Genomic DNA, 72089 nt, shown 5'->3' on the forward strand with positions numbered 1-72089 from the left:
ACACAATGGCGGATCCAACATCTTTAAAAAGAGAGGGGTCCAAACTATCAAAATTCTCTCTCAGATATATTTACTGCCTACAAAATACTACAATTTGTTTTTCAGAAAGGGAATATGTATGTGTAGGTGTGTCGAGGTGGGGGGTGGGGAGGGGCTGACCTCCTTGACCACCCACCAGCTCCGCCTATGGCATAGATATGGTGCCGACAAACCAAGGTAAAGCTGGTATTGAACCCAGGATCTCTGGATACGGTCACGCGGAAGTGGCTAAACCGCCGCCTCTTAGTGCCATCCTCTCCGAATAAAGTGGAATAAAATCAACATCAGTGTGTGCAATTGACATGAACCATCTTGTCGCCATCAACGACTTAACGTCACATGTGAGTGGTGATTTTATGTTCTCTTCGGACAGGAAGGAAAAAAGGTGAGTGGGTCAACGATCAGGGTGCCTGTATGTACACTATTGATGCCCGTTGGGTTTACAGGTTACAATAGGTCCCAAGCAACCTATGGTTGCCGTCAGAAGCAACCAAATGGATCAGGTCATCCTACCTCGACCGTGGATGATTGTTCACTGGATTGTCTGGTCCAGGCTCGTTTATTTATAAGCTGCTGTCAAACAACAAACAGAAGTACAGGATTGTTGTTACATAATTGCGTGGTTGCATACCGTGGTCTCATATGGTACAAAACCTCATTCTGATCGTGACATTCGGAGGACGATCAATTAGCTTGTTCAAGGATTTAAACCCCCAGATCATGGTAGCTTACACCTGCAAGTAACCCAATTTTCAGAACACCAGCGTCCATCAGAGAATGAGGAAACTGATAGGTGTTCAACTAGTTGCAACATGAGTTTGTGTTCTTGATTTACTATCAATGAAGCAATACTACTACAACTGATTCAGCAGAACTCACAAACATTAATCTAAGATTTATTCATGTTGATGATATATATACACTTGTATAAAACCTTAAGAAACAACATGACAAAAATTATCATAGAAAATAGGAAACATGCACAATGAATTTCATACCATGGGAATCAATATGAATAAATTTTCATACATATTATGAATGTTATATAAAACAGGAGTGCAAGTATCCAATTGTCATCATGAAGTGATATGATGTAATATAGAGTTCATGCTGCCATTTCACAATTAATTAATGTTCTTGGAATCAACTGATCAAAAATCACCTGAGAGTAAAATCAGCAGGAATGTTATTGTACTTCCTAAACATAATCTATTATATTGTTTTCTTTGTTGTTGTGTGATGGCACTTATCCAAACACATGCCTGCCTGTGAACATATATTATTGCTGAGTTTAGTTCAACACAACTTTGAATATTATTTGAGTGAGTAAGTGAGTGAGTTGGGATTAACCCCGCTTTTAACAGTATTACAGTTATATCGCGGCGTGTCAGCTTAATGTCGAAGGAAAGCCCGAAGTGATGCAGGTCTCAGATGTTGTCAACTTTGGTGAAACCCACGAGCACGGGTATGGTGCTGACAAACCTAGAAACATAATCGTGGCGAACCAGGTTTGAACCCACAATCATAGGATTCTGGCGTGCCCAAGGGACACAACTCTGCACAGCGAATCGCGGTGCCTTAGACGACTGTGCCACCCTGAACCTCCAGCATGAGTACAGTGACAAATTCAGGATGATGATGACCAGCGGCTCCTTTCACAAGTAAGGGACACAACTCAGCAAACTGGTTCTTCCCTTGCACTTCAGCTGGTTTTATGTCCATACCACTCTAGCAATTGATTTTGAATGTTAAAAATGAGTGTGATGAGAAAGAAAATGTACTAATGGAACAGATGTGTGATTAAGTGTTAACATTTGATACATCAACACAAATAGGCTGAACTACGGCCAACCCTTGTTCATTACATGAATCACAGCTGCAGTTTGTGAATGAAAAAAAGATAAAAAATATTTATTCCGCAATATACATACTGGACCAGAACTCAATAACTGTATTGTTCAGAGACTGACTATTTGTCCTTTTTTGTTTGCACTGTTTGTAATTCTACCATGACGTTGAAGAATGATTCATTCTGATTTCTTAAAATGAGTTATCAGATTTGATACCTCTAATTTAAGCCTTTTCACACAAAATACATGTGTAATACATACAGCAATTGCCTACATATTGATCCATAAGGAAATAGCTGCCAATAACCCATCAGAACTGTATATTTATTATATTGAAACATATCAGATGTTTATGGGAACGATTCTGACATTAACTCTGACTCAGTTCCAAAATAAAATTAAGAGGTATATACTATACTTCAAAACACAGTAGGTCAATCTCCTAACTCTAGGAAATTAAGATGACAATGCAATATCTGAACTCTCAGATGAAAATATTTGGTTTACATGAAAACCCAAAAAGAAAAATTTTGCAGGAGCTTATGTGACCCCCATAATTTCAACAAAGGGTGGCATTATGTCATTATATGACATGTTATAAACAATATTACTACACAAATAACATAAAACTATGACGAAGTTCAGTTGCAAATAGGAAGTTCAAAGACCCAAAGAGGAAGAAGATAAATATTTAATAAGACTGCATCATTGGAGTGAAACAGTAAAAATATCTGCTTAGAGAAATATTTTTATTTTTTTGGAAAAAATATTCTTCAAAAATTTCAATGTAACATAAAACTATCAAAACTCATGTACAGTAATAGAAAGTACAATAATTATCCAAAATAACTTCTGTAACATTTGTCATTGATCATCCAATAGCCTCATCAAAATGTTAACACATCCATTGTATTTACATCAACATTAATGGAGCCAATGAAGTTGCGTTTACGAGGGTTTCCCCTTAGTGTTTCATGACCACTGCCAGAATGAGGGCAATGACAGCCAGGATGTTGACATGTACACGGCCTGCACTGTTGCAGAGGTTCTCATCGTCACAGATGCAGAAGTTGAGAGACACTCCATAGGCATCCATAAAGCGCTTACAGCCTCGGAACTCCTCAGCCTTTCCTCCACCAACTGAGGAATCTGTGAGACAACAAGACTGCATTTTCAACATGATCAGACAACAGGCAATTGATAAAGCTAATGTTAAAAGCGTCAGTAAAATCTTCCATAGTAGAGATTTACTACCCACTGAAGGCTCTGTGTATTACAATACTTTGTGCCCTAATACAAGTGTCATGAGTGAGTTTGGATGAACGCCGCTTTTAACAGTATTCCAGTTATATCACGGCGTGTCAGCTTAATGTGGGAGGAAAGCCCGAAGTGATGCCGGTCTTTCACATTACTTCAGGTATGGTGCTGACAAACCTAAAAACATAATCAGGGAAAAAGAGGAACTATATCAATGTATCAATATATCGAACCCGGGTCTTCGGTGTGACGAGCGAACGCTTCAACCACTAGGCTACCTGACCACCCCTCTGACACTACAGAGAGACTATTCAACAAGTCAGGACTTACCAACAAGTGTAAGAAGGAGGTTGGTAAACTGGAGCTGAGTGTAACATAATCTCTGGGCCGAGGCAAAATCTGGAGGACAGAATAACAGGCATTCAGTAAAGTATATTTTCATAATAACATACACGTTGATAAATTTTCTTTCAATATTTACAAGTTTTCTTCACAGTGCATGAGTGAATAGCTTAATGCCACTTGTAACAGTATTTGAGTCATATCACCACCCGCAAGTGATGCAGGCCTCAGACGTTTACCACTAAATTGGTTGAACCCTGAGCATGGGCGTGTTACTGACAAACCGAGAACCACAATCAGCGATTCGTACCCATGATAATTGATTTCTGGCGTGCCCACAGGAGACAACTCTGGACTTTGAACTGTGGAGCCTAAGATGAGTGGGACACCTGTGACCCTTTCTTCACAATGCAACTATCAGAATGAAATCCACTATTGTGCATACTGACCATCCTTCCATGTCTTGGAGCAGACATAGCATCCTCCCTTGATTGCTGCAACCTCCCTTTTCGGGTCAAAGAACTCCAGGTCACAGCCCTGGCACTCGTAGCACTGTAGTCCTCCTTTGTCTTTGTCATAGTCATTACCGGGACTCCCAGGAATGTAACCTCCTGGAACCTGGCTCTGGTCACTCCAGTCCACCTGAAGCTCACTCCGACTCCCATCATTCCAGCCTGACAATCAATCAAACAAACATGTACTTCTCTTGCTCATTCTCAAGACACTGTCTGTACTAGGAATGGTAAAATAGCTGTGAAGATCAATCATAAAGGTGCTACATTGAAAGTCTTTTATGTATACAAATATTCTCCAGTTATATTTTACCAACTTGAATATACTTATAAAGGGTTCATATAAGAATCTCAAGAATGGTACCTACCACCATAAACTCCACCATCTGGAAACAGATTGTCTGGTTCCTCCAAGATGACTGTCTGAATAATTGGTAACTAGCACCATATACTCCACCATCTGGATGCAGATTTTCTGGTTCCTCCAGGAGAACTGTCTTCCTCCGAACATAAGGTACCTACCACCATCTGGAAACAGATTGTCTGGTTCCTCCAGGATAACTGTCTGAATCATTGGTAACTAGCACCATATACTCCACCATCTTGAAGCAGACTGTCTGGTTCCTCCAGGAGAACTGTCTTCCTCTGAACCTAAGGTACCTACCACCATAAACTCCACCATCTGGAAACAGATTGTCTGGTTCCTCCAGGGTAACTGTCTGAATCATTGGTAACTAGCACCATATACTCCACCATCTGGAAGCAGACTGTCTGGTTTCTCCAGGAGAACTGTCTGAAGCTAAGGTACCTACCACCATAAACTCCACCATCTGGAAGCAGATTGCCAGGGTTCCTACAGGAGAACTGTCTGCCTCTGCACCTAAGGTACCTACCACCACATACTCATGAGGACACTTACCACCATAAACTCCACCATCAGGCAGCAGATTGCCAGTGTTCCTCCATGGATACTGTCTGCACCTAAGGTACCTACCACCACATACTCATGAGGACACTTACCACCATATACTCCACCATCAGGCAGCAGATTGCCAGGGTTCCTCCATGGATACTGTCTGAACCGAAGGGAGAATCCTGTCTTGTAGTCATTGCGCCTGTCTGACCTGAACTGGAGGGTGACATAGTTCTGGGTAGTCTGATACACCACCTTGGTGGGCAACTCGTTCCCACACAGACCCCACTGAGACATCCCTGGCAAGAGACGGGCATTGTCCGCCCGGTAACCTAGGAAGTAGATGAAGACATATCAGCATGACCACACACAACTACTGAGACTAATCCTGTACTTACCATGTTTATGCTACATTCAAGTTGTACTTGATTACATTTGTCACCTCACATAAAATCAATATGTATTTGGTGAAATGCAAGGAAACTGTAGTAATGGTTATGCCTTGACTTATTGTAGGACTGGAAGGACCATATCCTGATAACATGATTAAGTGAAAGAAGGGAAAAGCAGGATTTTATTCACACTGAGTTAGTGGATAAAACACTAGTTTACAGCTACATCAACCTGAGTGAGTGAGTGAGTATGGTTTTACGCCACTTTTAGCAATATTCCAGCAATATCACGGCGGGGGACACCAGAAATGGGCAAACGTATGTATACAGATATATTTACCATGTTTAGATATGACAAGTTCGTTTTACCAAGGGGACCTATTTTGTTTGGAATTACTGACGGAACACTCTTTGACATATCACACTACATAATTATTCTTGTGAAAATCTTGTTGTCAAAATGGGAGTGCAGTTATCACAGCAAAGGCGCGTTTTTTTACCAGCAATATTATCATGAGGATACACAGCTTCACTGCACAGGCACTGCACATTGTACCCATGTAGAAAAACAAACCAACAGACAATTAAGACTGTTTCACCAACTAGTCAACAGGAATAAATAGCTATATATAAAGGCGGTGTGGTATTATCGGTATATCAGTTAATTGAGCTTCATTCTTTCCACGACACGTATCACAATATCATTTTATCATGCTTGATATATCGGGTGATTTCAAATAGCGATTTTATCATGCGTTTAATGTTATATTCTTGCCAAATGCCTTCACTGCCCCTCAGCATGCCTCCGGGGCAACAACATGGCTGCGTATTGATTGGCTAAGTAAACATCATGTTGTACAAGCATGTTGTTTTCTTCCATTTATGAACTTCAATTCATACCTTAATGTATCAGACTTAAAATTTAGAATTATACAATATATTGTGACACGTATCGCAACACTGCCTTGTGCATCGCAAAATATTTTGATCATTTGACACTTTAATCCTCCAATAGTGAGAATGGTTTTACGCCGCTTTAAGCAATATTCCTGCAATATCACAGCGGGGCACACCGGAAGTGGGCTTCACACATTGTACCCATGTTGGGAATCGAACCCGGGTCATGGGCGTGACGAGCGAACGCTTTACCCACTAGGCTACCCGACCGCCCCTTAATCCTCCAATACCCATCCCTACTATATATTGATTTCACATCAACATGATTAGTAAATTTTAACAATGTGTATACCAATTAGTAAACACATATATATGTCCTTACTGTTGAAGATCTTGAGAAAGTCATTGCAGCACAATCCTCCACAATGGTCTGTAGCATAAGCATGGCCATCCAGGTCAATCTGCCTCAGCTCCAGTTCTATTTGGTAGTTCTTCTTGCCAATGATCGTCAGGAGGCAGTTGCGATCTGAGGCATAATACTCCTGGGCCTGTGAGGAGATGATGTCCTCATCCCTGTCTGTCACACGGACCTCGCGCGGGTACTGGTAGGAGCCGCACTCGTACTGGTTCTGAACGTTGATGTTACCTGAAGCAGTTGATGTTCAAAACCAGTTCATACATTGAACACACAATGCCATTAAGAAAGTGGTTAAATGTAACAAATGTTATATTCGGGATAACACTTTCCGAGTAAAGTACAGATTCTCATACACTGCCAGAGTGAGGCACCTAATCGCCACCACATCTAGACTACCGGTTATCGGACATTCATTTTGTGGACGCCTTGGTGGCTGAGTGGGTTAGATGGCTGACTTTGTGTGCTGGCGTTTAGGTGCCTCGCTCTGGCTGAGTGGGTTCGGATGGGACTCAACCCCCCAAAATACTAGAATCTGTACTTTGCCGAGTAAGTGTTATCCCAAACATAAACTTTTGTTACACTTCATACATTTTACCTTCTAAGGCGCCTAAATCTCAGTACAGAGTTATGTCCCTTAGTATGCATGCCAGAAATCCATGTTTCTGGAATTTAACTGAACTGAATTGAATTCCAGGAAGACGTGATTGGTTTCATCAAAGTTTAACCCATGTAAGACCTGCATCATTTTTCAGTTTTCCTCCCACATCAAGCTGACACGCCATAATATAATTGAAATACAGTAAACTACATTTATAACGAACACACTTATAATGAACTGACAGATATAACAAACTGTTCGATTGATCTCAGCCATTTGCTGCATGAGTTATATAAAATTGACAGATATAACGAACACGCTTATAACGAAATAACGGATATACCGAAATAACTTTGTGGTCCTGTGTGTACTCTGTCAACGATAATGTTTAAGGGTAGAACAAAGTGTTAGTCCCTGAGCTGAGCTGCTCACGTGTCACCAATCTGCCGATCAAAACATTCGCGGCAACACGCGGCTGTTCTAAGCGGCAACAAACAATTGAAGGCAAATGATTTACTCTTAAGTACTGACACCTTGTCCTCAAATCACACCCTCAATTAACAAATAGTAACACAGTGATTAGGCTATAGCCTTTGAAGTGGATATATTCTGTGTATAATATGTGACGCCTAGAGTGAGGAAATTCAGTATTGATAAACCTACGATGGCAGACACACCTCGTAAGCGGAAGTGACTCTTGATTCTGTATGTCATTGAAACTTCTGTTATGTATGATGAATAAACATATAACATGATGTGGACACATGACTTGATCCAAGATGTCTGACAGTCGAAATGCTTAAAGAACTACGGATATAACAAACTAATAATAAGTGGTCCCTTTGTTTGTTATAACCGTAGTTTACTGTACTATTCAAAGCATGGTTGAGCCAAACTCACACTATTGTCACACTCCATCAGCTACTGTCCTCACCCCTGAAGATCCGGGGCAGAATAGGTCTTCAGCAACCCATGCTTGCCGTAAAAAGCGACTTCGCTTGTCACAAGAGGTGACTAACCTAAACTGGTAGTCAGACTCGCTGACTTGGTTGATGCATGTCATCATATCCCAATTGCGTGGATCGATGCTCATGATGTCAATCACAGGATTGTCTGGTTCAGACTCGATTTTTTACAGACTGCCGTCATAAAGCTAGAATATTGCTAGTTCGGCGTTAAACAACAAACAAACAAACAACTGTATCCTGATCATCATCCCTGCTGTGCTTATCATGGTACAGTGCCAGGACTCCATATGTGGCAAGAAACATCAAGAAGCTCACGAGTGTTTTTCCTTTTCCTATACCCTTACAAAAAATGAGACATGAGGTCTTAAGTTTGTAGAGTTAAGCAAAAATTACAACAATATTTCTTCTGTGTCTTTCTTCACAGGAGTGTCCACTTGTTCAATAACACAAAACTGCGTGAAACAGGCCCGAAATCATCTTTTCCATTAACTTGTAAAGATTCTTAATCACTTTAAATCATACCTACCGCTCTTATCAGTCTTGCGCACCTACATACACACTAAAATGAAAATACTGATGAAATAGCCACAACATCTTAAATTGTAGGTCACTTTCTACATTCTTAAATATTGTAATCACGCTGACTTACGTAGTGAGTAAGTGAGTATGGTTTTATGCCGCTTTTAGCAATATTCCAGCAATATCACGGCGGGGGACACCAGAAATTGGCTTCACACATTGTACCATGTCGGGAATCAAACCCGGGTATTCGGCGTGACAATCAAACGCTTTAACCACTAGGCTACGCGACCGCCCCTCTGACTTTGTTAAACAGACATCATTCAATATATAAGCTGCAGAATACCTGATATATACCATACCTTAAATAAACTGTTTAAACCCTATTGTACACAGTTTGCATTCAAATAACATGCACTGTGCTCTTTGACAGGTGACAAAACGAGGGTGTAATTTTGTGCAATGCAATTATTTTAATCAATGAAGTTTCATAAAATCCTTACAGATGACAAAATAGTGCAACTATAGGAATGTCAAATGGTTTCTATTCTTTTGAGTAATATATAGAATAGATACCTGAATCATCTGGATTGTCTGCCCCAAGCTAATGAACGAAGGGACTTACAACACGTATTCATCCATGAGGAATGAGTTAGTGAATAAGGTGCCTCTTTCAGAAATATTCAAGCATTATTTCATCAGGGACCCCAGAAATGGGCATTGCACAAAATAAAATTTGGCATGTGCTATAAAAGTTTATGGCATGTATAAATTCACGTCCTAACACTACACTACAGAAGTCACAACCAAAAAACCTAGTCCTATAACCAGCTGATAACCCCACGTCTTGATTGTTTTAAAATCATAACCCCCGGCTAGAAGTACAAAAAATCATTTATGTCCGGGATAATTAATGAGTTAATTAGCCAACACTCTACCACTAGACTACGAGCACAATCACATGTGATCATTCTTGTATAATGGCTCATAAGCACGCCTTTAACGCATATGCACAATTAAATAAACAATGAATTGCGCATGCGTGTGACATCACCCCCTCCCATTCATTTTTTCTTGAAGCCACACTCGCCATTGTTTGTATCAACATGACGAACCGATCGAGCAACGCTAAGGTGTATAACGATGTGTTTCGTATCACGTTCAACGCCATCACTCTCGTAATTACTTTAATCAGATTATCCGGATTAACATTAGAAAAAGTAAGAATTAATGGCTAACCCTTGCCCTCAGCAAGCTAACCATAAGGATCGAAAAGGGGTGTTGAATTGTAAAGGGGTGTTGAATTGTAAAGTAAAGGGGTGTTGAATGGTAATGGTGTGTTGAATTGTAAAGTAAAGTGGTGTTGAATTGTAACGGCGTGTTGAATTGTAAAGTAAAGGCGTGTTGAATTGTAAAGTAAAGGGGTGTTGAATTGTTAAGTAAAGGCGTGTTGAATTGTAATGGCGTGTTGAATTGTAATGGCGTGTTGAATTGTAACGGCGTGTTGAATTGTAAAGTAAAGGGGTGTTGAATTGTAATGGAGTGTTGAATTGTAAAGTAAAGGCGTGTTGAATTGTAAAGTAAAGGGGTGTTGAATTGTTAAGTAAAGGCGTGTTGAATTGTAATGGCGTGTTGAATTGTAATGGCGTGTTGAATTGTAACGGCGTGTTGAATTGTAAAGTAAAGGGGTGTTGAATTGTAATGGAGTGTTGAATTGTAAAGTAAAGGCGTGTTGAATTGTAAAGTAAAGGGGTGTTGAATTGTAATGTCGTGTCAGTTTCCCAAAGACCGAAATGGGGTCTTGGATCGTAAAGGTTGTCAGTTTCCCAAAGACCGAAATGGGGGTGTTGGATCGTAAAGGCTGTCAGTTTCCCTAAGACCGAAATCGGGTCTTGGATCGTAAAAGCGTGTCAGTTTCCCTTAGACCGAAATCGGGTCTTGGATTGTAAAGCGAGGGCCACTGGATCGTGAGCCACGGTAACAGTATAGCGAGACTGCAGTCGCGCAATAGCGCGGTATTTGAGTGGATGGTAGTGCTCGGGCTTCGCCCGGTAAACTGCATTGTTGCCTCGAGACGTGTGGTTTCACCTAACCCAGTCAAAATTTGAAGTCATTCGGCGCGCAAATCTTTCCGTCATAGTACCCGGACACTGTTTTGACGCAAAACAATTTGAAATGTTGTGTATATTAGTTTTGTCAATAATCATTTTGTGTGGTAGCGGTATACGTTCACTACACGTATGGAATACATAAAACATATATATATACGACTACACTAGTAATCCTAACTATCCGTATGTGTTAACATGTAACATGTAGTTACCTGGAACGACGACGAAATGACAAAACAAAACCAGGAAACAACAGAGCCTGACAGGTGCCTCCATCTTGAAAACACCTGATGACGTCACATTTACCTGCGCCTGCTACCTTTAATCACACTTTCGAATTTGCAAAAGTTCCTGATGATATCCATGGCGCGCAGATATACGCATAAATTTAAAACAATTTTGTTTCTCCAATGACATACACAATTTCCGTCACATTAGTATAGTTTTCGATAAAATGTCACCTGTAGATTCGCTTCGATTATGTGACTTAATTTCTGTATGTATAATCCGAACATAAGGGAGACAATCCACAATTGTCTATCGTCGGCAAGTAAAAGCATTTTCCACTAAATTTATAAGCATTTCATCAACATCTGTGGACCATAACCAGGTGATATTTTATCATATATGGGGTAATTGCTGAAACGATTCCAAGCTCCAATTTGATCAAAATGACGCAATATATTTATTCTACTGGTTTGAAAGCGACCAGCTATATTTTTTGTGTTAATTCTGAAACATTCCGTGTATAAAGTCGACTGTACCAATAACTTTGATTTTTGTGACACTATCAGCAAATACGCTTATTTCTGTCCGTGGAAACAGTTTGAGTAGTTTCTGTTATAAAGCGACGGGAAGGAATCAAAACAGAGGAACCAGAACTTTCCAGTGGACGTTATTGTACCAGTTATCGCCATCGATTTAACAGCATGTGTCACGTGATCACGCGCACCGCGTCACTTATATAAATTACATTTTTTATTATCTCTGGTATCGCACTCAATTATTTTCTTCATTAAAAATGGACATTTTTTTTTTTATCAATTTGTCGTCTGCCATCTGACGTAAACCAATATTCCCAAAATTCGATCTACACATGCTTATTCAAAATACTATGTATACTCGGACCCCGTGGTACCGCGGCATTCATCGTATCGCGGCAATTGTGATTTCCGATAGTTCACGCGGGACACGCCTCTTAACGGCTGTCTATTAATGCAAATCAGTAACCAGGAAGTGCTCACTTCGTAAACAATTTCAATTTCCTCGGAATGTTCCGTCTGCTGTAAGTAAGGAGTTATTAATCCGTTGATACATATTTCTGGCATCTGTTGTAATATTGCCTTACCCCCATCTATCAATGGCCAACGATATAACCCGCAGTTCCCCAAGTAAACTTTCTCTATCGACCTGAACTAGATCATCTGCATATTCATGGCGACTAATGAGGTAACGGAAGTTACGTAGTCCGTACATTTTTCCCCGCTCTGTGCCCAGAATCTATTAGGAGATCATAAGGGCCATAATGCCAAACTTAGAAATACGTTCTTCACTAGTAACCAAAAGATAAATACATACTTTGGACATACTAGGAGTGCTTTTTATATATTTATTGTTGACTTTTAACATTTTTCCATTTTGTGACAAATTATTGTCATCCAATTTGTTTTTAACAATCTTAAAATATCATTTCTGATATTTTGTTGTTGACTTATAAAAATATTTTTCTCTTACTTTTCGGTAAAAATGCATTGAATACCTATTGCTGATAACACATTTAGGATTTTACTTGTGCTGTCTTTGCACTTGTCTGGATAAATCACTGATGTCTGGCATGATCATACCAAGTGGTTGGTAGAATTATGTCCTCTTTTTGTCCAATTCGGACCTTCATACACAACTTTTCTCTGTACCGCGATACGATGGAGTTCTCTCCCTTGTCAAACAGCGCGAGGCCCGGCTTTTACTCGGAGCTACTGATGTAAATAATGAACTTTTATCAGTAAATATGCATAGTTTGATAACACGAATGATATCTGTTATAGAGAACACGAATAATCATAAAGGTTAGTTAGTGCATTTTGTTCCGTTAACGTACATGACAAGTACCGCGATACCCCGAGGTTGCAGGCTACTATGAATTTCGCGATATGTACAGCACGGACCTATATAAAAGTCCGTGGTACAGGTTATGCTTTTTGGGAAAAAATACATAAATTAGGTTTTAGGATTGTATTTTTTTTAAAGAAATGACGGTCAGATGGTGAGCAATGACATACGTAACTAAATGTGCACCATCGTGATGGAATTCTGTTTACGCGACAAATCAGGTCACGTGACACCACCCGAATGTCATTTCTAAATGTCTATTTGAAGCTGGTGTTTACATTGCGTGTGTTTCATATTTCCTAACACAAGTGTCAGTTTTGTCTATCATTTTCGGAAAATTGTTTTCTCTTCTAATGAGAACGAACAAAAGTAAAACGTGATGCGATCACGTGAGCGTATATATTTCAGATATATCTTATAATTAACAGATTAAGTTTACAAATATGTGTAGAAAGAATTGCGTTTGAAATTAATAAGTTTCTTTACTAAAAAATAGAAAAACTAAGAAAGAGCCCGAAATGATTTGTTGTGCAGGTTGCCGTCAAGGTAAGGAGATTCTCAGGGAAACAAAAGGATACTGTCTCTACGTGATGGACCTTAGGCAAATCTGAAGAACAATACATGCATTCATAATGCACTGAGCTCCAGACATTTAGTATCTACTCATAGAGCGACATGGCAGTATTTACAATATATACATGCACATAGAAGAGAAATGAAAAGTGCCTTTTTAACAGAAAGATCTTTAAATTGGATTGGAAGAAGGTGTTAGCAAGAGGCGAATGTCAAGAGGCAAAGCGTTCCACAAAGCTGGAGCGAGGTAGCTGCAAAAACGGCAGCCGTAGAATGTAAGGCGACGTTACCAGATCATGATTGGAAGATCTCAATGACCTTGCAGGTTGTGCCTGGATAGTCGGGACCCATTTCATGGAAATACTGGACGATGAAGTGTAAGAAACGTATGCCCGATACTTGCCGGTAGACCAATGCAAGGACTGTGGAGCTGGGGTTATATATGTTCTCTTGCTGGTATAGATAACCAATGCAAGGATTGTGGAGCTGGGGTTATATATGTTCTCTTGCTCGTATAGATAATCAATGTAAGGATTGTGGAGCTAGTGTTATATATGTCCTCTTGCTCGTATAGATAACCAATGCAAGGATTGTGGAGCTATTGTTATATATGTTCTCTTGCTGGTATAGATAACCAATGTAAGGATTGTGGAGCTGGTGTTTTATATGGTCTCTTCCTGGTATAGATAACCAATGTAAGGATTGTGGAGCTATTGTTATATATGTTCTCTTGCTCGTATAGATAACCAATGTAAGGATTGTGGAGCTGATATTATATATGTTCTCTTGCTGGTATAGATAACCATTGTAAGGATTGTGGAGCTGGTGTTTTATATGGTCTCTTCCTGGTATAGATAACCAATGTAAGGACTGTGGAGCTGGCGTTATATATGTTCTCTTGTTCGTATAGATAACCAATGCAAGGATTGTGGAGCTGGTGTTATATATGTTCTCTTGCTCGTATAGATAACCAATGCAAGGATTGTGGAGCTGGTGTTATATATGTTCTCTTGCTGGTATTGATAACCAATGTAAGGATTGTGAAGCTGGTGATATATATGTTCTCTTGCTGGTATAGATAACTAATTCAAGGATTGTGGAGCTGATGTTATATATGTTCTCTTGCTCGTATAGATAACCAATGTAAGGATTGTGGAGCTGGTGTTATATATGTTCTCTTGCTCGTATAGATAGCCAATGTAAGGATTGTGAAGCTGGTGTTATATATGTCCTCTTGCTCGTATAGATAGCCAATGTAAGGATTGTGAAGCTGGTGTTATATATGTCCTCTTGCTCGTATAGATAACCAATGTAAGGATTGTGGAGCTGGTGTTATATATGTTCTCTTGCTGGTATAGATAACCAATGTAAGGATTGTGGAGCTGGTGTTATATGGTTAGGTTGTGGATCCTGTTTGTGATTTTTGCGCGTGCCAGTGTTTCTGTACACTGATAGAAATGGTTTGTAAAGTTCACTAACTCAGTGAATTTCACTGTCCACTCAGACGCTAACATTTTAAGTAGACTATACCAATCAGCTAGTATATTGTTTCACTAGATGGCCTATCGTCAGTAACTAAAACAAATTAAGTAGTAGTAATTTCATGATGAAAGAATACCATGAGTCACACAGCAACAACACATTGGTGAACACAACGAATTTTAAACCTCTGTGGGATTCGAACCTGCAAGGTCTTGATTTGCAATCCGTCACGCAACCACCTGTGCTAATTATTTGTACATTTTTATGTTAATATTATTAAGTTCCTTGTAGTGTATATGTGTTATGCAAGTGCCTGTGAATCTGATTTGCACATCTAATTTCAATATATGCACATTTGACTTATAGCCTGATGATATGCACTTTATTAAACATTTGTACATTCTAAATGTGTTTAAAGGTGTGTAAATTGGATTATGTTGATGATATGTTAAGGTGGTGTTTAGGCTATGAGGCAATATATCATTTCATTTGTTTAGACCATGAACACACCAAATGTGTTTACCGTTTAGGATTCAAACACATTCCTTAACATGTTTTGTATGTTTTTACATTCAAAAATATTTTAAGGTGTGGTTTGAGTAGTGAAGTATACGAATTTAATAAGTGATATTTACTCATATTCAGCATCTTCGAGCAATCTACCTGGCAGGATTGTAAATACGCTGTTTACTAATCTTTTGGTCGCTCATACTAATTATGCTAGTAGATCTTCAGAAACCATGCACTGTCCTTATCTACAATCAATCCGAAGTATCATATTCTGATCTAACAGTAACAAACTCACTTGTGACAGGTCAGCAGGACTCAACCTTCTTGGGAGTTTAGTTCTTTGATCAGCTTCATGCAGAATGCATTACATATATTTTCCCAATAAGTGTGGGTATTGCCCGTGTAACATATACCTACATTACTACATGTCAACTCTCATCACTCGACCGACTAATCCTAAAATATCATATGAGCGATGCAACCTGATCATGTGTAAGAACATTATATAGTCTGTCACACAGACCCTGAAACAAATATATCCAATACAGCCTATGTAAGTCTATAATAGTTGGCAATTCTAGATTACTGCAGTTTCAGGAAATCTAGAGTCTATGGGCCCCTTTTTATTATATTTTATTAAAATAATTTTAACAACTGTTTTTTTTTCTGAAATATATTTTCATTCCGGAGACGATCGTGATTTTTGTCTAAAAACATGACTGTGAATAGGCTTCAGGGGTAGTCGGTCTCAGGGTCCGTGAATCTTATTATTTTCCTTCCGCCAAACCATTGTAATAGATACATGTTGTTTATTCCCATCCCCAAACACACAAGCGTGATAACCTCTTTATCATATGTCATTCTTCAATTCTGTGCTTTCCTTCTCCCACAAACATTACCGAAACATTGCAAGTTTTTTTTTCTGGATGGTGCGCATTAATACATACATACGTACACACACACACACACACACATATATATATATATATATATACATTACGTCACAGGGTAAGTGGTGTGTGTCAGTCGGACAGGGAAGGGAAGCTACTCTAACCCTAGTCTATGAGACGTCACGGCCACGGTCAGACGTTGTTGACAGTCTGTCCTGTCATAACGTTACGAAGTGCAGTCAGATGTACACACAGCGACAAAACGAAACAATGTAGCAATTCAAACATATTTCGGCCAAATCCAACTATATTAATTTGGGGAAAAGGTTCGAAGGCGCAGAGGTCTACAAGCACAGATATAGCTACTGATCCCGCTTGGCTAGGACTAGTGCCCTCGCAAAATTGTTTCGCAATTTATGTCTCCAAAGTTGCCCAAACTTGTAAAATGCCTTAGCTACGTCACAGTTAGACACTGATTTTCAGTATATTGGACAGTTCTTTTGATAATTATAGCAATTATCCCAGTAGTTTCTCCAGATTCCCGATGGTTAATTCTGACTCGATCGCCGAATGAGGGCGACGCCATGTTTGTTTGTAAACAGTGAAAGTAGTCCCTGCTTGACCTTTGATATTTGCATCTCTATCCGCATATGACCCCAACGGATATCGTTTTTATCCGTTGGCTTTATCCTGCAGAGAGACCTACCCATTATATGATAATGTTAAAGATGTACAGGAAGCAAGTCTAGAATTGCCACAGGTTTAGGATCTCCAATCTCCCTGGGTCTCTTTTCCAATTAAGTGTACTGCTTATTTCTATCCAAATTATATATTTCCAGAGACTACGCGTTAGTGGAACTTCAGGGAGTTTGCATCATTATTTCATGCTAGGTTTGTATGTTTATTTGTTTGTTTGTTGTGTACCGCCGCAATGAGCAGGATCCACGCTAAATGACGGTGGCCTGTAAAAAAAAAATCGAGGTTAGACCAGACAATCCAGTGATTGATATTAAGCAGGTTATATCCCATTAGTTAGACGTCCCAATTGTTAGACATTTCTATTTAGGCTAAGAGGGAATATACCTACAGGTGTAATGGATCAGTCCTAATTAGATTAAAGTACTGAGTAGGGATAGGGGACTCACAGTTTAGGGAGTATATATGTTACAATTTCGTTTAATTAACCTAAATTACCTTACTCTCAGCACAGCTTCAATAGGCATGAGATTAACTATGTAAACTATGGAGTAGCTTAATTGTCTTACTGTATGATCAGTTGAAGGAGTTGAGTTTAGATTATCTACTCATCAAACAAATAAAAATGATCTTGGGGTACGCATCATTATCAGAATCTATATGGCCGGTTTAAGGAAAGTAGAGTACATCACCTCTCGGCGTGGAAGTAAGCAGTTGATATGAGATGGATATATTTACAACAGAAACCGCGAGAGGCAAACCTGCACACAATGGAGATGTGTCGTCAAGACGTGCAATGGGAAATGTACGACTTTTCTTTTTAGGTCCCACATAACTTGTTTCGCTCTTAACCATTTCAAGTTAATGAAATCATTATCAATATTTCATGTAACATATGTGTAACTGTTCCTTTACAAGACCATTCCAGCGTTACCCGGGTCGCGGTCAGCAGTAGACATTGAAGACAAATGGTCAGAGACAACAGATGGACGTCCCTTTCTACTGTTCAGCGACGGCGACGATGACAAGATCCTGTCGTTCTCCACTGCAGAACAGATACAAGCCCTCCAGGAAGCTGACACCCTTTACATGGATGGTACCTTCACAGCATGTCCAGGTTTATGGGACAAAGTATACATCATTCATGCCAGAGTTGGTCCCAACACCTTCCCTCTAGTGTTCGCCCTTTTGCCAGATCGTCAAGCAACAACCTATGGCCGGCTTTTTCGACAACTGAAGACAGAAGTTCAAGAGCGACTCAACAGACCTCTATCACCTAGCAAGACGTTGTCAGCGCGATCGAGACAGAGTTTCCTCAAGCAGTGATCAAGGGATCTTTTTTTCATTTCACCCAGGCTATTTGGAGAAAGACTCAAAATCTTGGACTTGCAGTCATGTATAAGGAGGACCCCCGTGTGACCCAGTGGATTCGACGAGTAGCTGGGCTAGCTCTGCTGCCCATTCCCTTTGTTCAGGATGCGTGGGTTCAAGCTATGGAGTCGACACCAGATGTGCCTAGAGCTGTGGACTTTAGCGACTACATTGTGGGAACCTGGGTGGATGATGACGCCAGATTCCCAATGCGCATGTGGAACCATTTCGAAACTGATGGACCAAGAACCAACAACAACCTTGAGGGATTCCACAGCCGACTGAAGTACCTACTGCCACATGTTCACCCTAACGTCTACAGATTCATTGAAGTCATCCAGAAAGTCGAGTTCAGTGAAAGGACTAATTTGATGCAACTGAACTTTGGTGCGGCACCACGCTGCCGCAAGAGAATCTACAGAGAGACAGAGAACCGCCTGGTACGCTTCAAAGATCAGCTGCAGCAGGGTGACAAGTCTGCTATTGAGTATTTAGATGCTTGTGGACACTTGCTTCGTCTGGGATAAATAAACTGTAAAAGTTATTAAATGTAAAGTGTACATTACCAAAAACTGTCATAAAGTGTTGTTATAAAACTGTATAAAATTTATCAAATGTAAAGTGTCATTAAATGTTAAGTATAATATTTAAGTATCTATTTAAAGCTGCTTTGCTTTGTTTGTCAGATCTTATCTGGACTATTCCATTTTAAAGTCTGAGGTAACAAGCATAAGGATTAGTGTGCACTCAACCGTTTAAAGTGTTGTTATGAGCTGTCTAACTATTGGGTGATCTAATCAATGGGAAGACACCGCTAAGCACGCTTTCGGGGTACGATGACACGTAATCAACCAAGTCTCCGAACCTGACAACCAGATCCATAAGGTCGACTCTTATGACAGGCATATGTTGCTGGGACCTATTTTAACCCGTAATCCCTACATTTGTCTTGTTAGAACCTACATTAAACTATGGAATACAGATTGCCAGTGTATATTATATATTGGAATCATTCATTGACAATTTCCACTTGTTTTCACCCCTTTCTCAATTTTCGATCCCTACATTTGTTTTGTTAGAATCTACACAAAACTATGGACTATTTCCAGTATGCATTATATATTAGAACCATTCACTGACAGTTTCAACTTATTTTCATCCCACTGGCATTTACCCAATTTCAGATCCATGTTTTCAACTTAAACTTCTTTTAAAAACATACTTACATCGAAGTCCACTTTGTGTTGATAAAAGATTATGCTCTTACGGAGCATAATTGTAACCTATATAACATTGCTGTGCTCGTTTTGTATGAAGGGGATATATATTAAGAGCGTAACTGGAATAATGGTTTGAGTAATCCGTTACAATGGTACATACTAAGTTTACCGAAAGCTCGAGACTCCCAGAACGTGATAGTTTGCATGTTGATGTCTATAAATCTTTAATTTTAACCTGCTGGTTGGATATGGCGTCTATATAAGAGGCGTAATTATACATGATATTTTGATTCAGTATTATTAATAAGAAGTGTTCAAGATTTAGCTACATTGGCCATAGTGATGATGCACGTGTAATATATGTCGACCATAAACGAGACTAAAATGATGGACTCCGTTCCACACAGACGATTGTAATTATCATACCCTACAAACGCTTAGTCTCTGAAAATATATAATTTTGATTTTGAAACAAATAACTCCATTTGAATTAAAACGGGGCTCCATTGAGATGGGAGATTCAGAGCCTGAGGAAAATCTAGACTTAATTCCTTTAGACTGAGACCATATATATATGGTCTCTGCTCTAGATTTTGGTATTACAGAAAGGGCTGGGCGAAAAGGGGAAATATTATGGTTCAGAGACTGTGAAACAAACCAGTCTCACTCTTGAACATAGACTTACGACAGTTCGGGGGAACAGATAATTTTTAATTGTTTATAGACCATTATATAATGCGCAGACTGTGTGACACAGGGTTTCAGTCACACGTTTTCATTTATATGTGGCTAAATTATACCAGTCAGCGTTCGTGCATTTCAAAAGCAATCAGCCAATACAACAAAACATGATGTAATGGTTTACTTAGATAAGCACGTACAGCGCCAGAGACTGTTCTGCAAGTTTGCCAATTCACGTAATCATACTTGTGCACGTATCATGCATCACCCACGGCATGCTAGCCGTCAGACAGGCGAGTCTTTCACTGTGAATCCAGGATGTATCAAATGTCTCGCCAAGCTGGTCAAGCAGAGCGCGGAGAGGATGGTTCTCAAATGTGTTGGACAACGCCTATCGACTGGCACTTCTTTGTGGCTCCCGGCACACGGCACATAGGAGCCTTCCGACTGTGCACTCCATGCAACACTTCACTTGTAGGGCACACCGTGAGTTTCATTGGGCAGAATTAGGAAGGATCCTGAAAGTGTCCCTCACTGGTTAATTTGCCAATCAGTTAATAGTTACGAGGTTCCCTGTTGAAAAAAGAGCCCCAGTTGAAATTAGAAAGTATTTATATTTCTTAATGAACTAAATATATGTATTTGAACTGCTCATGTCCTGAATGCATTTGTATGCCGATTTCAACCAGTCCACCATTAATGAGTGAGTGAGTGAGTATGGTTTTACGCCGCTTTTAGCAATATTCCAGCAATATCACGGCGGGGGACACCAGAAATGGGCTTCACACATTGTACCCATGTCGGGAATCGAACCCGGGTCTTCGGCGTGACGAGCGAACGCTTTAACCACTAGGCTACCCGACCGCCCCTCCACCATTAATACTTTACGGGATTGTATACAGTACGTTCTTGTGATTAAACCCGCGAAGTACTGACGAAATACAGTCACTGTATATTATTCCTTATTTTGTTAATTCCGTACCACAGCTCTTCTGTTTACGGTTGTCGATTATAAACTAATAGCCGACTTACATGAAAACATAAAATATGAAATTATTGATTATTTACGGTATATGCACAATGAGCATTTCGTAGTAGAATGAATCGTAGTAGAAGATCTGATTTCAATTAGTGTGTCCTCATCTGTACTTCCACACAGTCGGATCTTGGGCGTATTACCTAACATTGTACGTTAGACGACTCGGACCGACAACTCTTCCTACACCCAGAGTGTTTGTCATTAGCAGAGGTGTGATTAGTGTGTATCAATTGCATAGAGATTATAGATGTAATTGTTGCCACGTGTAATACTAGAACTGAGACATTGTCTTTGTCTTATTTGTTAATAGCCAGTTCAATATGTACACATAGTAACAATTAAAAACAAAACATGAGGGCTGTGATTAAAAAATGTCTTGGTTCAAGGTTGCTGATGGTTAACGTCACTGTCACCAAACGCGGAAAGGAAATCCAGGTGTCCATGTACGTATAGGGTGGGGGTGTTGGCAATATACCAATAATGTTCATTTACAAATCGCGTAGTAATGTTCCGAAACATATCGGCAAAAACGTTTCCAATTGTATGGAAGTACGAATGTTTACTTTGAACTGGGAAGTAAACCACCCTCATCACCACCACACCACCCCTGTTTCACGCTGTCACTGCTAATCCGCATGGTGCACCCAATTGTTAAAGTTAGTTAGTGAGTTGGGTTTAACGCCGCTTTTAACTTTATTGCAGTCATATCACGGCGTGTCAGCTTAATGTGGGAGGAAAGCACGGAGTGATGCAGGTCTTAGACGTGCTGACAAACAAAGAAACATAATCGCGGCGAACCGGGATTCGAACACACAATCATAGGTTTCTGGCGTGCCCAAGGGACGCAACTCTGGCCTATTATAAGGATAGAATTACCATACACTCATGGACTTATCATTCAGTATAGCCTCTGAGCAAGGCTAGTGCGGTACCTCTGTCTCTCCCTCAGCAGTATGGTAGCGTTTAAAACGTATGAATAGATCTTCACAAACCATGCACTGTCCTTATCTACAATAAATCCGAAGTATCATATTCTGATCTGACAGTAACAGCCTCCTCGGACGCAGCCGATGTCAACCTTCTCCCAGGGACCGTTTTCAAATTTAGTTCTTTGATCAGCTTCATTCAGAATGCATTCCATTTATATTCCCAATAAGTGTGGGTATTGCCCGTGTAACATATACCTACATTACTACATCAACGCTCATCACTCGATCGACTAATCCTAAAATATCATATGAGCGATGCAACCTGATCATGTCTAAGAACATTATATAGTCTGTCATACAGACCCAACAAATAACAAATATATCCAATACAGCTTATGCAAGGTTATAAAAATTGGCCATTCTAGATTACTGCAGTTTCGGGAAATGAAGAGTCTATGGGACCCTTTTTATTTATTTATTAAAATAATTTTAACAACTGTTTTCTAAAAAATATTTTTAAATAATTGTTTAAAGATGACACTTTATACAACCGGATTCAAAGCACACAGAATGTAACTTCCACTTTTTATCTCAACATTTCCGTTTGTGACAGATACTTCTGTATACCCGTGAAAATCCGGTGTAGAATGCAGAGCTCCAGATATCTTTTTGAGAAATTGAGTTTTTTACTCAAAGGTTTCTATTTTAATTGGGTTATTACATTTGTTATTGGGTATTTATTTCTCACTCATCTATTCATCACTCTATTGGGGTTTGTCCAAAATAAGTAAGCAATTTGAGATTTAAAAAAATATGAAATAATGTTTTAGATGTATATAACGGTTCTAAATATAGGATTGACTCGGACAGTAAATTAGCTCGCAATTGTGTTTCGGAAATTAGCTCCGGTGTACGCATGTTGAAAAGACTTCATTGGGTATTTACGCGTGCTGTTTTCCAACAATTGAGTTTTTCATTTAATGCATGCGTTTCTGTACGCAAGCTAATTGAAAATAATTGGGTTTTGAATAGTTTGGGGGGACATTTTACGCAAATATCTGTAGCTCTCGAGAATAGGTCTTCAGCATCCCATGCTTGCCGTAAAAAGGCGACTTTGCTTGTGGTAAGAGGCGACCAACGGGATCGGGTGGTCATGCCCGCTGACGTGGTTGATGCATGGGGATGATATCTATTTTATGGTCTCTGATGCATGTCATCGTATCCCAATGACATGGAACGATGCTCATGCCGTCAATCACTGGATTGTCTGGTCCTGACTCGATTATTTACAGACCGCCGTCATATAGCTGAAATATTGCTGAGTGCGGCGTTAAACAAACAAACAAAACAAATTTAAATACAGTGTATATCGTGTGCATTTCTGTAACATTAGCAACCCATATTCCTTTATAAGACCATTTTAGGTTCACTAAGAACGCCCTAACTCAAATCAGAGAACAATCCTGGAATAGTCGCACATCTGTCGATGCGAATGCCACCTAACGAGCGGAGGATAGAGCAGACGACTTTTGGGGCCTCGCTTTCGATTTGACCTCTAACCTGTCTAAATGTGGACAATGCTGGTTCCAATACGGGCCTCGAGATTCCACATGATGTTGCGAAGAACTAAAAGAAGAACAATCTCAATGTTGAGTTGACAACGCAGTCGCAATCGGAATGCGGTCAATTTTTCAAACATAACGAATACATCTTGTTCAACGATAGCAAATCTGTGAGAGATCTCATCACTTCAGCAACTTGGAACTTTGTAGTCTCCGCCTGTCTTGAAGGTAAGTCGGGGCGATATGAACTGATATATCATGGAATTGTTAGTATGGTGGCTGAAAGCGTATCTTTGTTCTACATAGGTAAGATTTTGGTAGATGGATGCAGCAACCCATTGATAGTGAATCATATTGTGAGTCTTGGCGTATTTTGGTAACTTTTTGACCCACAGCTTCTGGGCTGAGTTTGGTAGCCGTTACCGTACTCAACCAAATAAATATTTAATTTCTATTTTTAGTTTTTCAACACAAGTTAGGGAAAAGGGAAGACGGTTTTTGTTATGACTTTAACATTGGTGAATACAAGATGTATTGATACAGTTTTAGCTCGTTTTTAGACTATATTTGATTATGTGTAAATACTTCCGAATACAAAATGAAAATTATGTGAAAAAGCTATTTGCTTTTACTTGATAGATCACCAACAATTGTATCAGTTTTTAACTCAAGTTGAATGTTATTTTCTTTAAATATACATGGTAATTATCTTGACATATTGAATATAAAACCAATTAAGCACAACCAGAGACCATATAATAGATTATATGGTCTCTGGCACAACATATTATTGTTGATGGTCTTTCTACTTTTAGCTTCATGGGTGGCATAAACAGCTGATAAGGCATCACTTTTTGTAGAATGCACTGTGTAGCTTTTATGATAATTGACTGGAAATGTTGGCTATCTTTTCCAAATTTAGAATTAAAAACTGAACATCCAAGTATTTTTGTTGTACTGGGTACACTTCTCTATCTGAATCTGTAGATGGAATTTTATTTCTTATCTTTCTTGTGTGATAATTACAGTTGTTCAAATAGGCAATATCTTTCATATTATGACTGCAATCTATAACTCTGGAAATATCTGATTACTATGGAAAATATTGCCATTCTACATGTCCTAGTTGAATTGGGTGTAAATCATCATGTCATAGTCAACATTTAAAACATGGTAAAAGTGATAGATTTACATATTTTTAGTTTTTACGTTGTACATGTAACAGTGGAACCCTTTTAATCTAGACACTTATCTTTCCAGTGAAATTAACCATATTAACAAATCATGGGAATGGAGTAATGTCAGTATATATATTTGCCTAGACTAACAAAGTCTATTACATGAAAACACAACAATATTCTCCACTCTAATTTTATTCCAATGCTGATAGAGCTAACTTTTTTATAATCAAGATTGGTTTTTCATTTCATAATATATATATTCCACAGTCATGGTGGAGGGCTAACAATCACCCTTAAAGACAGGTTTTTGGAGTAAAGGGGCTCAACTAATAAGGTGTTACTGTATAACCAAAATCTCATAAACTCTTCAGGACATTTGCGCCAGTCGTGTCTGCCCAAATATGGATCCGTATGTAACCCAACATACAGACGCTGTCCGATCACAAAGGCAGCGAGGGCCAGAACAGACAGTGTTTGATAGACTATGATTAGGTGAGCTTTGATCCACACCATGGGCTAGGCTGGGTATGAAAACATTAAATCAAATCAGATATATTAGCAGAGGGTCACGCCTCCAATATCATGTATTATAGCAGTTGTGTCTACCAATCTCACATTTAGTCCACTTTGACGAAAAGTATGGCAATCAAAGAAATTATTTTTACTCAACGTACCAGACAGAGGCTTAGACTGACTGGTGTATTTATGGGTCAAGTGACACAACGCCTTTGGAATTGATGGGCGGGTTATCACAGATATAGGCCTAGACCCATATAGTTCAGAAAGGAGAATAATTTGTTTTTCTTAGGGATCAGTGACCATATTACCAGATGCAAAATATGCATACAAAATATGAATGATGAATATTATCAACTGTCATATTTTTTATTCAATATTCAACACAATCTACAACTGCCCCACTACAGTCTTTATCATGCTTATATTATTGACTTGCGTAAGAAAACAAATGTTCCATTCTTCAGACAAAGCGTTGTAAATACAAACTGAGCTTCAGAGCTTCATCTGTGAGTTGTGTTAGAATCTCAGTCAGGTCAGACCTGGTTCCATGGGAAATAATCTGTTACTGCTAGGACTGTAGCGATTCATCGATACCTATGATATCGTTGATACTTAGGTACACACGATACTTAAATCGTCAGTTTGTGAGATCGCCATACACTATAAATGGAACAGGAACTAATAGGTACCTACTGTAATGACAGAAGTTAGCATAGGGCCACCTGTAAGCATGGCAGAACACAAGGACCTGGTGGCCAAAGGACGAAGCGACTGTACATGTCATAACCATCTCTTCATTTAAAACCGTTTTTACTTGTGGTTTTATTTGTTGGAGTTTTTTAGATAAATGTGTGAAGAAAGAGGTTTAGAGCTGTAATTAAGGGATTTAACCATTTCTTACTAATTTGATCTGGTGTATCATGATACCAGTAGTATCGTCAGTCCGTATCATGATAAGATTTGTATCACAAGATTCCGGGGATGCTCAGCTCTAGTGACTAACACTAGTGTATGGGATGTTTCAGTATGATGTTTTTATGTAAACTTGCCTATCTCTGTGTCTAAATGATATTTTAGTAGGCGATGTATCAAGAGACACAGACAAGGCCTGTCAAAAGAAGCTCTTTATGAGCTCCACCCTTGCCACACGTGTTTGCAAACTGTGATTTATTTTAATCATGTGATCACTCTCCCTTTCTGTATTCACCTGAGATCAGTGAGAGTCACAATCCCCAGGTGGTTTAGTAGGGTACCTGCTTCAGCCTTATTAGACACATGTTCACCAGGTACAGGACCCCTACCAGTTGTGTTTCAGTAGGCACAGGTAAGGCAAATTTTTATTTTATTTTGGGGTTACAAATCAATTGACTGGGGCCAAAAGACAACATCACAAAAATATAAGGAATATAGTAGGGCTGGGATGGGTAACTCGGGTACTCGGGTTGGGTGGGTCCTGAGTAGGACCTGGGTACCCACAATACTACCCGGACCCATGGTTAGTTACGTGATATATTGTTTAGTGACAAGAACTCACTATAGCTCAGTGGTTAAACTGCAATTCGCTTATGTTCAAATTTCTTTCTGACGATGCACACATTCCTTTTGACTTGTATATGTTTGAGCAAAGATAAAGCTTCAGTCAACTTCAGTGTACACATGATCTGATCGCTTGATACATGTATCTAAATAGTTTTTGCGAGGGCTGCGGGGAAACAGTTCGCAATCAGACATTTTGTTCCCAACTCTTGAGACCTACAGTGGGTACCCGGATAGTGTCAGGTAATAGTGGGTCGTGTACCTGGGTAGTAAATTTGGACTCGTCCCAGCCCTAAAAAATAGCATAATGTTTGGAATAATTTCTTTACCATGCCATTGTCAATGAAAATCAAGCTAGAAGAACAGCTATTAACAAGTTTCAGAAAAAACGAGTAAAAACTATGATTTATTTCTACTTACCTGATCACCCATCTTTTATCAGTTTGAGAAATAAAAGATCTGACTACAAAAATCATACAAGACTAAAGCAACTATGAACTTTTCAATTTATTGTTGATAAATTGCATAATACATGCTGTGTATGTAGTCTCTGGTTTCTGCAATCCTCGAATACAAAATTTTAAACATCCTCCACTTTAAACGGTATTAGCATTTTCATTCTCCGTTACATTGACCAACCCCAACAACATGCCAAATATATATGATACATTTTTTCGTTTGACAGACACAAGTGAATTTGGTCACAGAAAGCCCTAAACCGTACATTTATCAAAAGTGTGGCCTAGCTGACCCATTGTTTTGTTTGTGACCACAGGATTTTAACAAATATTTGTTCTTAGAAATAATTCATCAATGACATTTAATAATGTTTGTTGGTTTTGGGTTAAACAATATTTTATTGTCTCAAGAGTATTCAAGGATCTTGAAGTGGATCACTTACATGTCCCTCTCTCAACAGACATTGTTGAATTAAGAGATAGATACTAATTATATGTATATCATATGAATAGTGATGTAATAATTATAAGTACATATTTACATTTGTTTCATTTTCTAAAGGGTGGGCTGCTTTAGATAATGGTGTCAGATTATCAAGTATTCTCACTAGTGGTGGGACGATGCACCGATGCATCGGTGGATCACGATATTTTACTTCCCAATACAAGTATCGATCTTAGTCGCATACTAAGTACCAAATATTGATTCATACCTCAAATGTTTACTTTAAAGGCTGTTACACCAAACACTAATTAGTAGTGAAAATTAGTAGTGAAAAAGTAAATATTTTCATCCATTGCGTCATACTTGACACTGCCAGCTGTAAATCGTCAGTGTGCCAGGTATTTGACTATCCTGTCTAGGAAAAAGTAGGCTCACACACCATAGGGTCAGAGCACTTACAAGTATCGTGATACGTAGTGGATGGCACAGTTGGTGTATCGTCCCAGGCCTAACTCTCACATAAATATATCATATCTATAGCTGAGGATACAGGCAACTGACGTGTGGCAAGAACATTCCATGGAATTACAAGAAAGCAAAATTATACCTACCTTGTTCCTATTTTGTTTCATCCTAGTAAAAGCCAGTGAATGACCAACTGCTCTTTGAAATGACTACCGTATTCGACATAATAAGTGCCCAGGGCGCTCTCAAAATTAGAAATAGGGGGCCCTTATTAGACTAAAATTTTGGTGAATTAGATGAAAGATCGTAAATTTCATGGTTAATGCTGACAGCCTGAAATGATACAAAAGAAAAGTCTGTGCGTATTATACATGACAGATATATTTTTCCAGAATTTAATTGCTCGTGATAAGTGTGCATGTAACACACGAGTGTGTATTATACACGAATATATAAGTCTTGTTTACATTGATCAATCGGAAGGATGCTAATTGGGATGGTTCACTAGCCAATATGTTAGCAAATATCGCATTGGACGCTTATCAGAGCGGGGCACTTATTACGTCGAATACAGTATATGTCTTTGAATAGATTCTTCCATAAGTATAAAGTTTTATCATCTTATTATTTAGAGTTAAAAAGCCTTTCATCATGTGTTCATCGTGGAGAGTCACACCTATAATGTGTATATACTAGCAGTTGTGGCTACCCAATCTCAAATTAAGCCCTTTTTTGACACAGTTTTTTGCACATAGTGTCCTTGTTAACTACCATGCCAAATTCACGCTTTATTATAGAGGCATATATGGAAATCACTCACTGGACAGCACCATACCCGTGCTCGTTGGTTTCACCGAAGTGGTAAACGTCTGAGACCTGCATCACTTCGGGCTTTCCTCCCACATTAAGCTTACACGCCGTGATATAACTGGAATGTTCAAAGGGGCGTTAAACCAAACTCACTCACTCACTCACTCACTCACTCACTCACTGGACAGTCTTGCACAAGTGTATAATAAATAGTATTTAGCTTTTTATATATGTGAAGATCATATTGATGATACCTTAATCTATGAGAAAAGGTCTATATGCAAGTGTGCACATATTCGGGCAAATGGATAAAAACGTGCACATTTAGTTATTTTCCTCTATTTCTAATGTGCAGCTATTGTGGGTTTTTTCCATTGATGACATCATACAGTACTATGACATCTCACAACTGGGTTACAATACAGTGTTTGTTTGTTTGTTTAACACCGCACTCAGCAAAATTCCAGCTATATGACGGCGGTCTGTAGATAATCGAGCCTGGACCAGACAATCCATTGATTGACACCATGAGCATCGATCCACGCAATTGGGATAGATGACATGCATCAACCAAGTCAGCGAGCCTGACCCCATGATCCTGTTAGTCGCCTCTCACGACAAGCATAGTCACCTTTTAAGGCAAGCATGGGTTGCTCAAGACCTATTCTACCCTGGATCTTCACGGGCCTTACAATACAGTGATACATTAGAACATTGTTCGATGCTCTCGTTCACTCTTGCATTGAGCCATATGCAGCCTGACATAAAGTGTTGGACAATTCACTAATTGTATAGGATATCACACTATATATTTAACAATTTGACGTCTTGTCTGAAATTCTTGGCTTCATTGCGTCATAAAGCCGATAGACTAGCTGAATATATGTCATTAATGGATTCCCAATTCATGGACGTTGGAGTTGTGCCATAAACACAAAGCCAAGCCACCAGACATCTTTAATATAGAGCTAATTGACCTAGCCAAAATGGGCCCTAACAATAGTAAATAATTTGTTTATGAAGTACATGTATTCACATGTCATATTGCCAAAATATGGAGAAAAGCTGTGATTTCACATTTCATTTACTTCAAATCATTAAACACACAAAGGCAGTGAGGAGCAAATAGTTTTGTGCTTCTTTGAATTAATGGATTCTGAGGTGAAAGTGGATGAGTTTTGTGTCTTGCCACTACTTATCAGCTGCGTAACAATGCACAACTGAACTGTTGGCGAGTCAGATAGACAGTTTCACCTTCGCATTGCTTGCAGTTCTGACAGCTGAACACAATTTATGGTCTGTTTTACATTTTATGTTTGTGGAATGCAGATGGTTACTCGAACATGAAAAGTGGTGTAAATATTCTATTTATATAAAAAGAAGTGATAAAGATGTTTATTATGTCAATTCTTTAAAAAATGGCATACTTAGAAATTACAATTGTTAGCAATGGAAGTATTGATCATGTGTTTTAACAAGGTAACTATTGTAAGAATTAAGTGCATGTGATGTGCTGTTAGGAATACGTGACAGCTCTTGAAGTCTGTTATGAAATTTAATTCATTGGCCATAAGCCAGACGTATATTGCAGTCCGAGGAGCGACAGATAACAAACATGGAATGTCCCATCTAATCAGGAAATGTTTGTTGATCTTTAGCCATCCATAGTGGGTATGAAGCATTTAAGACGATTGTTGGCTTTAAGGCGAACGATCAACAAGGCATTTATCGGGAGGGATGAGATAGCTGTTGACAGGACAAACATGGCTGAGGCGATGTGAGCAAGTAGGGCACTGTGAACACCAGAACTTGGTCAGGCCGGTCACTAAGGTAGGCTAGCTTGTACGACCATGTCGGTTATGGTCATAGCGGTTATGGCTGATGGTCAGTTCCTGTATAATGTTCATAAACATTTGTTGTTATTGTGGTTGTTGCTTTGATTCTGTTGTTTGCAACAGACAGACTTCAATTGGAATGTGAAAAACAGCTTTGTGTACATAGTGTGTAAAACATAAGAAAAACTGTGTCAAGGTAGGGATTTAGGCTGAATGAAAGGAGTTGACTTCTGTTAAAATTCAGATTGTTGTGTCTGCTGTGAAATGTGAGTTTTTACTCGAAGGTTTCAATTTTCATTTGGTTATTACATTTTCATTGGGTAACCAATATGTTTTCACTCATATATTCATCTCTCTATTGGGTTTTTCCCCCCAAAAGTGAACAATTTAAGATTTTAAAAATACGATATAATGTTTCAGATGTATATAACTCGGAAGGTAAATTAGCTCGTAATTGTGTATCGGAAATTAGCTCTGTTGTACGCATGCTGAAAAAGCTTCATTGTGTATTTACGCGTGCTGTGTTTATACATTTGAGTTTTTTCTTTAATGCATGTGTTTCTGTACGCAAGTTAATTGAAAGTAACTGGGTTTTGAATATTCTTCTTCTTTTTCTTGTTGGGCGGGGGGGTATTTTATGCAAAATACGCTGCTTATCTGAAGCTCTAATGTGGAATCATTATGAGGTTAACTTGATGAAACATGTTGGAGTGTTTTGTTAGATTTGAATATACTATGAGATATATAATGTGAGACTTGTATGTTTTTTCCATGTTTTTTTTTTTTTACATACTGATCCTACAAATTGAAATTGTGAAAAGAAGAAATATAAATTTACATATGTTCCCTTTAAAATTCAGAGCATCATCATGACTCCCAAGCACTTTTGTGGTGTTACAAAAAAGAGAGTTGTTGTTATTACTGTGTCAATTTCCCTAGAGTCAAGGTCAGTTATTACGGTAAATATGTCATTTCATCATCATCAGACTCAGATAAAAGCAAAACAAACATAGTGATACCTATTTCTTAAAAGTGACACAGCCTACAATACAAAGTTTTGTGTTCAGTTGGGAGAAATTCACATTATACAGCTAATTTGTTTTGTCACAGTCTGCAGCAGCCTTATCAATCAAGCAGTTTCTGGAGTTTATATATCTGAAGCCATTAAATCAATAGCATAGTAGTATCATATGTCTCATACAGTCCTTCACTCCTCTGCTCATAAATTCCTACTCTCCTACCAGGCCTCAAAGTTTAAATTTTTACCAAGTAGCCATATGGCTACAAGTATTTTTGTCCAGGTAGCCACTGGTAAAATTAAGAAGTCGAGCCAATAGTGCAGGTAGCCAAAAGCATTTGAAATTATCTTTTATCAAATAACTACTATTGTATTTTAGTGGATACTGTACATGCTGTACTTGATTTTTGTTATTTGTAATTCGAACAATGATGCATTTTATGTTACTAGATTATATAGGTATCCTGCTTATACAATAAACTATCAACTAAAATATAATACTACTTACATTAATATTTATGTATTTTTGTTCATTGTTGACTTTTAGAGGAAGTATTTGCGAGTACAGTTAGTAGCAGACATGTTTATGTTTGTGTCTACATAAATAGAATAGAATTTAGTCGCCACAAGATATTTTTCAAGGTAGACATTGGGCTACCTCTGAATTTTAGACAGTAGACAAATTGAAATTTAGGTCGCATTGGCGACCATTTTAGTCGCAACTTTGAGGTCTGCCTACAGTCTTTTGCTCACACACTCATACACTCAGAGGTGAAAGTACCTGAATAGGTTTATCATTGTTTATCATATTGTGATATTTAGGCAGCACAAAACGCAAGACTCTCTTCTTTCCTAGAAAGGGTTCATGGGTGGTCTTCTAAGTTGCTGAGTTGCGCACCTTGGGCACGCCAGAAACCTAGGACCATGGGTTCGAATCTCACGTCACACTGATTATGCTGCTAGATTTGTCAGCACCAGTCTAGTGATCATTGGTTTCACCAAAGTCTTAAACATCTAAGACCTGCACCACTCGGGATTTCTCACACATTTAACTGAAATAAGCTGCATTAAACTGTGCACTCACTCATTCCTGGTAAAATTTAAAGTTTACTGAAGATGGGCCCAATGAGGTATGACGACCTTTCTAAAGAATATTTTTTTAGAATTGAAATTAAAAAAAACTTCCGTTTTTCACATTCTGTGTTTTTGTGTTGTCTACACAAGTGACGGTTAACATGATGGGACGCCAGGATGCTGACTTCCTCTGTGGGTGATGATGTACAGCATGTGAAAGGGAATTGTGGGATGTGACTTCACTTTTATCTCAATATGCATTGAAGTCATATCAAGCTGGCCTGATCTGTTATAACAAATTTTGTGTGTTTGTTGCACTCAGCAATATTCCACCTATATATATGGACCCATCTTCCCGAGGCAAGTGAGTTAACTGACTATAGAAGTCCAGTTTCCACCCTTGCCGAGCTAGGCTGGTATTATGGAGTTACATTTTGGCTGGACTAACGAGTCTGTGCATAGTCCAATCAAAATCGCACACCGAAATCGAAATCTGGTTCGTAAAGTGTCATTTAGATTTCGTTCGACTGCAGGATTTGAAAAGCATGTGCACCACTAACTCGTTGTCAACAGATATTTTCTAAATCTTTTTATGCTTTAAATCAAGGTGCTCACGTGATTTGATGCACTTCGCGATGTAAGACTCGTTTTATCACAATATAGATCTTGATTATCAATCAGATCGTCTTGACTGGGCGCCACCGTTTTGTTTGAAGCAAATGCAAGTGATAGGAGAGGTTGAATCTGATTGGTCAATAGGAGAGGCATAGAAAGGACATAACTCGTAATAGCCACTGGTGGCGCTACGATCGAGCCCAGGAATTCCAGCCTAGTTCGGCAAGGGTGGAAACTGTACTTTTATAGTTAGTTAACTCACTTGCCTCGGGAAGATGATATGGACCAGACAATCCAGTGCTTGACATCATGACCATCGATCTGAGCAATTGGGATACAATGACATACATCAACCAAGTCAGCGAGCCTGACCACCCGATCCGGTTAGTCTCTCTTACTGTAAGCATGAGTTGCTGAAGACCTATTCTCGACCAGATCTGCATGGGTGTCCAGAGAAGAAGTTGGTTATGAGTACAGTTAGCTGCATTGACAGAACAGAAAGCTGTGCAGTGTTGTGGACCGTAGACAAACTATTGACACCTGAATGTGTGTACCTATCTACTTAATGATCTCACTGTTATATCAGTGCCTACCTCTCTGTATAAGGGAACCGTCACTTTAGGGAACATACACATGGGGGAACCTCCACATACTGGAACCTCCACATACAGGAACCTCCACATAGAGAAACCTCCACATAGGGGAACCACCACAGAGGGGAACAACCCCATAGGGGAACCCCCACATAGTGGAACCTCCACAGAGCGGAATCCCCACATAGGGGAACCTCCACATAGGGAAACGTCAACAGCAGGGAACCTCCACATAGGGTAACCTACCCATAGGGGAACCACATTGGGGAACCTCTACAAAGGGTAACCTCCACATAGGGGAACACCCACAGAGGGGAACCTACACAGAGGTGAACCCCCACATAGGGGAACCTACCCATAGGGAAACCTTCACAAAGGGTAACCTCCACATAGGGGAACCCCCACATAGTGGAACCTCCACAGAGCTGAACCCCCACATAGGGGAACCTCCACATAGGGAAACTTCAACAGCAGGGAACCTCCACATAGGGTAACCTACCCATAGGGGAACCACATTGGGGAACCTCTACAAAGGGTAACCTCCACATAGGGGAACACCCACAGAGGGGAACCTACACAGAGGTGAACCCCCGCATAGGGGAACCCACCAATAGGGAAACCTTCACAAAGGGTAACCTCCACATAGGGGAACCTCCACAAAGGGTAACCTACACATAGGGGAACCTCCACAAAGGGTAACCTACACATAAGGCAACCTATGAAACAAAACGACACGATTAAGGGCAGAAAGTGACGTGGACCTGGCCAGTCTGAACCTTAGGTTGTATTTCTTAACAGAATAGAAATGTCAATTAAATCATGCCTGCTGCAATTGATTTACTTTCAATAATTCTAACAGCCATACTATTGCATCCCATGACATTCACAGTGAACATTATTCAGACAGAGAGATGAAAGAACATTGTGTGGCTACTGTTATGTCAGAGTGCTGCTGCCTTTAGGCAGAAAGATGCTCTGGACATTGACAGTTATTTATTGATATCATAATGATCTCCTTCTGTGTCTGCCAGCAGTGCAGATGACCATTATCGTCATTATCATTTATAAAAGAAAGGAAAATATTTTTTTCTTTCTTTTAGCTTTGTAGGTGTTATGATCGTTTATTGTTCTAATTCATAAGCAGTTTAGGATAAATATGACAAATGTAGAAATGATTTCATGACGCACAGTGTATGAATGAGAGCTTTATCATGTTAATGCTCAAGCCAGTCCCAAGCAATTAAGGAAGTATTCATCTCTCCTACCCAAATCCATACCATTACTGGAAGAGGGCTAATTGCGTATAATAGCATTGCCTGGTGAGAACTACTGGCTGTCACTTGTGAAATGAAATATAAGTGTACCAGTAATCTGTCCACAGAGTTTCAGGGAGAGGCTCTTATCATGATTATGAGACTGAATGAGTTTACGTATAGCACTGTGCTACACAGAAAAATATGGCTTTGAAGTTGTAGTTTAAAAAAGGGATTGATTAATGAGCAATCATTAATCAGAATCTGAAAGATTATACATTGAAAATATTCTCTCTCTGTATCTTTCCATAGGAAAGTTCTTGGTCAGCCTTGTTGTTCACTGATAGTTAATCCTGGTTATTGGAGCAAATACAATTTTTAGATAGCTGGTCTTTGTCTTTTACTTCAATGTTCTGTATCCACATTTGTTTGAATGGTGTGCACATAACATTTCAAGGACTTAGAAATTCATTTACCGTATTCGACGTAATAAGCGCCCCGCTCTTTTGCTATTATATTGGCTAGTGAACAATCCCAATCAGCACCCCTTCCGATTGATCAATGTACACAAGAATTATTTATTCGTGTTTAATACGCACTCATGTGTTATACCACCCTTAATTATGGGCAATTTAATACTTGAAAAATATATCTGTCGTATGTAAACATTTCAGGCTGTTAGAATGAACCACGAAATTTACAATCTTTCAAATCAAAATAATATTCCAATAAGCGCCCCCTATTTCTATTTTTGAGAGCGCCCTGGGCGCTTATTACGTTGAATACGGTATGAGACCAGCCGAGAAGAGTGGTGGGGTAGCGTTTCGGTCGTCACGCTGAAGGACCGGGTTTGATTCCTTACATAGATACAATGTGTGAAGCCCATTTCCAGTATTCCCCGTTGTGATAGTGCTGGAATAGTGCTTAAAGTGTTGTAGTGAATGAGTGAGTATGGTTTTATGCCGCTTTTAGCAATAATCCAGCAATATCACGGCTGGGGACACCAGAAATGGGCTTCACACATTGTACCCATGTCGGGAATCGAACCCGGGCCTTCGGCGTGACGAGCGAACGCTTTAACCACTAGGCTACCCAACCGCCCCAAAAGTGTTGTAAAACTACATTCACTCACTGTTGGCTGAATGCTTGAAGCGATGTTCAATATGGGTCTTTTGATGCTTCATGAAGTCTATCTTGAACTTGTTCATACTGGAGCAACGTATGACATGGAACAAATTTAGATTGATTAACAAATCAATTGCCATTACTGGTAAATCAAGACAATAAATCTCGATGACCGTTTATACAGGTCTATGTTTTCATTGATCATGAGACATATTGTGATGTTGTTCTTTTTTGTTTTCAGACAGGAGGTGAACAACTCTCACAGACCTGATATAGATCTGTAAACATGAAGAGGCGGAAACAGTCCATCCAGTAATCTGCACCACTGCCTTGCATAATGCTCCCCACAAACAAGAGGATGAGAATCTCACCAATGGCAGTAATTAGAGCTACACTGCCCTACATACGCTCCTTCTTCGTCAGTAGATTCATGATCGTGGCATCAGTCCTGGCATGTCTTTTGGTGTTTGAGTTTGCCTTCAATTTCATGATCCACTTCAATTCTACATCAGGGATGTCAATGTATTTGAGAGGCTTCCTGATGAAACAGAAGACTAATATTTCTGGAAACAGTCTTCGGCATTTGTTGACAGGAAGACCTAACAGAGATTCTTCAGATGATAAGCCCAGGCTGCCTCTGTGTCCCCTCATCCCCTCTAACCTAGGTAAGTCCTTACATTCTTGTGCCCCATAGTAAGTGCAGTTCAAAATTCCTGTATCTTAGTGCTGACTTTCTTGCCCTCTAGGCGGCGGTCGGGTAGCCTAGTGGTTAAAACTTCGCTCGTCACGTCGAAGACCCAGGTTCGATTCCGGACATGGGTACAATGTGTGAAGCCCATTTCTGGTGTCCCCCGCCACTCACTCACTCACTCACTCACTTCTCACTCACTCACTCACTCACTCACTCACTCACTCACTCACTCACTCACCCACTCACTCATCCCACCCACTCAATCACTCTTGCTCTCTAGTCTGATGTAGGGCCTTACTTTGTCCTGCCCCATAGTGTGCGCAGGGTTCGAAATGCCATATTTTAGGGCCAACTTTGTGCACTCCTAACCTGGTCAGGCTTGATAATGAGTGCAGGGTTCAAAAGTCCTGTACTTGAGTGTCATTAGTGTATTTTGTGTGTATAATACACATGGCTGAATTAATCTTTTGAAAGTTTACATTATATATCATGTATATCTATCACAGTAATGGAGGCAATAATTATTCGTTTCAACCTTGATTATTGTCTGTGTCAGAATTACTTTTTTGGACAAACATAATGTCAAATTCACATTTCATAATTTATGAAATATGAAAAGTAAAAAGAGTGAAGGGAACACAAAGTTAAATTCTTGGCACAATAAATATGTAGTATATCACAAAAAGAATGTTTTGTTAATGGTGGGCAGATACAAATCCCGAGATCATATTGTAGAAGTTCTGTATTTCCATACAGAAAGGAAATACTGGGCGTTCCCACATTTGGTCAGTATTATGACCCATAAAAGCCCCAAGTAAGACTGGCCACAACTCTATTAGAGCAATTGATTTAACCTTTGATATAGTGGCAGCATGTGACAGACATTGTAGGAATGGTAGGGTACAGGAAGACATGTGCACATCATGTGTTAGCTGAAACATTTTTCCTTGAATCACACTGTGGTGCAGTCTGTTGAACGTTCCTCCAGGAATCACCAACTGTATTGCTGTCTAAGATCCCACAATGCCGTTTAGAAAGTGGTCAAATGTAACAAATGCTATGTTTAGGATAACACTTTCTTATTAAGTACAGATTCTAGTACTTATTGTGGTTGAATCACACCTGGGAATTCAAACCCACATTCTTAGAGTGAGGCACCTAATTGCCAGCACACAAAGTCAGCGATCTAACCCAATCAGCCACTGAGGCTTCAACTGGTAGTCTAGATCACGTACTTTGTGTACCCCTCTGACAAATATAACATTTGTTACTTTTGACCACTTTCTAAATGGCAGTGTGGGTTCAAATCCCGGATGTGACTCAACCCAAATAAGTACAACAATCTGAAAGTGTAATCCCAAACATAACATTTCTTACATTTTGTATTGCAGGCACACACACAAACGTTAAACCCCATTTCACCTCACCTCACCTAATTGGCCAAGTAAAAAACATGTTGTAGGTGATGATATGCCATATGAAGAGATGTTATAGTACTTTAGCTTTGAGGACCATTGTAGAAAAGTGACAAAACCCTTTACATATTCCTAAGAAATCTCTGCTAAAAACAATGTTCAGTTCAATGCGATGTGTATTCATTGATTATATATCATGTATATGCTTAGGCATGAATTTTCCATCATCATACATTGACATTTGTTCAATTTGAAATAGCAACAATTATTTATACAAAGTCGACTATGGGATTATGTTTAGGTTCAAATAAGAGTCTATGCATCTATGTTTATGAATACGCCAGTAATTTCTTTTATGTGAGGAATTTTACTGTTTATCTTCTTCTTCAGAGGGTCCAGTGAAAGTTGACAAGAATGTGTACAGCAATAGAAATATTGAGGCCATGAATTCTGCTGTGAAGGCTGGAGGTCGGTGGTGGCCTGACACTTGCACGTCTCGGCACCATGTCGCCATCATCATCCCATTCCGGGACAGGCCGTCCCACCTCAAGATCTTCATGACCAACATCCATCACTTCCTGCAGAGACAGGAACTCGACTATGGCATCTTTGTCGTGGAACCAGTAAGTATAAATTCTAAGTATAACACACTGTACATTCTGTAATTTGAAGTTGACCAAGGTCATCCATCGCTTCCTGCTGAGGCAGTCTCTTGACTCTAGCGTCTTTGAATTGTATGATAGGCATCACTAAGAAGTTGTCGGATGATAATGTAGACACAATTTATTGATAACAACTTCTTTTTTTACTGAAAAGGCAAGGTTTCGGTATAGATTGACAATGGTATAAGGATCTATAAGAAAATGTTGCCTTTACAGTAAATAAAGAGTAGTTATCCATAAATTGTGTCTACTTTGTATAGCGTCTTTGTCATGAAGCTAAGTTTGTCAATACATGTATAACCCACCTAGAGTCTATGGTTGTTTGTACTAATGAACATTATTCCAGTATATGGTACAGGTTGCCTCACCTATCTCTCAAAGTGAAAATATCTCACCATATTACCCAAAAGGGTCTACGGGTTAAGGGAAATGACCTTTGATGAATGCTCATGTAGTGATCAGATAAAGTATTATGATGTGACAGCCGTGGAACCAGTGTATGTTGACTCCTGGGTTAAAAATTCCTTGTATTTTAATGCAAAAATTGTCATGGCGTGGTGAATGGAACACATAAAAAGAATATCTTCCAACAACAAGTATATAATCTTCTGGCAATAGTTATTATATGAAGCCTGTGACAGATGCACTTTCACCCTAATACAAAATGTTGAATATTTGTACGAACTTAATGCACAAAAGGATTCACAAAATAAACATGGGCATTCAGAAATTAAAAAGGTATTATTCTGTTTACGGAAAATGCAGCTGTGTTGAAGGGGTATTTAATAGGCAAGTAACTATAAAATAAAACTTAAGTTTTGTCAATGTTTAATCAAAGTCTGCTGAGATCTCTGCCGCTTGATCTTTGACAACAAATTTGTCTCCTTGTGTATAAGTTGAGGATTATGTGGTAGGGCTGAAACAATATTCCGGGACACCGATGCATCGCAATTCACTCCGTACTATACAGCGCGCGATTTGTGAGGTGCTGTATCTTGATTTTTCACGATACCATTTTAATAAACTTTTATCATGTGTTTAATGTGTTTTAAATGAATTTCAAATTAGGACCAAGTCATAAAAACCTAGGGACAATATAATTTTCACTACACAACACGTACGTCTTCAAAAATACAGCGGCTATGCTAGCTTTGTATATCAGTAGCAGTTCAAGCTTTCTGATTGGCTGAGCAGTCTCTAACTCAAACATGTCGGAAAAAGCAGCTGCTCGTCCTTTGCTAGAGAAACCACCGGGGTCTTACTGTGAAAATGGCAAGTTACTGGTGCTTATCTAGTCCATGTAGGACTGTTACTTTTGTGTTTGCTAGCCATTACATGGAAAGGGCAGATGATTCATTAAGTTAAAATACTCATTACAGTATATATTTTATGACTCAAGAACAGTCATTCACTTTCATTTAATTTTTCATTCTAATAAATTAAGTTTAATTCATTTATCTCTTGTCTTCTCTTGTCACTATGAGTATCGTAGCGTATCGAGATACGTATGAAATCGTGATGTAAGTATCAAGATATGTATCGTATCGTGACCTAGGTGTATCGTTGCATCCCTATTATCTGTGGGACTTTATTTATTGGGGCAGTTCCTTGGTGAAGGACAGGTAGTTGTGACATGTGCTTGTGTTAATTTTTGTGTTAACACTAGTCTGCGTTCATGAGAACAATTAGTACAAAATGGGTAACATACATGAACTAAGGCAAGCCATTGTTCTTATGACATTCAGTCAAAATGTCTGTGACTTCATCTACAATGGACAGTCATCTTCTACAATCAGAATCCCGTCATGCCATCAAGCCACTTAGGCAGTTTTGCAAGCAATCATATCAGTGGATCAATAGGCATACATTAGCCAGGCAATGATACTTCTCAGTGGGACTTACTGAAATATAGCATCCGATATCTGGGCCCCTGTGGGCAATATACCACGACACAGATACCGTATTCGACGTAATAAGCGCCCAGGGTGCTCTCAAAATTAGAAATAGGGGGCTCTTATTAGAATATTACTTTGGTTGAAAGATAAATTTTGGTTTATGCTGACAGCCTGGAATGTTTATATATACGACCCATGTACTTTTCCAGAATTTAATTGCCCATAATTAAGGGTGCATAAATAAGTCTTGTGTACATTGATCAATCGGAAGGGGTGCTAATTGGGATTGTTCACTAGCCAATATATTAGCCAATATCGCTTTGGGTGCTTATTAGAGCGGGGCATGGTAGCTGGAAAGGACTGTACTCCTGCCCAGCAGTTGGTATGTTATTAGAATAATCAATATAATAACCATATCCTGTTAACTGAATAAGTCTTGTTATTCCAGGGGGTTTGAAGATAGTTTGTTAATGGGATGAGGTTGTTTTATAACCAACTCTCAGAGAAGATGGTTCTTTGTATGATAGAATGTTATTTCAGTTACGGGTACTGGAGGACTAAATCTAGTGCACTTACCACTAGGGCTGGGACGAGTCCAAATTTACTACCTTGGTACCCGACATCCTATTACCCGGCCCTACCCAGATACCCGCTATAGGTCTCAAGAGTTGGGTACAAAATGTCCGAATGGGAATTGTTTTACCGCAGCCCTTGCAAAAACTATTTAGATACATGTATAAAACAATCTGGTCATGTATACTTTGCAGTTGATAGACGCTTTGTCCTTACTCAAACATATAAAAGTCAGAACGAATGCCTGTCTAGCGGCCATAAAATTTCTGAGTCCCGTGACATTCTGATCCGAGGTCGGACGCCGAGGTCTTGTCCACAAGACCAAAGAGGTTAACCCCGTCAGCAAGCTGATAAGGTAAGGATGTCATCTGTGGGATGACTCCATGCCCTGCTACATACTCCCCCATCAACAGAAGGCACGTTTATTTTGCTCAAATTCAATATGAACGTGCTCAGCCCCACATTGGGGGCCATAAAATTTCCGAGTCCCGTGATGGGATTCGAACCACGGACCTTCTGATCCGAGGTCGGACGCCTTGTCCACATGACCAAAGAGGTTAACCCCGTCAGCAAGCTGACAAGGTGGGGATGTCACCTGTGGGATGACTCCACGCCCTGCTACACTTGCATAGTGAGAAAGAAATGTGAACATTAGCTATACTTGTAGTGTAACCATTGAGTTTTATTGTTAATGTCATTAAACAGTATGTCACGTGACTGACCACGGGTCCGGGGAGTCATGTGGGTACCAAGGTCCTACTCAGGACCCACCCGACCCAAGTACCCGAGTGACCCGTCCCAGCCCTACCTAACCCTCAGAGAGAACTCATCATGCTGTGTTACCAGTATTTAGAGGTCAAGTGTACATCTCTGCAAAGTGTGGGCATGTGCATTTCGATGAATCCCAAAGCTGAGTGTCCTATTAAGTATTATAATGGGACTGACTTTTTAAACAATAGTATGCCAGTTAATAGAACAGTGTGCATTCTCAGCTCCCTGGGGAGTATACAAATGATACTAGTTATAGTGTCACATGACTCATTCAATTGTTCAAATATGACACTAGAAACTTATTATGAAAAAAACCTGAAATTTTTCTGTGCAGGTATCGGATGTGAAGTTCAACAGAGCCATGCTGTTCAACATCGGGTACGCTGAGGCCATTAAGCAGCACAACTACACCTGCTTCATCTTCCACGACGTGGATCTGATCCCGGAGGATGACCGGAACCTCTACACCTGCCCGGAGATGCCCAGACACATGTCCGTTGCCATCGACAAGCTCAAGTACAAGTAAGATCTTCAGTGGAATCTGTCAAATCTTGGACTCAGACTAATCTGGAAACAAAATCTGTACACCTAAACAACTTAAATGCATGGCCCAAGAATCTTTTAGTGGTGATGGACATCTTCCTGAGGCAAGGGTGTTAACTGACTGCAAAAGTCCAGTTGCCACCCTTGCCGAACAAGGCTTTAATTCCCGAGTTACATTTTGGCTGGACTACCGAGTCTATGAATAGTCCAATCAAATTCTTGTTCCAAACTAGACATCCGGTTTGTAAACAACATGGACTTCAACATGCAGATTTCGGTTGACTGCAGGATTTGCAATGCATGTGTTAGCCAACTAGGCGTCAACAGATGTTTTGCAAATTTTTTCATGTTTCTGTTTAATTACAAAATAGATCTTGATTATCGATCAGATTGTCTTGACTGGGCACCACCATTTTGTTTGAAGCAAATGCAAGTGATATGAGAGATATAATCTGATTGGTCAGTTGGAGGGACATTACTCATTATAGCCACTGGTAGCGCTACGATCGAGCCTGGAAATTCTAGCATAGTTCGGCAAGGGTGGAAACTGGACATTTACAGTCAGTTAACACCCTTGCCTCTGGAAGATGGGAGATGTATGGCTGTCATGGTTATACCAGTGTGTGACAACCCTTCAACAGGACCACCATGGTCTGATCTTCGTCCACCAGCAGTATGTTGTGGTACACTTTGTTATGACCATCTTAAATCAAAGTCTAAATGGATGTGTCTGCAACAGTTAAGAAAATTATATTATAAGTTTTTGCATAATTAAAAATATGTGAACAAACTATGGAATGGGAAGGCAGTCTGCATTGAATCAATGCATTTTTGTGGTTCAATAAGGTTGTTTTTTTTACAAACTTGTAATTGTGTGACAAGGAGTATTATTATGGATACAGTAGCTGACTCTAAGATGTATGCATTGCCTGATCAGGAGATGGGAGATATGTTCATGTGTATTCATGAAGATTATTGGATGACCTGCTTTGTGGTGTGATCACAGGGCCAACAAAACCATTACAGTAATGAATTATTCACCATTTTACTTCCAGATACCATTCAAACTGCATAAAGCATGTCAGTAAAATACTTGATATTGAATTTGTCCCAGAACACCCTCCCACTTTCAGAAAATTTGGGATTGATTTAAATAAGATTGTGTCCTGGTAGTGCATGCTTATCTAATTAGTGCAAAACGGATGACTTTCAAAGTAGTATTGATTCCATGGGACCAATGTTTGTTGCACAAGGGGATTAAGATTGGGAGGATAATATGATCAGTTACCTTGGTTCTATATTCATGATGTTGTTGTGGCAAACCTCTGGTCAGCTGGAATAGCGTGTCAGTTGGTATATGAGTGGTATGTGAGATTATGGTTGTCATCACTTGACCACCGCAGATGACATCACTGTTTACTGCGAGGATCGCTATGGTAACCTACCTTTAAAATAATGGACACCAACATCCATTTCACGTTTACCACTTGAAAAGTCATATGAAATGGAAATCTTAAATGGAAAGTTTTTGATGCACTATGCAAATAACCAACGTTTAAAATAATGGACCCTGACATCCATTCCATGCTTGAGAAAGTTTACCGAATAGAAGTTCATATGGAAAAGGAATTCTTAAATGGAAAGTTTTTTTATGATCTTTGTAACTGAGAATAGTCACCATGACCAATTCCTTTATGTCTGGGGGATGACGTATAAGTACCAAAAGTGTAGGGCACACCAACAGACAGGCAGGCGGCTTGTGTAATGGTGGACGGGACTCCTTGATCCTGTCTGGTCTGTGGGGATCAGGAGGTAGAATAAGTGCCCACCAATTCCTGGGTGCATTGACAAAGAACTTGGTCATGTTTATTGCAACAATTCATGGAAATAGTGGGATACATTGTGATATATTGTCCCAAATGTCTCTAAAAAGATATCAAAATATGGATATGATATATAAAATGTTGCACCCAGGAGGTATTCTACACCAAGAGCTCTAGATTACCTCATACTGTCATGAATATTGTAATAGTAGGTAGCATGTTGAATAGCTCTATGGTCTGACTTTAGAAAGTTAACCACTGTAATTACTTTAATAACACATAAGACATATGAGTAGTTGTGTAAGTATTATAATAGGAGTACTTGGTAAATGTATTCCAACACATATTGTTACGAGTTTATTCCCTAGTTGTTAATGCAGAAATCAGTATGTACAGAACTAATTTGTGAAATCAGTAGATATCCACACAATAAATAAATAACAAAATATATTGAAATACAGAAGATGAGGTTTACAATCATAAAAGCAATACAATGGGTCAAATGTGTGACAGCAATATTTAACAGGACCTATTACATAAGTCTCTGCACTGACAAATTTTCAGAATTTGTTACATGAGAATGTCTTGAATGAGGGGGGCACAGATGGCCCAGTCGTCTAAGGCGCCGCGATTCGTTGTGTCCCTTTGGCCAGCCAGAAATCTATGATTGTGGGTTCGAATCCAAGTTGACCCCGATTATGTTTCTAGGTTTGTCAGCACCATACACGTGCTCATGGGTTTCAACGAAATGGTAAACGTCTGAGACCTGCATCACTTTGGGCTTTCCTCCCACATTACGCTGACACACCGTGATATAACTGGAAACCCAACTCACTCACTCTTGAATGAGGCACATGCTCTGTTCTTGAATCTAGATAACAGTGCTGGAAACAGGCCGAAAAATCTGTTTTCCAAAAGGTATCCTGTCCACACTGGACTAGTAGATAAGTCATGAGTCACATCATAGAAGATGTTGATTTGCCTTCGTCGATAAGTCATGAGTCACATCATAGAAGATGTTGATTTGCCTTCGTCGATAAGTCATGAGTCACATCATAGAAGATGTTGATTTGCCTTTGTCTCACTCCTATACAGGCACAAGCAGCCATTTGGAAACTGTTTCCATTTGAAATATAGAAAAACATGTCACTTGACATTTTATGTACACTTCAATTAGCTGCCACTCACAATCATCAGTAATAAGCTTGCAATGTATGTAACCCATCAGGAGAAAAGGGGCCTTATGAGTGCTAGGAAACAATTGTGCTGTGACGTCTGAAAGAAAGACGTTCGACGTCAACTTACTTCCATAATAGTTGCCATGTGTGCGGACTGTAAGAAAATATTGTATTTTTCACCTGTTAGTTCATAATGTAGTAAAAACATTATTTCAAAGTATTTCAGAACACATGTCTACTTTCAACTAATCATACATTATATCTAAAGCCTGCAATTATTACATAAACTGTTATAAGTCTGAAAATGGGACTTTTCAGAAAGTGAGTCATCAAATGTCTCTGTGAGAAATATACTCTTCAAAAAAAGAAACATAAAGCCAGATTTGTGTGAGGTAGGATAATGCATATTTACGTACAACGTACAAGGTATTGAGCCAAAATGTTGTGGAGAGAACACTTGGTGATTGTAGTCATCTCAGTTATCGGTACAGAGGAAAAGTCCAAGGTGAAGATCAGCTACAATAAATATGTCCCTTGTTGGAATCGATAGTGGCCTGACATCTCCTGCCCATGGAAGAGATGAGTATGCAAATCACATCCTGGGGAAGGATAGCCCACTCGGCCCATTTACTGTTTACCCTACCTAGTGCTCCGCGTTGAGATGATAAAGAAGGACTGAGAGTCAGTATCATAGGTCTTGGGTTCAGTATCCATGTTAAACTGTGGCTTGGTAACTCAGTTTGCTAGCACTAAAACCGGCATAAATCCAGACTAGTACAAGCAGCCACACGTTTCTTATATTTAAGTATTAACCTTCAACCCCATTTCACGTAGGTCATATTGGTCAAGTGAGAAACATTTCAATGTTTTTTGTTGAAGGTTGGTTGTTTACTCTTCCAGGCTGCCCTACACACAGATATTTGGGGGCGTCAGTGCCTTGACACAAGAACAGTTTATACAGGTGAACGGCTTCTCCAACAAGTATTTTGGATGGGGCGGTGAAGATGATGACATGTTCAACAGGTAATACTCACACAGCACACATGGTACAATGAAGGATTTCTGGTGTGATTTTCAGTTTCCTATCATTTTCTTTGGTTAATCTGGAACTTGGTGTGCATGTCAGGGCAACTCATTAATAATGTATAAACCTGTGAAGGTCTGGGTTAGAGTGAGTGAGTGAGTGAGTATGGTTTTACGCCACTTTTAGCAATATTCCAGCAATATCACGGCGGGGGACACCAGAAATCGGCTTCACACATTGTACCCATGTCGGGAATCGAACCCGGGTCTTCGGCGTGACGAGCGAACGCTTTAACCACTAGGCTTCCCGACCGCCCCTCTGGGTTAGAATAGGTCTTCAGCAACCGATGCTTGTTGTAAAAGCAATGACGCTTGTTGTAAGAGGCGACTAACAGGAACGGGTCCTCAGGCTCGCTGACTTGGTTGATGCATGTCATGATATCCCAATTGTGTGGAATGATGCTCATGATGTCAATCACTGGATTGTCTGGTCCAGACCAGATTATTTACAGACCACCATCATGTAACTGGAATATGGTTGAGTGTGGTGTTAAAGAGCAAACAAACAAACATTAATATGATTTACATGAGTATGCTTTTTTATGGATTAGAGCTAAAATATGTTCTAAAACTAATAATTTTTTGTTCTCATATTAACATTATATTTATCAACAGCTCAATATGTTCCATGGCCCAAGTCCTCTAAACTCTTATTTGCTGTTTACAAATTCCTTTAAAATTGTTAGGTTGAATTGTGCTGATGAGCCTTCATAGATGGAAACAGATTCTGCATCTTTTTATGTCACTGTTATTTATACAGAAACTAATGTGATTTATTAGTTGCAAAAATGCAAACAATTAATTTGGCAAATACAGATTTTCTTTATTTGACGAAGAAAATGTTTGCTGAAATTTCCTAAATACACAAAATTCTCTTAGCCCAGCAGACAGCACTTGAGAAGTCACAATACTTATTTTTGTGTTCACTTCCGTTTCAAGAAAGTCTCTGAAACACGATACTTTTCGGTTATTTATCAAAATAAAACAATGCTTTAACTTTTAACATTACTTTGTCAAAACGAATCTTTTCAACTTTAGAAATAATAACAATCAACCAACATTCCAATTTATACAGAAAGAACTCACTGAATTTTATTAATTAACAAAGTATACTTCAGTCATTAATTGTAATAGAGATTACTTAATAAGCTTTGGTCAAGTTGTCATGCTTTATTTCTTTGGATATATTGTCATGCAAAATCGTGTAAGTGCTCTAGAAAAATACACAAATTAAAAAAAAAGAAAAAAGTCTAAAACGTTGAGTGTGGCCAAATGTCTATATTGTACGTTCCAGTATGGGACATTGTCAATATTATTCAGTACTCAAGGCTGCAACTTCTGGATCCATGCAAGTCAATTAGTATCCAGTCTCAAGACATTTATCTCCATTACTGTATATACGGAGTCACTTTGTGATATATGGATGGTACTAGGAGTATAGTTTTACAGTCTACGACACGCCAGGGATCCCTTGTCTGTGGGCGCAATCAATAAGCAGAACACTAAACCTACAGGCACGGGCTTGTCGGATGAGGAGGCCCATCAGTTGATGTTGGTTCTCCTCCAATGGTGGAAGAAGACCGCTGTAGGCACTCTTAATTAGGTTGAATCATATTTTATTGAGACAGATGTAAAGATTTGACTACAGTGAACCACTTGCTAGGTGATCTCCTGACAATTATACAGTATATGGTTACACTGTAATACACATAGTAATGACGTATGTTTAGCAGGGTGTATATGTACAAGACATTTGAACTGTGCATTGCCTTTCTACTTGATATAAATTATTTTTTATTTCTTTGTGATTGTACATGATAAAAACTACCTAAATTACATTTTCCAAAATAATTTTGTCTCCAGCCAGGAGTTTCTGGTGAGGCTTTGCCAAAGTTGTGATGGTATTTGTAACTGAATCAGCTTGAACTTGTCTGTATGTTGGACGTTCAAGACTGTCACAGACATACTGTATTTGAGGTGGAGTAGAATTGACCTTAGAGCAATAGCTATGAAATACATGCTTGTCCATATAACAGTGATCCCATCATATACTGGCTCTACGCTTGTTGGGGGGCGGTGGTGTAGCCTACTGGTTAAAGCGTTTGCTAGTAATGCCGAAGACCCGGGTTTGATTCTCCACATGGGTACAATGTGTTAAGCCCATTTCTGGTGTCCCCAATATGTACCTTTTCACTACTCATTTTCACTTGTAATTAGTGTTTGGTGTTACATTTATTACATAAAACATTTAAGGTTAAAAATGAAACTTTTTACTTTAGTGTGCGTATGTGATTGATACTTGTATAAGGATGGATAATATTGCAATTGCATCGGTGTATCGTCCCTCTACTACACAATATCAATATGTATGCATAATTATTGATCATAAACATTTTCTATGAAAGCAAGTTTTGTCATGTAGTTAAGTGTACATAGGAAGTGCAGCTGTGTGTAACGACTTTAAGGTTGGTAGGGTGTCATAGGAACAGCATGTGTTGAATGTTCAGTCAGCTGCAACTCTACTGATCATAATAATAATAATAATACTTACCCCTGACAAACGTAATTGCTGATTTTACATATGTCATGTATGTCATGCGTCTAAAAATATACTAAAGATAAGGTTATATATGTAATCATACTGTATAATACTGCATGTCCCGATGTGCTTTAAATTGCATCTGAAATACATATAATATATGGGGAAATATACGTGAATCATTATGTAACGAGTTGGCAATTCTTTTAGCTATGCCCGTTTGTGCTTAGACGGAGCCGGTTGTAAAAATTGCCATGAGAAGGGCACTAGTCGCTATTCGCTATTACACGAGTTGGTCACGAATGAACTGAAGTTGTCAGAGCCAGGGCCTCTTTAAGATGGCTTTCATGACTTGTTAAATCAATGTTGTTGTTTTTTGTATGTTTCAGGATACACAGTGAAAACTTTAATATCATGAGATATTCCTCAGAGGTAGCTAGATACAAGATGTTATCACATGCTAAAGATGAGCCCAACCCACAACGGTATGTGTATATCAGAATAACATATTATCCATTGTAATGTCTCATAGAACTGGACATTGTCAATTGAGGTGTCTCATAGAATCAGATGGCATCATTTTGTCTCACAGCCATTATAATCTTAAACAAACCCTATGCCCTGGTTCGAGTCTGTGGGGAGAGTTACCATATATCGCTGTGTATAAGGCGACCCCACGTATAAGACGACCCTCTGTCAACGCCCTCGAAATCAACCCCAAATCCTATACTCTGTGTATAAAGTGACATGGTATAAAGCACATCAAAAGTGCGTGCACAAACCTTATATACCGTATATATACATAATAAGCGCCCAGGGCGCTCTCAAAATTAGAATTTCTCTTATTAGAATGTTATTTTAGTGAAAGTTGAAAGATAAATTTCGTGGTTTATGCTGACAGCCTGAAAGGTTTATGTACGACAGATATATTTTTCCAGAATTAAATGCCCATAATTAAGGGTGCATATAACACACCAGTGCGTATTATACGCAAATAAATAAGTCTTGTGTACTTTGATCAATCTGAAGGGGTGCTAATTGGAATTGTTCACTAGCCAATATCTTAGCAAATGTCGCCGTGGGTGCTTATTAGAGCGGGGCGCTTATCACGTTGAATACGGTATGCAATAAAAATATGTTTATCTTGCGTTGTTTTTTTCTCGGTGATTGGTATGTTCAACATTACATGGGGATCAGGTTATCATACCTTGGTGTGGGATATCACACATGTTGTCACTGGTTTGTCTGCCCCTGGCTTCACTATTTACAGGGTGTCATGATATAGCTGGAATATTGCTGACCAGGGACTGTTCAACATAGCGATTGTAGCGCTACGACTGCCATAAGCCTATGTTAAAGTATGGGAGTTAACGATCATCTTAACACTACGAATGCTTTGTGGAACAGGGTGCTGGATAGGAGGAATCCACATTCTTTCACTATCTCAGTGGCAACAGGTTTTTGTTACCAAAACTATACAAGGAAAAATATCTAAAAATGTTGCAAAATCTCTCTGTATTTAGTCCTTAAACATTACTGTGTTGATTCCAGTAGTAGATTCAAGATTGTTAACTGTGGTTTTATTGTACGATGAAAATTAGTTGAAGAAAATCAAAGACATTTGGAGAAATATCATCAGTGCATATTCTGCTGTATTGTTCCGAGATATGTTTGCAACATTTTATGGGTACACATTCACAGGTTAAACATCTGTAGTGCATTTCCGTGAGAATCAATACACTTGTAGTAGGGTGTGAAGAGTTGTCTCCCTTACGCCTAGATTAGTTGAGGAAAACAGTGAGAAGATGTAGACTGATAATGGTAGAATTGAGATATTGCAGAAGATGGAATATTAGGGTTTTTTTAACATGAAATACCCTTAACATGTGCTCAAGTCAGGAGTGAGGTGAAATTGGGTTTTACGTCGCGTCCAAGATTATTGCACTTATATAGCGACGTGCATGTACGTGTGTGTGTTTGTGTGGCTGCTTGTACTAGTCCGGACTGATGCCGATTTATAGTGCTAGCTCACTGAGATACCATGCCGCAGTTTAACATGAATACCCCACTCAGACACAGTATACTGACTCCGAGCCGACCAGTCCTTGTTTTAGCCCCTTAATGTCGAGCGCCAGACAGGGTAACAACAAGTACCATCTTTTAACGTCTTTTGGTATGACGCGGCCGGGGATCGAACCCCGGACCTTCCGCTCTCCGGGCGGACGATCTACCACAAGACCACGGAGGCGGCCCTCAAGTCAGGAAAAGAACAGGAGAACAACTGGTCTGATATTATCAGCCCCTAGGCACTTCAGTCCACTGCAGCGTGACCATGCTTGCCGTAAGAGGCGACTAACGGGACCGGGTGGTCAGGCTCGCTGACTTGGTTGATGCATGTCATCGATCCCAATTGCGTAGATTGATGCTCATGATATTAATCACTGGATTGTCTGGTCAAGACCTGATTATTTACAGACCGCCGTCATATAGTTGGAATATTGCTGAGTGCGGCGTTAAACAACAAACAAACAGTCCACTGCAGCATATGTACCTTGTCCCCTGTCCTGAACTGTTGCACCCCCTTCATTCACCCAAGTAGAGATGTAACCATGATGGTATACTGCTTTGTCAGCCTGCAACTGTAGCCACAAGGCCGAAGCTTGAATCTGGTAAAATTCTGTTCGGTCTCATAAAATCAGCCAGTAAATGCCATATGATAACAGTAGAATCTATTGAAATTGATGCTAAGAGCCAAGTTCAGACCCATGGACGCCAAAGGTTTTGGCACGGACTGGTTAGTTGCAGTAGATTTTGTCTAATATGTTTAAGAGCACTATACAATATTCCTAAACCTGTCTCCTAAATCATAAAATATATGAAAAGGGAAATTAATTATACAGCGGTATTGCTGGCATTAAGGAAATTAAAGCATCAGAAAGAGAACTTTTTCGCAGTTTTTTTTTCATCATTTCACACAGTGGTTTTAGTTAAATTTGGTTGACTATAACAGGATATTAAGGACTTTGATAAGTGCATTTGATGCATATCTGTTATAATAATGATGGTTTGTAAAAATACTGTCACAATTAAAGCAGTGAAAAATACAATTACTGTATTCGAAGTAATAAGTGCCCGGCTCTAATAAGCGCCCACGGCGATATTTGCTAATATGTTGGCAAGTGAACAATCCCAATTAGCACCCCTCCCGATTGATCAATGTACACAAGACTTATTTATTTGTGTATAATACGCACACGTGTGTTATATACACCTTTAATTATGGGCAATTAAATTCAGGAAAAATATATCTGTCGTATATAAACAGTTATCTTTCAATTCTGTTTTTTCCTCCTAAATAATATTCTAATAAGAGCCCCCTATTTCTATTTTTGAGAGTGCCCTGGGCACTTATTAAGTCAAATACGGTATTTTAGTTTTATGACACCCTCATAGTAAAGCAATGAGTCAACGTGTTATGTCATCAAGACTACAGATGTACACATCACATTAAAGTCACATTTCTTCCTCCTATTCAATATCTCTCCCAATCAAGATCAGGCAAACGTTTAGTTCGGGGTCAGGTCACAGGAACTTTCTATTCAGCCAATCAGCATGGAGTTTCTAAGTGCCTGGCACGAGTAAGCAATGCTTTCAAAGCAGCAGATCTGATTCCTTTATCTTAATGGTGAGATATGTAAAATCAGATTAATATATAAGATTTTAGTGAGATAGAAGATATACCATGAGAGGGAGTGTTTATTCAGTATATGAGGTCTCGTAACCAAGGTTACAAATTCAATTACTTGCTATTACGCATTTGAATAATACCTCAAAGTGAAGTGTGTGGCATGGTTGACAATTCTAGACACAATGATTATTCTACCTACAAATTTCTCTCCAAATAAATGGCTAAACATCTGATCGTATTTACATTTAAGCTGGACATATGTTGAATATAGATGTACAGTACTTGTCTTGTAAATGTAATATTTTAAGGAATATTTGGTGTTAATTTTTATCTTAAACTGATATGGTTTCCACTCTGCTTCAGTCACAAGTTATTAAAAGGCAGTGAGAGTCGCTACAAGACTGACGGCCTCAACAGCCTGAAGTATGCCGTACTGAGGATTGAACTCCGGAAACTCTATACCTGGATACTTGTGGATATCAATGAGAAAGAAGTCATGCAGGTATGTCTCATTTCACAATATGTAAAATGTAAGTCATTCCACGGTATTTGATTGGCTATTCAAACAATATTTTGTGTTAAACTGGAAAAACATAAGGCTATGCCCACCAGCGGTCTGATGTTTCCTGATTGGTTGATAATAAGGTGGGCAGGCTTCAGTTGCTTATTGCACTGAACGATGTCACTGAATTGCATCGTTGTCTTTATTTTTTGTGTTAATGATTAAATAAGCTGTCTTTGAAGTTATGTTTGTTGACATATTTATTTATAAGAATGAACTTCAATATATTTTTAATTACCCATATTTACACAATGCCCACACCGGTACCTCTATAAATACAAGTTAATATAGAAGTCAATTTTTAAGTATTTAAGATGAGTTTGAATTAAGTGGTTGTTAGACTTGTAAATGGCTTGTCATCACTTTGTTTCGTCTAGGTGAGTGTATATAAAGTTGTATCTCTCTGGCATTCTGTATTCCATTGTTTTTCTCATCAAGGAATACATTTGTGTTGGAAGGCCCTTTCCCAGGTTGATTGTACTCAACTGTTTATTTGGTTACATACTACTTTGAACAACCAAAAAAAGGAAATCACTGCCCGCCTTCATATATTTTCAAAAGTCATTGCCTGAGAACGAATTCTTTTAATACCTTCTATTATGCCTAAGACAACAAATGTAACATAGCTTTGCACTGCATGCATTCCTTTTATTTGTATTTCTGTTGCATTTTAGGACACCGGCCCAGACAAGAAGAACATGAAGAGCTAGCACCTGCTGCTGCTGTTGCTGTTGCTGCTGCTGCTGCTGCTGCTGCCCTGCGTCTAGACTGTGATAATCTGTACAGACCTGTCCTGGGTGACCACATTGTGTTATTGCTGAAGTCATTGTGTTCATTATTTACTAGTCTGCCATCAGGAGTATGTGAGTGTATGTACGTGTTGTAGTTGATAGTCCTGGGTTGTACATGAAGCAGATTAGGGTTATAATACCAGGGATAACCTTGACCTACAAAATTGGGGGTCGTAGGGCACCACTAGTTAATTTCAAGGGTCTTACAAGAATATGAGGGTCCTGTAAAGAAAAGAAAAGGTAATGTGTACTGTACTGTAACATTTGATAATTCCTCTAATCACAGGACCTTTACAAGGGCAGATCAAGCATTTTTAAAAGGGAGGGATCCAAAATATCAACATCCTCTCTCTCGACACACTGTACTACTTTCCTAACTCAGTTCCTAGGTTCAAGTCCTAGATTTACTCTGATTGTGTTACTTGGTTTGTCAGCACCATTACCGTGCTTGTGGGGTTCCCTAAAGTGGTAAACAACTTCATCAATTTGGCCTTTCCTCTATCACAATCTTACATGCGTTGATATGACTTAACTACTGTTCTCAGCCAACTGCTTCAATTTATCTCTGTTCATTGAAAAATACTGAATTTTCCATTTCTCAAGAAAAGTGCTGGTATTGTATTAATAGTACAGTCAAACACTGTTGTGTCGAACTTTGTTGTGTCGAAGTAAAAGGGGCAGTCTGGTAGCCTAGTGGTTAAAGCATTCGCTCGTCATCCCGAAGACCCGGCTCGATTCCCGACATGGGTACAATGTGTGAAGCCCATTTCTGGGATATTGTTGGAATATTGCTAAAAGTAGCTTAAAACCATACTCACTCACTCCAAGTAAAAACTTCATCTCTGTTTATTCCCTCCTTATTAATAACTTTTGGTTGTGTTGAGACTCGGGGTAACTTGAAGTATTTACGTAGGTCCTTCAACTTCGACACAGCCGTGTTTGACAGTACTTCAAAAGTGCTGCAATTGTATTGAGAGTAGTTGAAAATCGTTTGAAAAATCGATGGGACAAACCTCCTCTTCAAAGATTTATAGAAATAATTATATTACTCTAATTTCAGTTTTAGGAAGCTTGACCAAAATAACATTACCAGCTTGGTGCAGGTGTGTCTCGGACTGTTTTCTTGATTACAATGTGTGTGGGTGAAACATCAAACATGTCAGTCACAGTATATACAGGGAGGGGGCTTACTGATGGAGTGTGACGTCAAACATGTCAGTCACAGTATATACAGGAAGGGGGTTTACTGATGGAGTGTGACGTCAAACAAGTCAGTCACAGTATATACCGAGAGGGGGTTTACTGATGGAGTGTAACGTCAAACAAGTCAGTCACAGTATATACTGGGAGGGGGTTTACTGATGGAGTGTAACGTCAAACAAGTCAGTCACAGAATATACAGGGAGGGGGTTTACTGATGGAGTGTAACATCAAACATGTCAGTCAGAGTATATACAGGGAGGGGGTTTACTGATGGAGTGTAACGTCAAACATGTCAGTCACAGTATATACAGGGAGGGGGTTTACTGATGGAGTGTAACGTCAAACATGTCAGTCACAGTATATACTGGGAGGGGGTTTACTGATGGAGTGTAACATCAAACATGTCAGTCAGAGTATATACAGGGAGGGGGTTTACTGATGGAGTGTAACGTCAAACATGTCAGTCACAGTATATACAGGGAGGGGGTTTACTGATGGAGTGTGACATCAAACATGTCAGTCACAGTATATACAGAGAGGGGGTTTACTGATGGAGTGTGACGTCAAACATGTCAGTCAGAGTATATACAGGGAGGGGGTTTACTGATGGAGTGTAACGTCAAACATGTCAGTCAGAGTATATACAGGGAGGGGGTTTACTGATGGAGTCTAACGTCAAACATGTCAGTCACAGTATATACAGGGAGGGGGTTTACTGATGGAGTGTGACGTCAAACATGTCAGTCAGAGTATATACAGGGAGGGGGTTTACTGATGGAGTGTAACATCAAACATGTCAGTCACAGTATATACAGGGAGGGGGTTTACTGGTGGAGTGAATGCTGAGTACATGGTACACTTGACCAGAAAACATTTACATGTATTTATAGTTTCATTGACATTTATATGCTTGTCCATCCGTAAAGGAAGGGTTGAGTTGATGTGCCAAAGTGTGTCGTACGTAAGGAGGTGGCATGTACGAGGGGGTATCAAACAGCTTTGAGCCTTGTAAATAGAACCGAAATATTATCTGAAGCTTTATTTATTTTTCAACATAGTCCCCTCGTAGTTCCACCACTTATCCAGGTCAGTTATCCCTGTTTTGTAGATGATCAAATCCTGATCTGTCAACCAGCCCTACAACAGCAACATATTCTTGTTTCTCATACCCTGCTTATGGGTTTTTCTTCAAATTTGAAAATAGGTGGCAGTCATTAGGAGTGACTAACTGGATACGGTAGAATCTTGTATCCACAGTCCCGTACTGCAGCCACTGCAACATGCTGATGTGAACTGGAGCATTGTCTGACAGAGGAAAAGACCAGATTGATGTATGCCACAAAAGTGTTCTTTGATGGATCTTTTAAATTAGGTGGCATAATATTCACCATGATTTTACCAATGATTCCATTTATGGAGCTGGTGGTGTGTTCATCTTCCAGAGCAGGATTCATCTTCCACACCCTCACCCATGCTTAAATTCCCTCGCCCCATAATAAGTGTGTCACATGGTGGGAGCCACCCACATCCAGCACACAGCCATTCAGCAAAAGTCTGTAGTGATTGACCTGGGGTAAGGATGACAACAACCTAGATATGCCAGGCTCAAAGTGTTCAGATATACCCTCATATCGTATATGTTCACATATACCCTCGTATCATGTCTGTCCAGGGATTTATCTAGATCTGCACATATCGGTGTGCAGCAAATGTCAGTAAAAATTAATAAGTTGGAATTTAAAAATTCTAAAACATGTTAATACATGTATATAACTATTGGGATGGCTTGGTCAATGTGACCTGTATTTCACTGATAACAGGATGAATAAAATGCAAGAGGCTTATTTGTGCATTATTGTAATGAATGTAATGTTAAAATACCTCTGCAATTAGGAAAATAAGAACTTTGATAAATGACAATTTTGAACAATGTAACATTATTGTTTCCCACTTTGCCTGACAAGGGCATTTAGCTTGTGATCCTAGACAAATCAGTGACATTGTATTCACTCAGTTTCATGTCATACCTCTAAGGTATTTAATTAAGAATCTCAAACCCAATGGGTACAGCCATGTCTGTGCTGAACCAGGCATGCTGTGAACCTTCACATTTCACACTTTCCGTTACTGACTTACCCTGTATCAAAATCAGTGGCACAAGTGTTTCACTGTGCAGAGTTGCATCCCTTAGCTGCACCAGGATGCACTGAGTGTCAGATATTTGCAAGATTACAACCCTTGGTTTGTCAGCACCATAGAGGTGCAAGTAGGTTCACCACAGTGGTAAAAATGTAGGATTAGCATCACTTGGGATTTTTTCCCCTATTAAGATAATTTAACAAGTTTTTTTTCTGTATGATATGTTCATTTCAGAGACTAGATTAGTCTAGGAATATACTATAGGGCCATTTTTGTCAAGCAGTCATTTAGGTACCGCCATTTTCAAGTTTCCTGTTCATGTTCATCAGAAGAGAAGTGAGGAATGGTAGTGATAGAAGGATAGTTGGATTCGATCCCACAAACAGGTGCAATGTGTGAAGTCGATTTGAAGTTTTCCCTGCTCTTGCTTTGTCAGGAATATGGTAATTTTGTTGTGATGTACAACCAATTGAAGCTTTCCTATAATCCCCAGTTTCCCCATGTAAGCCAAATGCATGAGATGTATGGACAGTTTAATCAATATGGTCTGTACTGGGACAGTGTGACATGCCGTTAATCACACTTTTTGGTATTTTGCTGAAAGTGTAATTAATATTAATTTTGTAAAAAAAAACTATATTTATGTTCGAAGTAGACACAATATATGGATAACAACTTCTTTAATGTAGTATTGTTGCCACGTTTTGGTATAGATCCTAATACTGTTACAGGATGTCCTGATACCCTTATTCATAAATTGTGTCTACTTTGTCATCTGCCAACCTGTAAGAAATGCCTATCAAACAATACATGTATATTATGTCATTTACATATCATTTATCAATAAACAACTTGTATGTATATCACGTTTCACGTTTCGTTTCTCACTCCTGGTGTCTAAGGTCAAGGTCGATAGGACATGCTATATTAGTGATGGTTTACAACACCGCCAGTGTCGGTGTTTCAATTGGTAGACGTATATATTTACAAGTAAACATGCCTTTTGAACCTTCTGCAATCAGAATATCCAATCACATGTCCTGGATCTTAGGGAATGGAGTAGGGTCTCCAGTCTTTCAAGGTGCAATTCGTCCAGCAGCGTTGCGTCCCCATAGTCGTACCAGAATCCGAATGTCCTGGGTCGAACCCCAGATTCGGCCTTATTCTGATTCTTAGTTTGTCAGCCACACACGTGCTTGTGGCTTTAAAAAAAGTGGTTAACCTCAACTCCTGCGTCACTGTATTTTTACTCTCACATTAAGAGAGACTGTGAAATATGTTGTGCAAGGCCGGATCAAACCACCCACGCCCACATTGCACATCAAAGAAGCAGGAACATAACATATAAACGTTTACGTTTTGTCGTCTCAGCCTGATGAACTATTCAAATTCTGGCAAATGTCCTATTAACGTGACCAGACTGGCACTCTTACATGACGGATGGTCAGTTTCGGTTGTAACATTTGAATCACTCATTCGCACCTGAAACCATAATGATTTATTTTCAAAATCGCATTCACTCTTCAGGAATGTTGTGTTAGTATGTCAACATGTTGTCTGTAAACAATCCTATCTGGTTCTGGCAAATCTGTTGTTTATAGCACAAAGCCAGACCAACCGATTCCAGTTTTCTTCGACTCTTAACGGATACAGACACCTAATTTGACCCTTGATCTCCAAAGGGGCGTAATCCGTTCAAGACTTGGTCTTCAGGAACCCATGCTTGTCATTAGAGATGACTATTCTTGTCGTACGCGGCGACTAGGATCGAGTATATAGGTTCGCTGTCTCAGGTAATGCATGTCATCATATCCCATTTGCGTAGATTGATGCTCTATGATGTCAATAACTGGATTACCTGGTCCAGACTCGATTTTATACAAATGGCTATCATATTGTTGAGTGATGCGTTAAACAACAAATAAATAAAACAAACTTAAGCCTGGGTGGGTAGGCTGTTTCCGTGCGTTGAGTATATAAATGTTCATTTTTAATATTTCATTTTGAAATGTCTCATTTTGGCCTGGCCGACATGGTTTAGCATCACACCAATGTCTGTGATACATGTTTGTACTATAAACTGCTGTTGGAATATGAAATACAGCTGACTTGGGTTAAAACTCTGTTCGCTTTTCGCCATCACCGTCCCAACAAATGAAGGGATTCAATATTGCTTATCACCGCACCATTACTTTTTCATTCAGCCACTCGTAATTTACAATTTGAGAGTGCTGAATGTAATCTGTCATCCTGATATCTATTAGCATGTTTCCAATGCAGTCTTCAATCGTCCAGCAACAGAGGCCTCGCCCATGTTGTGACCATCAGCCATGATGTATGTGGGCGATACATCGGCTGAGTCTGCAAGCCTGTGTCTCGCATATGCTGCCTTCCCACCGTGAAGAGTCCTCCACATCTAATTCCTGGCAATAACTGCAGTATATTGACGTATAAGGGAATAACTGTATTTATTCAGACAAGGAAAATAGGAGGATATTCTGATCCATAACGGTATGGCATTTATAAGTTCAGTCTTGCCATCCCTTAATCTACCTAGCCGATGAACACTATTTATCATTACTAACCCTAGAGTTTAGGGAACAAGTTATATACATTTAAGTGTAATTTGCACTGTGTATATTAAACTGCATTCGGAACATTGAGTTGAATCAGCAAACCTCTGTCTTCTAGCACGGATACGTCCCGTATATTAATAAAACTACTGGTTTGTTGGTTTCTTGCTCAATGACAAGGACACACAAACAACCGAGTCATTAAGCCTGGCATTCCGATTCATTAAGTCAGGAAGGTTAGAACTGGTCTTCTGCAACCCACGCTTGTAAGAAGCGACTAACAGGGTCGGGTGGTCAGGCTCGCTGGCCATTTGCGTAGATCAATGCTCATGATGTCAATCACTGGATGGTCTGGTCCAGACTCGATTATTTACATACCGCTGTCATATAGCTGGAATATTGCTGAGTGCGGCGTGAAACAACAAATATCAATTTTAACGCCTAATTGTGAACCTTTGACGAGGACCGTCAATTACTGTTATAATATGTTTTGTTATGGTTGTCATGATAACTGTTGTAGATACGTGATGAGGGGCTATAAGTGAGCGAGGGAGTTATATATTCAAAACATCAGCCACATAACAATGAGAACAAATTATACTTTCATCATAACATGTAGCAAAGGTGAGGTTAAATGGGGTTTAACGTCGCATTCAATATAACGACGTGCATGCACTTGTGTCGTGCGTGTGTGACTGCGTGTACTAGTCTGGAGTAATGGGGATGTTAGAGCACTAGCCAACTAAGATAGCATGCCGCGGTTTAGTATGGATGCCCCACTCAGACACAGCATACTGAGTTGCGACGACCAGTTGATTTTTAAACCGTTCAAACCATCGACCTTCCGCTTTCCGGGCAGACAGTCTATCCACTCCACCACAGAAGCGGTTGTACAGTAAAACAGGAAGGCAAATATCACAGATTACATTTGACACAAATAGTGAGTGAGTGAGTATGGTTTTACGCCGCTTTTAGCAATATTCAACTAATATCACGGTGGGGTGACACCAGAAATGGCCTTCACACATTGTACCCATGTTGGGAATCGAACCCTGGTCTTCGGCGTGAAGAGCAAACGCTTTAACCACCAGGCTACCCCACCGCCCCTATGATCCAAATAGAAGGGCCATGGACAAGAAAAGTGTTTGAACAGCGTCCCTCTTCCCACTGGAATTACAGGTATCCAGACCCTTAACGCCGTCTAAAATTGATTGAGTAGTCAGGCTCTGTGGCTTGTGTGTCATCCACATGCTCCCAGTCAGTGGTTTGTCTGGTCCGGACTCGATCATTTACAGGTCGCCGACTTATAGCTGGCATACTGCGAACTGCAGATGTTAACCGACATTCACTTTATTTATGTGTGCTGTGAGATTATTTTTCTATAACGTTCATACAATGATTCAAATGTATTGTTTTCTTTAGGTAATGTAAGTGTGTGCGATTGTTATCTAATTTAGCAATAATTTAGCAATTGCTAGACGGAATGTGGTTCAAATTAAGAAGTTGTAGATGTAAATAAAACTAAGGGAGGTCACTCTATTTTACGAGCTGTGCGACTGTCACCATAGGCCACAGAACACTTGACATTTTATGAGCGCGTCATTTTTCTGCCACTAACAACCATCAGAAATACAATACAGACTTACAATATATGCTGCCACATAACAGCAACTACGGATTTCTGTGATTTTAGCCACGTTTAATTAACAAAAGATTAAACTATGATATGTTTACGGTCACATATTAGTTTACATATACAGTAAACTACGGTTATAACGAACTCAAAGGGACCACTAATTTTAGTTCGTTATACCCGTAGTTTGTTATAAGCATATATACAGCATAACGACAGCAAATAGTCGGGACAAAAAAGTAGGTTCGTTATGTCCGTCAGTTCGTTATAAGCGTGTTCGTTATAAACGTAGTTTACTGTAAACTTGAAAACAAACATAAACCTGAACAAATTATCAGTTACTGAGCTCATCGCTTCTAGGCTCTGAAATAAGTGAGTATGTGGGTGAGTGAATAATGTTTTACAGCGCGCTTAGTTATATTCCAGGAATCTCAAGGGGAAAGACACCAGAAATGGGATTCAGACATTGTACCCATGTAGATTCGAACCCGAGTCTTCGGCGTGACAAGCGAACGCTTTAACCACTGTGCTACTCCACGTCCTCGTTGAAATAAGTATTTTCTCGATCAGTTTACGGTTGACTATATATCTTCCAGATATACATGTCTCACTCTGTAAATGTGTTTATGCCAAGACAATCCTAGTCGTCTGCTAGTCTACAAGGTCTGGTTGTGAATAAGTCATTGAAGGAACACAGCCTTGGCATTGCTTACATTGTCAACAAGCTGACAACAAATAATATCACAAACCACTTCAGCTACACAAGCTGTTCCTATGGAATAATTTGACCAATAAGAAGGCGTCGCATTTGTCATCAAAGCAGAAGACGCGGGAGCAGAACGAAAGTGAAAGTTTTGACAGATAATTTTCCTCGAGTGCTTTTTGTCTGAAGCGATAGGGAAAGGAAATTGGCGATTCCTGCTTCTGCTCCATCCATTCACAGCTCGTGTCTGGAAAGATACGTAAAAGAAAATCAGTTCCTAAAGTCACGTCTGCTCCATTAAATATCGTCTGCTCGACAAGTGTGATACACACCATGTGTTTTCAAGAAAATCGGCTTCATGAGCAGACTTCCTGGTTGCGTCTTCTAGATCAAAGTCAAGTATGACCAAAACAGTATGTCAAAGACTTGGTGAGACGAACTAAGATAATGGGATGCTAATGAAGTCTTAAAAGTATGAAACCTTGAATCTAGCTTGGCATAGTTGTCTGGGACTCTAATCCACGACAGGGGCTGATCTGGTGATACACCGGCAGAGCGCCAAAAAAGTACATGTTACGATCAAGCGAGAATAACCATCAATGGTTAACGTATCATGATAAATGTTTATTTCTCCAAGAAACGTAATTCTTGCCATAATCACGTTAGTCTTTCCCTGGACAAGGATGAGATTAGATTGGTGTCGGAGTCGATGAATCAATGATGCGCGTTAAGCGATGTAACAGGATGGAGAAAAACAGAGACTATTTTCTTCTGTCATATCACACTCAAAATAACAATGGATACAATACTTCCCCCATAGTAAAAATAACATCTCCACCATGCTTCTGGTTACAATTATAAGGGATTCAACTTCTGGTGTCTATTCACCAGTCAGTCTGGAAAACGTTTTTAAATCATTCGTTCCCTATTATTCATATCAAAGACAAAGATTGTATATCGTGTAAGCAGAGACTGCCTCGCAACCCTCCACCTCCGAATGTTAAATGGTTACGTCTTTACCCAAGCAATCTCTTAGTGTTACATATGGCACTATAGTCAAAAGGTATGTAACTAAACCGGACATGGAAAAAATACACTGCAGGGCAAACGAAAGTATACATGTTTGATGGTGGCTAAAATTGAAACAAACAAGAAATGGTTATTCGACGTCTGTGTATTTGATACGGGTATCATAGTTGTTGTTTTTTCTACGTTTGCAATGTTTCGGGGACTCCTTTCAGCATACTAACGTTTGGATACATTTGTATTTTATTAATCAAATCAAGATTTCAAGTGTGTACTTTCTTTTGCCCGGCGGTTTATTATGGAACCTAGTCTCCCTATATATTGTGAGAGCTGTTCAGACTCAATTATTTATGTATGGGATGTTTCCAGGGTGTTGCTGACTACCGCCTTGAACAAACTTCACTTTGCTTTACTGAAAAATAGTCCCACGAAACCAGGAATTATGTATATACGAACTGAAGTTAAATGTGAAACTCTACCGTATGAACTCTATTTCTATCCGGATTTCAAGTTGTAAGGAAACATGCCATATTTAGGCGTGAAAGAGGAACATGAATCTGGCTCCCCTTCAACGTTGTTATAGAACAAATAAACACATGCCCCTGTACGCATACGCGCGTTCGGGCACCTTCTTTTAAACATGCAGTTGAAAAGTTAATAAAATATGGTTATAGCTTTCCTATACCGGGGGGTAAACATTTCTCACAAAGATAATCTGAGTTGTGTACAATTTCAACTGCCAATCTCCAAACAAATGTTTATGTATCGCTCGGCATGTCCCATGGCAGTGGCACGTGCCTGCGGGATGCATACCCCTAAGATGAACCTGCTTGACGTCGGGATGGCATGCATATGTCTAAGATTCCATGTTTAGTTACTAAGTGTGGCTAAGCCTGGCAAGATAAAGGGAAGTTCAGTTGCGATGAGCATAAATCACAGGATTAGTTTATTGCGCTTGCAAAGAAGACGTGTGAAAGCTACAGTCTTTCAACAGTGTGAAATACGATCCTCCCTTGGATCAGTGAGATCAAAATGGCGGACAGGTTGCCGTGACCGGAAGTTCAACAAGGGAGATAATTAGTACTTCATGTATCTCTGATTACTGGAATCACGTTGAAGTTAATATAGTTGTACTATCCGTATTTCTTTACAATAAACAGGAGATTAAACGCGGCTTGTTACCACGAACACGCTGTGAATTAAGTTCGACACAGATTGGTACCATGGTACGTCATTAAAAGATATTTGTCGGATGAATCCGGTACGGCGTGCGTGTAAGATTTCGTCTGTCATTTCCTTGTGTCTACAAGGTAGTGAAAGTCTCCCGTCATGATACCATCTAGATCCATGTAATGATGCTTTTGGAACTGCCGTTGCCATGATATTGCTTAAGTCAACTGCATGACATTCCGAGATCAGTATTTGAGTAACTGACGCTCATCAATAAGGTGTATCGTTGAAGAAGGAACAGATATCCTTGATGAGAAAGTTCAGGGGTTGGGGTTACCTCCAGTGAAATGATTCGATAATGGCGATGCAGAGTACGCCAGTAAAAGAAATCACGAAATAGTAAATTACAATGGAGCTTCATCAGAACATCTGGGGTGAGTGAGTGAGTGAGTGAGTATGGTTTTACGCCGCTTTTAGCAATATTCCAGCAATATCACAGCGGGGGACACCAGAAATGGGCTTCACACATTGTACCCATGTCGGGAATCGAACCCGGGTCTTCGGCGTTACGAGCGAACGCTTTAACCATTAAGCTACCCCACAGCCCCCAGGACATCTGGTGTACAGACTCGACATATTGTTCAGGTATCCAGTTTTGTGAGGGCTTCTTAATCAAGGACATAGGGACCGATTATGTATTATTCTAACGACACATTTGTTTGGGTGACTGCTTTAAGTCATACGTTATTCACTGAAAAGAACAATAGATTTTCTTTATTCACAACACATTTGCCTCAGTACACCCCCGCGTGTCCAGCGAACAATGGCAAAACCATGAGGCAAACTGATTTTGTTAAAAAGAATATCCCACACATTCAGTTCAGTGTCTTCATTGGTGGATCCTACCCGTGAAGATCCGGGATAGAATAGGTCTTCAGCAACCCATGCTTGCCGTGAAAGGCGACTATGTTTGTCGTAAGAGGCAACTAACGGGATCGGGTGGTCAGGCTCGCTGACTTGGTTGATGCATATCATCGATCCCAATTGCGTGGATCGAGGCTCATGATGTCAGTCACTGGATTGTCTGGTCATGACTCCATTATTTACAGACCGCCGTCATATAGCGGGAATATTGCTGAGTGCGGCGTTGAACAACACAAAGAAACAAACTTTGGGGGATCCGGGGGTTGGGGTGAACAACTTGGTACTTTGGATGCAAGCCTGACATTTCGAAAGCGAGGTCCGCATATTTGCATGTTTTTCCTGAATATTGACTGATCATGAGCAGCAAACAGAGAGCCTTCTGTTTCACTTTAAAAGCCAGCCGACTTCATCAAAGCGATTGACTCTGCAGGGTTGCTGAACTTTCCAACACACTGCGCACAACCTTGAAGCAGTGGTCGTTCAGATAGGCTCTCCTTGAACAACTAAGTCTGGGTCGATTTGATATGGCACTTCGCTCATGTCTGTACCGTCCAGCAGTACAGAACCATCAACAAAATCAACACTGACATTTAAGAAAACTGTGGAATGCCTTGTTTTCAGCATGAGTCTTGACATGTTTCACAAGAGGATCATCAGACAAATAAATGTGTGCAAAAGCGCACAATACAGTTCTATCATGAAGAGCCCCCACGTTAATCAAACCACGCCCTCCCATTATTATTATTATTATTATTACTAAAGAATCTGCAGCTGCACGAGAATATGAGATGATCGATACCTATCGGTTTCCCAAATAGAGAATCTCACCCGAGTGTCTTATGATATCAACTATATCAACGAGTGTTGATATATTTGATATCAAAAGACACGAGGGTGAGATTTTATTTATCATCCAACATTATTCTTCCAACTTTTGCAGTTTGTAGACAGTTTTATTTAAGCAGTGTCTTAAGTGTAAAACGTACTGCTGACAGCTTCAGTAGCAGAGCCATCAGTGATGCCATTTGATTGTGACGTCATGGTAACTAATGACGTCACAATGGTCTGCAAAGCATTGTGATGCAATTTCATTACAGCGATATCTACAATGTAGATGTCGCCTGATCTCACCAAAGCGATATCTCCTGTGGGAGCCTGTTTTGGATGATAAGATATGTTAATTAAATCGGTTTTGCAAAAGCTATTACATACACAACTAGCTTTCCTTTCTTTTCATTATTTTACAATCACACATGGCCAGGGGCATTTCCTTTGCGGCAAACATTTCTTATGGACCTTTTCTAAATCGTAGTCGGCAGCTTTACCAAAGTTAACTTGATTTGTTCTAAAATCCTTTCATTGTCTTTAACTTTACGTAGAGCCCTGGCAGCCGTCTGCTATGTTCTTTCTCACAAAGGCACTTAACCGAAAAACTGCAGCAAGACCCTTTCATTTTATTGCACCCAGTGTTAAATCGGCAGTTGGGTCTGCTTTCTGCGCCAACACACTGGCCGTGAAGACAGTTCAAGGTTCCAAGCATGTCTGGTGTCTCATTGGTTTGTTGTTTCCGACAGTAGTAATGCATTGTGAGGAGTTTAGTCAACAGGTGTTATGCCTGAATTCTTTTCTTCTGTGTTCATCCTGTTTTATCTCATCCTGAAATTCCATCTGCAGGGTGCTCTGTTTCCTCAGACGATAACCTCTTCATCTACATCTTGGGAATAAATAGTTTATCTCTTTCACATGTGCTGGTTGCATGCAATTGAGAGAAACGTGATGTTTTTAATTTTCTTAAAATGCAGCAAGCCAAGTGAAGGCGGAATATTTTAATGGGGACTTTTTCAATCATTATTTCAAAAACTGTTATCAAATGTGACGTGGGCATGCCTCTTGCAATTGTCGATGATCCTATAAGGTTCGTTTGTTTGTTGATTAACGCCGCCCTCAGCAATATTCCAGCTATATGAAGGCGGTCTGTAAATAATGGAGTCTGGACCAGACAATCCAGTGGCTGACATCATGATCACCGATCTACGCAAATGGGATACGATGACATGCACCAAGTCAGCGAGCCCGACCACCCGATCCCTCTTACGACAAGCATAGTCGCCTTTTACGGCAAGCATAGGTTGCTGAAGCCTATTCTACCCCAGATCTTCATGGGTCTGATCCTATAAGGGCCGCGGTTGGCCCAGTTATCTGGGCGACGCTATTAGCTGTGCAAAGTGTTGCGTCCCATAGACACTGAGCAAGAACCTAGTATCTTGGGTTCGAATCCAAGCCGCGCCCTGATTGTGGTTTTGGTTTGCGAGCTCCATACACATGCTCGGAATTTCACCAAATTGATAGACGTCTGAGACCGGCATCACTTCCTGTTTTCATCTCGAATCGTATAACGCCAGACATTGAAGGTTAAAGGTACCACCATTATAGTGAGTGAGTTGGGTTTACCGCCGCTTTTAACAGTATTACAGTTATATCGCGGGATTCGAACCCACAATCATAGGTTTCTGGCGTGCCCAAGGGACGCAACTCTACACAGCGATTCGCGGCGCCTTAGACGACTGGGCCACCCGTGCCCCCATACCACCATTAAAAGTTGTGATGCAACTATTACTGTATCTTCATAGTAACTATTAAAATGCAACAGTTGCAATCTCCCAAGCAGTCACCCCTAGCCGATGGGCGGTCAGGCTTTGTTTCTTGGACCTTGGACACGGAACCTTCTTGTTCATATTTGTAACAAGATCGCTGTGCAAAGTTGCGTCCCTTGGGCACGCCTGAAACCTATGATTGTTGGTTCGAATCCCTGTTCGCCTCGATTTTGTTTCTAGGTTTGTCAGCACCATACCCGTGCTCGTGGGTTTCACCGAAGTGGTAAACGTCTGAGACCTGCATCACTTCGGCCTTTCCACCCACATTAAGCTGACACACCGTGATATACTGTTAAAAACGGCGTTAAACCCAACTCACTCACTCACTCACTCACTCACTCACTGTTACAAGATGTAAGATTGTAAACCGACGGCGTGGGACGTTGTTCATAATATCCACCACAGGTTTGTCTGGTCCAGACTCGATCATTTACATTTTACAACTACGGTTATAACGAACTCAAAGGAACCGATATATTTAGTTCGTTAAAACCGAAGTACGTTATTAGCACATATACAGCATATAGACGGGACAGTTCGTTAACTGGAATATTGTGGAACAACGACAGGCTGAATTATATGAATAATACAAAACCCTTTAATAAAACATTGGATTTTATTATACACAGAAACTCGACAGTGGCGTTGTTTTAAAAAAATAACATTACGGTCAAGTGTACCGTCTGGTTATAAGACGTGTTTTGTTGCAATTCTCCTCTACTTTGTTCCGACAAACAGAATGTACAAGTGGAGGTGGCACATCAACGTTTCAGAGTGTTTATGGAATGTGACTGATCGCCCATCATGCTGAGTATGTGTGGAGGCCAGTATACGTCTAATCAGGACGTATAACCTCGCAGTCCACGTCAAATCTCTGTTCGCTGTTGCTCTCGTCATCGTCGTCGAATGCAATTTATGCTGCGAGTGTAGATATTTGTAAACTTGGAATACAATGGCTGCAATGGCGTGGGTTTGCCTTAACGTTGACTGAATATCTTTGAAATCACTTGCGTCGAGACGAGTAGCTATTGTAAATAATTCATGACGGCTTCGGGTGTGAATCAACCTGTTCATAAACAACATCCAAATCAACTGTTTGATTCGCATTCTAGAAGTTGGCAAGTAAGAAAATGTTCAACTTTATGAATAACAACTTCTGGTTTATTGCATAGAGCTGGGACTTTGATATTGTGGAGGGGTTACTAGACGTTCATAAACATGGCTCAAAGATCAGTTAATCAAAGCTTCTAGTTTGATTTGTCTGGGCCATCAAGCATAAACAGCTCTGATACAGGACGTTGACAAAATGACCTCACGTTCTCACGAAACGGTTGCAAGTATTTGTTTGTTTGTTGTTTAGCGCCTCAATCAACAATACTCCAGCGATATGACGGCGATCATAAATAATCGAAATTGGACCAGATATTCCAGTGATTGGTATCATGAGCATCGATCCACGCAATTGGGATCCGATGACATGCATCAACCAAGTCAGCGAGCCTGACCACCCGATCCCGTTAGTCGCCTCTCACAACAAGCATAGTCGCCTTTACGACTTGGCTGTGACTTGGCTGGTTGCCCAGTATGATGATGATGATGTTTTATATCAAGGAACTATCTGACTGTGGATCACAAAACATTTTGTCATGTTTCACCTGAACGTTATTGCCGTTATTATGTTCCATGTACGAAGTGATAGGTGTAGTATTAATGGTGGACATTCGGACAACTTGGGTCACGTGATAGGAGTAAAATCTCGTATGATTTCTCGTTCATTCACGTGAATTCATTCGTTCCTACCCTAGCTTTAATAGCCTGGTGCACTATGCACGACGATCAGGATGGCAGAGTTCATGAACGAGTGAGTGAGTGACTTGGGTTTAACGCCGCTTTTAACAGTATGCCAGTTATATCGCGGCGTGTCAGCTTAATGTTGGAGGAAAGCCCGAAGTGATGCAGGTCTCAGACGTTTACCACTTCGGTGAAACCCACGAGCACGGGTATGGTGCTGACAAACCTAGAAACATAATCGCTGCGAACTGGGATTCGAACCTACAATCATAGGTTTCTGGCGTGCCGAAGGGACGCAACTTTGCACAGCGATTCGCGGGGCCTCAGACGACTGGGCCACCCATGTCCCCTCATGGAGGAGAACATGGCGACCAGTAACAATACATACCTTAACGTGATCGTCTACAACTTATGTTATTTCAGACTTCAACCAATTATCGTCTCCCCATATGCCTTAAAGACTTTTGTTATTGTTTCTATTTAGTGGGTATGTTAGTTTTAATGACGGTATGACGCTACCGAATTATGATGAACATGGACATGACGATTGGAATATTACACACTGAATGTAATACTTCTGTTGATTTCCTGTGTCGCGAAATCTTATCGCGAATGCCTCGTAATATAATGTGCTTTTATTGCGAATGTAGCACGAAAATATCGCAGGGCGAATTGGAACGAAATCGACAGTGGCGTGGAAGTGGCTTAATAGCAGCTCGAAATTGCCACGATCCTTTGAAGTTTCGTCGCGAAAGTGGCGATGCCATCTCGCTATGATGCCTCAGAAGTGTGGTAATAGTGCAGCATTAGTGACGGAACATTGCGCGAACGAGGGGTGGTTACTTATGTAATGGAGTGTAATTTGTAAGATCCACGTGAACAATAGTTTTAAGTAAGTATCCTACGGAATTACAATAACTTGTTTTTGGGAGACCTTTAACTGGCCCTGCTGAGAGATGTCATATCATAATTCAGCATTGAAAAAAACATGATCTGGTCCCCTTTCTTCAGACATTTGATGTGTATTTATTACCGAATGATAATCACATTTTCATTATCTGCTTTTAGCCAGAAGGCAGTGAGTGAGTTTGGTTTAACGCCGCTATTATGAGTATTTCAAGTCATGTTAGTTTAGTTTGGACAGAGAGCACAAAGTGTTTGTCGAAGACGTTCACTAATCACAGAAACCCACGACCACGGGTTTGGGGCTGACAATCTGTGCGAAACTAGGATTCGAACCCACGAACTGGTACG

The 72089-nt window shown here is 39.7% G+C and overlaps 2 protein-coding genes across 4 annotated transcripts; one reads left to right on the top strand and one right to left on the bottom strand.

Moving 5' to 3' along the window:
* Positions 1–1519: 1519 nt before the first annotated feature.
* Positions 1520–11177, bottom strand: LOC124133589. Its single transcript, XM_046498029.2, has 6 exons — positions 11029–11177; positions 6585–6848; positions 5021–5245; positions 3938–4162; positions 3477–3545; positions 1520–3038 (listed from the first exon to the last, which is right to left on the bottom strand). The coding sequence occupies exons 1-6, from the start codon at positions 11090–11092 to the stop codon at positions 2854–2856; spliced, it is 1032 nt and encodes a 343-aa protein (XP_046353985.2). The 5' UTR covers positions 11093–11177; the 3' UTR covers positions 1520–2853.
* A 12698-nt stretch (positions 11178–23875) lies between these two features.
* On the top strand, positions 23876–59222 carry LOC124133590 (beta-1,4-N-acetylgalactosaminyltransferase bre-4-like). Of its 3 annotated transcripts, none has more exons than XM_048384071.1 (8): positions 23876–24106; positions 37047–37470; positions 39302–39534; positions 43147–43334; positions 47257–47379; positions 50368–50463; positions 54030–54168; positions 54903–59222. In XM_048384071.1, exons 2-8 carry the CDS (start codon positions 37143–37145, stop codon positions 54936–54938), a joined length of 1143 nt encoding a protein of 380 aa, XP_048240028.1. In that variant the 5' UTR covers positions 23876–24106; positions 37047–37142; the 3' UTR covers positions 54939–59222. The 3 variants fall into 3 exon arrangements, with proteins under 3 accessions (XP_048240028.1, XP_048240030.1, XP_048240029.1); XM_048384073.1 differs by lacking the exon at positions 23876–24106 and adding an exon at positions 26817–26902; XM_048384072.1 differs by lacking the exon at positions 23876–24106 and adding an exon at positions 30993–31122.
* The last annotated feature ends 12867 nt before the right edge of the window (positions 59223–72089 follow it).

Source organism: Haliotis rufescens, unplaced genomic scaffold, assembly GCF_023055435.1.
Source record: "Haliotis rufescens isolate VD_foot unplaced genomic scaffold, xgHalRufe1.0.p SCAF_5, whole genome shotgun sequence".
Classification (NCBI taxonomy): Eukaryota; Metazoa; Mollusca; class Gastropoda; order Lepetellida; family Haliotidae; genus Haliotis; species Haliotis rufescens.

Bases quoted from the DNA above. Each gene is read 5' to 3' on its own strand.
- LOC124133590 (XM_048384071.1), top strand. From the start codon at position 37,143: ATGCTCCCCACAAACAAGAGGATGAGAATCTCACCAATGGCAGTAATT. The intron at 50,464-54,029 runs GTATGTGTATAT...ACTCTGCTTCAG, and splicing joins GATGAGCCCAACCCACAACG to TCACAAGTTATTAAAAGGCA. The intron at 54,169-54,902 runs GTATGTCTCATT...GTTGCATTTTAG, and splicing joins ATGAGAAAGAAGTCATGCAG to GACACCGGCCCAGACAAGAA.
- LOC124133589 (XM_046498029.2), bottom strand. From the start codon at position 11,092: ATGGAGGCACCTGTCAGGCTCTGTTGTTTCCTGGTTTTGTTTTGTCAT. The intron at 6,849-11,028 runs GTAACTACATGT...CAACTGCTTCAG, and splicing joins TCATTTCGTCGTCGTTCCAG to GTAACATCAACGTTCAGAAC. The intron at 5,246-6,584 runs GTAAGGACATAT...TCTACTTCCTAG, and splicing joins CTTTCTCAAGATCTTCAACA to GTTACCGGGCGGACAATGCC.